Source organism: Podarcis tiliguerta (genome assembly GCF_965153285.1).
Source record: "Podarcis tiliguerta genome assembly, chromosome: 8".
Classification (NCBI taxonomy): domain Eukaryota; kingdom Metazoa; phylum Chordata; class Lepidosauria; order Squamata; family Lacertidae; genus Podarcis; species Podarcis tiliguerta.
Window position 1 is genome coordinate 3,371,187 of NC_139541.1, and position 72,089 is coordinate 3,443,275.

A 72,089-nucleotide genomic window follows, 5' to 3' on the forward strand; every position below is an offset into this window, starting at 1 on the left:
TTGCGATGAATGTTGGATGGATTTGACATTTGTTACAAACCTGTAGTAGACACTTGCCAACCATCTCTGAAATGTTTCTCAAAATATGAATGCTCAGTATATCTTTAGCATTGCACCATAAGTACTTGTTGTCCATTCTAGCTGTATTTCTTACAACAACCCGATAACGCAGAGGTAGGCAATGCGGACAGGAATTTCCATCATTCTTGGCTGGGGCAGAAAGGAGTTGCATTTAATTATTCATTGCATTTATATCCCACCTATTCCTCCAACGAGCTCAAAGTGGCAGACATGGTTCTCCTCCCCCTCTTCCTCATTTAATCCTCACAACAACCCTGTGCGGTAGGTTAGGCTAAGAGACAGTGCTTGGCTCATGATCACCCAGTGAGCTTCACGGCTGAGCGGGGATTTGAACCCTGGTCTCCCAGGTCCTAGTCTGACACTCTAACCACTACTCCACACTGGCTGTCCAACAACATTTGGAGGACACCCTGTTGGCTACCCCAATTGTAATTTGGGTGTCATCATTAGGGAAGCATCTGTGCTTCAGGCCCTTACTGTTGTAATATAGTCACTGACTTATACTTGTGTGCATGAAAGAGTTAACCTGAGCCCAGAGCTCAGGTACAAGTGGGTGTGCCTTGACAGGCTCTGCTCCCCACTCCTTTCTTTTCTCTCTTTATGCCATGCAGCTTTGGCTCCCAGCTCAGCTGATTCTGCAGGTGAACTGAATCTTAGCTAACTCAAATATTTCATTATCTTTTTTGTAAAAAAACAAAGTCCTTGTGTAGTCATTTAGAACCTTTTTCATCTTTGTCTTACGGCCAGCAGGTGGAGTGTTGGATGTAACTTCTGGAAACACTGCAAGTAAAATTTTCACTTATTTGGAAAGCTAAGTGCCTGCGATTTATTCTAGCCTAAGGACGTGGGTGGCGCTGTGGGTAAAACCTCAGCGCCTAGGACTTGCTGATCGCAAGGTCGGCAGTTCGAATCCCCGCGGCGGGGTGCGCTCCCGTCATTCGGTCCCAGCGCCGGCCAACCTTGCAGTTCGAAAGCACTCCCGGGTGCAAGTAGATAAATAGGGACCGCTTACCAGCGGGAAGGTAAACGGCGTTCCGTGTGCGGCTCTGGCTCGCCAGATGCAGCTTGTCACGCTGGCCACGTGACCCGGAAGTGTCTGCGGACAGCGCTGGCTCCCGGCCTATAGAGTGAGATGAGCGCACAACCCTAGAGTCTGGCAAGACTGGCCCGAACGGGCAGGGGTACCTTTACCTTTAAGTATTTTTTTGGGGGGGGGGTTGTTTAAAGGTGGATGAGGGCTGGTTTGAATCTAAGTTTTAATGTGTTTGGAGCAATTGCCGAGTAAGAATCTCTTCCATCCCTCTCTCTCTTACGTAATAGGAAACCACCCTTCAGTTCCTGGGTAGGATTGGTGGTTTTAAACTGCAGAATTTCTGGGTTTTGTGCAAAGAAATGGCACCCTTGCATCCTGCTGTGTTTCATTCGCCATCAATAGTTTGTTTCCATTTCAGTATCATTGGTGTGTAAAAAATGCACAGGCTAAGCAGGATCTGATTCTTGTTTCCTAGTGCCTTATTCTCATTGCCCTTCCTGGCTTGCCTATCCACATGGCTCCTTCACTGAGGGCAGCCGGAGAGTGAAGCATGAAAAGAAGCCACAGAGACATGGCTTGCTAGGTGGTCCATGCTGCAGCCTATTCCTCAGGGGTCTTAGGGGCAATTTTATGTGCTGGTGAGAACCCTGATGTCCTTGGAGGAAGGGCAGCATAAAAACCCAGCAAGCAGTAATAACAGACAGTTTAATAAGTAAAAGTTACCTTGCACTCCCCTCGGTATATAAAAAAGCATCTACACTGAGGGCATGACACTATGCGCATGTACTGAAATGAAGTTCGTTCAACACTGAAGGACCACAAGTAAAGACAAGACGAAATGAAGCAAATAAAGTAGTGACCTCCTCCTGCTCTTTCTCCAGCTGCAGAGGCAAGGAGGGAAGCTCTTGCAGGAAATCTTGAAAAGTAGCCCTTCATATTACAGAGACCTGTTATCAGACAATAATACAGTGGCAAAGATCTCTGTGGAAGCCACGTTATAAGATCAGTTAAATTAATGGGAGTTCCCATATGGTGGAAGTTATAAAGGGAGATAATTACTATCTGTTGTAGTGATGTATTAAAATGCTAATTGCTGTTGTCAGCAAGGTGGTTTTTTTTTTAATATAGGGGTCATATTAAAGTCTCCAGTGTGTCTCCTTAATTATATAGAAAGGTAAGCAGTCATTTCTTTGCTATTGTTACATGCATTGGGGCTGAAATGCTGCAATTCACTGAAAACAAGAACAGGAACAATGAGGGTCTCAGAAATGTTCATTGCAGTTGGATTAGCGGCTCATCAAAGACTCTTATGACAATATCATATTGTAATGGTTTTTAAATAGTGTTTCAGCCACAGATGATCATTATCTGAATTTGGTTCTCTTTGCAACAATGACATTTTTATTTTAAAGTTTCACTAAATAATATTTGTAGGTTGATTATTTTAAGGACGTGTGGATATATTTTTTGGTTTTACACTTGTAAACAGCTTAGAAGTCTTTCTGGCAAGTAAAGTGGTATATCAAATTAATAAAATAAAAAATAAATCGGCTTCTATCCTTCAGCTCCAGCTCCAGCACAAAAATTTGAAGTCTTCTTCTGGTAAATTTCTGATCTGAATCCACTGCATCATTGCAGAAGTATCATCTGCCAGGTACTTAGACTGCAACCCTCTGGGAGTAAGTCCCATTGAACTCAGTTGTATTTACTTCTCAGTAAACCTCCATAGGAGTACTGCACTGTTAATAAACCGCACAGTGTCTCCCTAGACGGCATGCATGGGAAAATGCTCCCAGAAGGATAATTTGCAAGTCAAATTTAGGAATTAACTCCATTTCCTACAAAATAAAATAAAAAGCTAAAATAACAAGAAAAACTCTACATGGAGTTCAGAAACCAAAATTAATTTCTAAGTGTTAGCATCTATGCAAAGGGCGATTAATGAGCTTGAGTACTTCAAAGCAGGTAGTATTTTTCTCGATGTAGAATTAATGAAGAGCAGATGGAAGCCCAAGCTTCCCTGTAGGTGGCGGGCAATGGAGAAAAGTGATTCCTCTGTGAGATACGCAGAGTGCATGCTTGACAGCAAATCCTGCCTGCAGTCCAGGGATATGGAAATGAGCCTCCAAATCTGCTGAGCATGCACAAAGTGTTTCCACTCCCCTCTGGGCAAAAATGGCCAACTGCTTAGCATGGGGAGTGTTGGGTTCCACAAGTTCTGTTATTCCACCATGTGCTGCACAATCCTATGCATGTTTCCTCTGAAGGAAAGTCCATTGAGTCCAATGGATTTAACTTCCAAGTAAGTAAAGCGAGTACAGGATTGCAAGGTTTTATAGGATAAAACTACTGCTTGAGAGTTTCTAGATGAGGACAGAGGGACGGGATGAGCATTAGTCCTCGCACCTCCATCACCTCAACCTAGGTAAGCCCCATCTATTCATCTCCTCCAGCCTGTCAATTTGCTCCAAAACAGTCTCTGGAAGCTGTTTAGGGGCCCATGGGCTCACCTGGAAAAGCAAAGCTGCATTGCAGTGATGTTTGTGCTGAAGCTCAACAGAGATCCAAACCCTTTAAAAAAAAAAAAAAAAAGCTTTGGCAGACCCATGGTGGCTAATGAAAAGGCTTAATTGATAATCAGCTAGTGAAGATTGCAGGACACTTTGTAGGAGGGGAATAAACTGTTCCTAATTACGAGTAAATCCTATCTTTATGCATGAGGCCAAAGAGATAAGGTGTTTGCCAGCGTATATTGCCAGGCCAATGAAATATTTCAAGTACTGTACTTCTTCACATGGAAGATCCTGGGCTTTCTATTGCGAACCGCCCTGGGATCTTCAGATAAAGGGCAGTATACAAATTTAAGAAATAATTTCTCTGCGCCTCCTTTCTGCCTCATTTCCCCATATTAAGGTTACCAGATTTTTTTCAATGAATCCAGAGACACTTTAAATACATACAAACCTACCCACATACATACATACTAACTACAAGTTTGGGACGTTGATGCTGCAGCAGTGGTGGTGGCAGAGGGGCGGCTGCCGTCTTGACCTCAACCGCGACGTTTCCCCTTCCTTCGAGGCTTCTATCTCTTCTCTCCATGAGCCTGGGCAGCCCCTCAGTTGTTGGTTCTTCGGTGGTGGTGGGGAAGTGGTGCGCAGTGGGTCAGGCATGGAAGGTGGAGGAGGGCTGAGAGCGGTGGCTGCAGTGAGGCTTGGGCAGCACTATGCCTCCCTTCCCATCGAAGCAGCCCCAATCCCATTCCTATTTGCGTGCAAGCAGGAGGAGGCAGAGATCCCTCAGCTGGGAAGGGAGGCTTCCTGTTGCCTAACTGAGAGATCCCTGCACCCTCCTGCTTGCACACAAGCTCTGATAGGCAGCGTGAAACCACCCTCCACAGCGGAGATCTCCCCGCCCCGCTCCTGCTTGCACGCCAGTAGGGTATTGGGAGGCTGCTCCGATAGGCAGCATGAAGCCTCCCTTCACAGCTGAGTTGCTGGGGTCAGGGTAGGTGGAGGCAGCCCAGAAGCTGCATCTTTGAGCCCCTGTACCACCATCACATAGGGACTTCTGAGCAGCTCTTGAAGCCAGCCAGAGTCAACTGCTCTGGGCTGCTGAGACTGCTGCTGCTGTGTTTACCGGGGACATTAGATGAAATCCGGGGACATTCCGAGGATGGAATTTGTCCAGGGACTTATTCTCAAATCTGGGGACTGTCCCCGGGAAACAGGGACGTCTGGTAACCCTACCCCATATCCCTTTTCAACTCTGATTATGCTCAGCCACTTTCTACCTTCTTCTGTATCCCACTGAAAGCTACCAACATGTCCAGTGTCTCTGCCCCTCGCCTGAGCCCCTGATGCTTCCCAAACATGCCTTTTCTCCCCCCCCCCCCATTATAATGTTCTTGGAATAACTCTATCAACACTTGTCTAACATCTATATTAGCTGGGGGGGGGGTGCCTTTCTGGGCTGGTGGGCACATTTGGAATCCTGAGAAAGTGCCACAGGCACCAATCGCAAAATGGCTGAAATGGGCCCCGTGGCATAAGACAAAATGGCTGCCACATCTCACAGAGCAGAAAGAGGGACAGAAACACAAAATGGCAAAAGCCTACCCCACCTCCCTACCCACCCATTCTCATTCTCTCCCCCCCCTCGCCCCCCTAGTTATATCAGTGGAAGATCTATTTTCACTCTTTTAAGAGACATAATTTTTTTATTACTTTGATATGATCCACTCAAAGCTTCTCCAGAAACAATATCATTGAAGTTCTGACCCATCAAATATAACACAATTTGCAGTTGAGTTGATCATATTGGAATTCCTCATAGGGGTTTGTCAACACTTTGTAAACAAGAACATCATACAGATATACTCCAAAACAGGAAGAGCACACAGGTCAGTTATCCCATCACTTCTTCATTTCACAGGAAAAAAAAGCTACAACAATTGTTGCAAATTTAAGTAGAAACACTTAGGCACGAACAAAGTGGCCCAGAAATTTGTACAATATGCACAAGAAATTACAGTGTGTTGAGATGGCAGATTTATCGTCTCTGCCTTGGTGTTAAAAATAATGATCTTCTCTCAAAAGACATCTCACTTCTTCGGAGGGATTTTGCACATGCACATTACTTTGCTTTTGCTGAAGAATAAAAAGCATGGATGGGTGGACACAATAGATTGAGGCTCTCTCTGTGGCATTAGATGTTTGGAGGTGATGAGCGCATGAACCAGCTCTCAGGGTGTCTCCACAGAGGCAGTGCAGAGATCAGTTGTGAGGGAATGATAGCCGGAGAGGGCTCTTTCCCTCTGCCTTGCTTGTGGGCTCACCAGAGGCATCTCTTTGTCCACTTGGGTGGGAAAGAGAATTAGATGGACCTTTGATGTGACCCAGCAGAGCTCTTCTGACACTCACCCTGGCGGCAGTTCAGCAATTCTGTGGTCCGCAATGAGCTTTTCACACCATTCTTGGGACTGCATCCTCGTCTTTCTTTGCTGCATCAAAGTGAGGGAGATACTTGCGCCTGACATCAGGCTATGTGGCCCGGGTTCAGGAACCTTTCTTTACCCCGCTTTTTGCCTTGAACAGAACTGGGCTGCAGAAAGTTTCAGCACCAGCAAGCAATCCCTTAGCGCAATCAATTGTTGTCAGTTTAAGGGACTGTCCTCACAGTACCTAAGGCAGCCTTCTCCAACCTGATGCCATCCAGATGTTTTGGACAACTGTAGTAATAAAAATGATATCACCAACCAACCCCAGCCAGCACAGCTGTGTTGGCTGCGGCTAATGGCAGATGTAAGCCCAAACATCTGGAGGGCTCCAAACTGGAGAATGCTGTCATAGGGAAGTGATCCACTACATCTGTGCAAGGATCTACATAATAGTGGAGGGATCCTTTTGCCCCCTCCCTTTGAGCATGTGTGCATTACAGCCCCTGGGGCCATTATGGGAAATCAATATCCATATTCACTTCCTGTCTCTTCACATCAGGTTGCTGGATTTTCCATGACTTCACTGGAGATGTGTTGCTCTCCATGCATTTTTAAAAACTGTTCCACCTACATTTCCCCCCCCACCCTTTCGGTTATACAATACATTCCATCTTGTGCCATTATCTAATCCCATCTTTACTTACACTCCTGCTTTCCACAGATTCTTCTTGTCTTAATCTTATTATGGGCTGAGGCTATGCATCTCTGTCCTATGATGCCAGCGCTGGGTGTGCATGGCAATGGCAGGCTCGTTTTGGTCCTTTGCCAATTGGCAATAATCACAAGGGATATTTGCTGCAAAAAGGCATCCTTAATGATGCGCATCTGGGACTCACAGCAGGGATGCTCTCCACCTGAGTTGTCTCTTGCAAATGGCAGAACTCCACGGAAGACACCTGCATGTCAGAGACAGTTTTGACAACTGGTGGGAGGAAGAGCTTTGCTGGAAGCGTTCCAAGGATGCAACAGGGGAGTGTGGCTTGTGTGTGCATATGGTATTTTAACGTTTTGCCATTGGGGGGATGGGGTTGAATCTTCTCTTTCTATAGAAAAAGGACCATATAATTGGGAAGCCTAGGCTGAATTGTTTCTCTCCCCATCAAACTAGTTTCCTATCCTGTCTGTAGGAATTCCAGATTTCTCACGAGATGAATGGGGCAATGAAACAGTACATTTTTTCATGGTTCGGTTCGGTTCTCTATCCCCTAAACTGGTGCATATGTAAAAACATGCCCTGAGCATAGGAACCTAGATACCTGTAGGGTTTCAGTGCAACCTTTGGAGCCTTTAATAGGAATTTGGCGTACCTCCATAAATTAGGTGATGGGCCTTTGGACCCTCAGCCAACCCTACAGAGGCCCCATGCATTCACACTCAGAGGCCACTCCCCACAGCCGATTCATGCAGGTCAGTTGAAGAGGGGGAGTTATCATCCTTCGATAAGAGAGGACTGAGAGGTGAGACAATAGCCATCTTCCAATACCTGAAGGGCTGTCTCATGGAAGACGGAGCCAGCTTGTTTTCTGCTGTTCCAGAGGGGAGGACCTGAACCAGTGGATTCAAATGACAAGGAAGAAGATACCAACTCAACATCAGGGAGAACGTTCTGATGGTATGAGCTGTTTGCAGTGCTTTTTTCTCAGCTGGAGTGCTCCAAAGTGCAGTTCTGGCACCTCTCAGGTGGGCGCTATTGCAGGTCAACACTCCTCCCATCTGCTTCTTGCCTTCACATATTTTTGAGAAGCCCAAAACAAACAGTTCAAGTCAAAATGGAAGCTGGCCAGCGTGTGCATGTCTTTTTTTTTAGATCTATGGTTCTGCCTAACTCCTAGCCGCTCCTCAACATGATTGCTCAAGCTACAGGGCGTGGCCAGTTTGCGTTTCTTTTTCTTTAATCTGCCTCCCATGTAGCAGGAGGTTGGAGGCCATCTGTCAGGGATTCATTAGATACTCTTCCAACTCCACGATTCTATGAATTTATCAGATGGGGGATTGTTTTCCCATCAGGAGGCTGTGCTGAACAGAGAGGTTTAAACTTTTCTGCCACCACCCTAGCCTCCATACAGACTATATTCCTCCCCTGCTTTTGCCACCACCAAAATCTGTAGGGTCTTTTGCTTCTGGAGTTGGATCAGGCCCCCGGACCTGGGGTTATCCACCCCTGGTATAGGCACAAACCAATATGAGGAGTTGAGGGGTTTTTTCCTAACCCAACATAAATGAAGTGGAAGAGAAGTGATCTTGGAAGTACATCAGATACACAAAGTTGTAGGGAGGCAATTTGGAACGCTGCGCTATTGGATCAAAAACTGCAAATTGAAAATCCTCAGATTTGTATATGGAAATTCCTAACGTTTCCATTATGGATTTCAGATACTGCCTGGACTTCAACTCTCACACAAAGTGGGGGCAATGCTGCTCCCCTCACATCAGGCTTGTGGTCTTCCCTTAGGGGTCTGCTTGGCCACAGTGAGAGCAGGAAGCTGGACCAGACAGGCCTTTTATAAGAACACAGTAAGAGCCTGCTGGATCAGGCCCATAGCCCATCTCGTCCAGCATCCTGTTCTCACAGTGGTCAACCAGATTCCTGTGGGAAACTTGCCAGCAGGATTTGAGCATAAGAGCCCTCTCGCCTTCTGCAGTTTCCCCAAATTCCTGTGGGAGGGAGTTCCATAGGTTAACTTTGCACTGTGGGAATAAGCCCTTTCTTCTGTCTGCCTTGAATCTTTCAACGTCCATCTTCATGGGAGGAGCACTTCATGAGCTCTAGTGTTGTGAGAGAGGAAGACAAACTTTTCTCTATCCACTTCCTCCATGCCAGACATAACTTTAGGAACTTCCATCATATTGCTGCTTAACTTTTCTCTAAACTAAAAAGTCCAAACACTGCAACTTTTTTCTCATAGGGGAGTCACTCACCCCCCTGACCACTTTCACCTGATCCAGCAGGACTCTTACATTCTTAAAACTTGTTTTTTTTGAAATTCAACTTTTCCAAAATGGTACACATACTACAAACATGACATTTTCGCTCCTCCTTTTTCCATCAAGGAGCTTTTCAGTCCCCTCCACTCCTTTCGCAATAGCAGCGACAGGTGGTCTCCCTTCCAGCTCCACAGTTCCATGATCTTATGGTTCTGTGTATGGAAGCTGGAAGGGAGAGACACCAAGAAGACCTGAGCATGTTGTGGGAAGAGAAGGTGAGATTTGGGGATGGAAAAACAAAGTCAAGCGGAAGGTGCTTGGCTGTTAGCCAGCACAGCCTGAGAATTGGCTAATGAACCTATCGCAATGCGGGCCCCAAAACGAGAATCCATTCTGATATATAGATCGTCTGAACATCCAACAGGGCATCACAGCAGAGGCGACACAAAGAAGGAAAACTCCATTCAGGGACAAAGTCAGAGAGGAAAGAGGTGACTTGTTACATATGAGGAACAGCTCCTTCGTTAGGGAGATTGGAAACTGAGCCACACTTTTGATGGAGATGCGTTGCAGGGAGGTTCAGGTTGCTTAGGGAGGAAGCGTGTTGGAATAGTAGCTCAAACTCTCCGACACGGTTTTGGAGTCACTACGGGAGGAGCCGTTGGAGGTCAGATCCACAGAGAGGCGCTTGGTTTTGCTGCTGGCATCAAGCTCCTCCTCTGGGTTGCCAGCGATGGAGGAGACCGTCGTTTCCATACGGCTGACCTTGTACATGCTGCTCTGTGTCTGGAGGTACCTGGCTGACTTCATCTCCAGCCCTTCGTATTTGCTGGCTCTGATGAAAGGGCACCACCGGAAGGCATGCTTGAAGCCAATCCGGAACCTGGGAAGACAAATAGTAGAATCACAGAATTGCAGAGTTGGAAGCGACTCAAAGGGCCATCAGCTGTGCTAGAACCCAACCTGTGGCATTTAAGACATGGGTCCTGGCCAAGATTTTATATACGGTACAGGCACACCAGATCCATTTTGTTCCCCCCTTTTTCTTCCTCTTTATAACCTTTGCGCTGAAACATTTAAATTTTCTGGGCCAAATACTGTACCAAAGAAAAAAAAGAAAAGAAAAGAAACTGAGTTCCCTGAGCTCTGTAAAAACTGCATAAATTAAGAAAATTTGCATAATTGAAATTTTTTCTTTAAAATACCAAAGATTTATTGAAGAATTTGACAAGAAAGGGAAAAGAGAAAAAGATGAAATAAAAATTAAGAGAATATAAAATACTCATAACTGATAAACAATAACATACATATAATAGAAATGTGTCCATTCACATTGTAGAAACAGTGACCCTAAGTACATGAATCTGGAATTAAACATACAAGTTCACACAAGCTCCCCAGAGGGCCACATGCAAAATTGATCTTAACTTTCATGAGTGATTCTGCTATTTCTGCTATTTTATATAATTTATCCTGCCTGGGAAGGAAGGAAGGAAGGAAGGAAGGAAGGAAGGAAGGAAGGAAGGAAGGAAGGAAGAAAGAAAGAAAGAAAGAGAGAAAGAAAGAAAGAAAGAAAGTTCTGCATTTGTAAGAAACAGAACTTTTGGTGTGGCAGCACTTGCACTCTGGAACTCCCTGCCTATTGACATCAGACAGGCATCTTTGCTGTATCTTTTAGGCATCTGACACGTAGAATGTTGACATGTGGTTTAATCTTGTTTTTAGCTTATTGTTAATTTTAATTGCTTAAAATGTTTTAGTTGTATTCACTGATAATTTTATTGTTTCATTCTTTTTGCAAATCATTTTGAGGTTTTATTACAGTATATAATATTATGAAATTCTGGAATGCATACTCTTGATCCCTGGACAGATATTTAGAGAGAAATGAACAATATTCTGCACCACTCACACCAAAAAGCCAATCTCCAAAAGGGGTGGTGATGTTTTGATATGTACAAATCTGCTTTTGCAACTCAAACCTGAGCATTAGCTGAACCCGTCACAATACATCACAGGGACATGGATCTTACCTGTCATTGAGGCAGCAGTAAATAATAGGGTTGTACATGGTGGAGCTCATGGCCAGCCACAAGATAGCTAAGTAGACCTGCTGGATGTACTTTTGCTGGTACCATTCTGCCTTGAAATGCTGGAGGAGGAAGTAGATGTGGAAAGGCAGCCAGCAGATGGCAAAGGTGCACACCACAATGATCATCATCTTGACAACCTGTCAGAGAAGGACAGCCTCTTACAGCCACAGCATCAACTAGCATTTAGAGGCAGTCAAAACGAAGACGTGACTGGTCCATTCATACCAGCTAGCAGGGGCTGTGGGTAAGCACCACAGGGAAATCTCAGTGGGAAGAGTCAGAAGCTTGTGTAATTGTCCTGGGGCTATTTGCTCTTTTAGAGGTGACCCACAAACAATGTGATCTTTCCAGAGCCTTATCTCTGTGTCAGCATGTGTCCTGTGATGAATGAATGTTGCCCACATTGATCTGACTTTAAGGTCTGGTCAACGCTAACCCAACCAACTCCATTTCCTCTTGAGTTTCTCATGCCCTTTTCTTAGACTGGCCTTTTTTCAAGAAGCACTGTGGATAATTCTGGCCACCCGTGCTCCTTTCTGGGATCTCCCTGTTCCCACTCCCTTGGAAACATCAACACCTCCAAGCACTGGTTTCCTGACTAGCTTTGCCCATTCTCTTCCTGTTATAACCTCTTCAGAGGATTTGCCAGCCAGCCCCTGTTCTCTGTCTCCAGGGGAGTGGCATGCCCTTGGCCACAGAGTGACCATCTTCCTGGCTAAAAGGTGTGGGCCACAACGTCTTGCAAATCCTAGGCTCTCCCTTCCTCATGTTTAGAAGTGCCCAGAGCAAATGGAAGATGTGCCTGGCATCATTCTGGAACCTCTGAAATGAAATGACCCTTGTGGCAAATGAGATCTGGCGCCTTGCAAAATATCTTCAGGAGAAGAAAAGGCTAAGGAATAAATAATGCGTGAATCCAGAGTGGGGTCCATAAGACGGTTTGTTGGTGTTTTACATGCCTCCTTCCCATATCTCCTGCAGCCAACTGGTGCCAAATGTCTTGCTCTGCTTTCCATTGGACTACACCAGCGAGGCTGGAGGCACACTCCATTGTCTCTTGAGACAGGTGGATGCCAACAACCAGGCAGTGGAGAAAAGCATTAGACCACTTCTTGAGATCTGTGTCAGTGAAGCAACCTTTTGGCTAAGAGTCATTGACGAACCCAAGATCACTCAGAGTTTCACGGCTGAGAGGGGATTTAAACCCAGGTCTGTGAGGCCCTCCTGTGAGACTTTACAACTGCACCACACGGGCTCCACCATCCACCTATCTTGGCACCATTTAGGGATCTAACCTAGAATGGGATTGGTTCATCTGAGGTAGCGTGGACTTTTTCTTCCCGCTCTGTTAAAACTCTGTTTTGATTCTTACCTTGCGCTTGGCAGACACCTGCTCCTGGTAGCGGTCCGAAGTGTCTCCTGGGATCTCACTGGCCCACAGTGTAATACCGACCATGGTATAGGCGTAGCCTATCACTAGGAGTGGCAGGACGTAGCTTAGCACCGTCACACAAAAGTGGTACCTGGAATGAGTTGAAGAGCTTTAAGAATCATACTACAAGTGGCTGTTTGAGGGCTTGGGTGTCCTGGGGCTACCTTCTCCTAAGCCCAAAAGCCTGTGGATCAGCTACAGTGCTTTCATAGAGAAGACAGGACTGCATGGGCCTGGTTTAGGATGGGTCTACCCCAGGCTTAGCCCACCTTCTGCAAAGCAAGAGCAACCATCATACAGTTTTTGGCAACACACCTAGGAACCTGGAGAAAGGTTTGCAAGTCACTTCCACTTGAAGGAGCGTCTCCACCCCTGTCATTCTACCCAGACACTGAGATCCAGCTCTGAGGACCTTCTGGTGGTTCGGTTCCCTCATTGTGAGAAGTGAAGTTACAGGGAACCAGGCAGAAGGCCTTCTCAGTAGTGGCACCCACCCTGTGGAACACCCTCCCACCAGATGTCAAGGAGATAAGTAACTATACAAGCTTTAGAAGACATCTGAAGGCAGCCCTGTGCAGAGAAGTTTTTAATGTTTGATGTTTTATTACGTTTCTGTGTATGCTGGAAGCTACTAAGAGTGGCTGGAGCAACCCAGTCAGATGGACGGGGTACAAATAATAAAATTGTTATTGTTGTTCCATTCCTCATAGGGCGGCCACTTAATGCATCATGCTACCCCCCCCTCAAAAAAAAGGGAAGGGGGGAAATGCAGTACCAAATAAGAGGACAGAAGAGGATACCGATTTGCGTTTGCTATTTTTTATGTGTAGGTGCACATTTAGAAACAAATTGCTATAATTTAAATAAAAACACACCTCACCATTGTGGGGAATCATGTGAGCAAGGGTCTGCTCAGTCTGCCCTCCAGATGCTGGCTGTGGATGGGATCATAGGAACCTGCTTTATACCAAGTCAGACCATTGGCCCAAGTAGCTTGGTATTGCCCACACTGTCTGGCAGTAGCGTTCCAGGCAGGAACATTCCCTAGCAGGAGATGAAATGAGAAGGTGTTGCCCTGCATGCCTGCTGCACACGCCACCCCTGCCAAAGCCTTGCTTACGGGGGTTGCACCACTGCAGCTTCTGGGTTGCATGAGAGAGGCAGGGAGGCATGCCCGTGGAGGCACCCATTGGATTCTGCTGCCTCACGGGTGGGCTGGCCCTGTTCCCTAGCCCTACCTGGAGATCCCATTGAACCCAGGACCTTCTGCATGCAAGCCTGATGCTCTCACACTCAGCTGTGGCCCTATCCCAAGCCTTCCCCTCCAGCTCTCCCTTCTCAGGGCTCTTAACTTTAAACCAAACTTGGGTTGGGCAGTCATTCAAACAGAGGACTGTCTTCTGTAAAGTGGGACACATGCTAGTCCCCCACCAGTATAAGTAACCAAGTAAAAGGACCATTGTCATTTTAATGTTTGCAAGTTCTCAGGTCATCATCAGGCTTAAAGCATGGGGTGTTTTTGACCCTCAACCCCCTCATTAGCTTCTTGACAAAGACAATAATAAAGCCTAGCGAGTCTCTGCCGAAAAAAGTTTAGACTGGAGCTACTGAGCAGCTCAGGTTTAAACAATGTACCCCGATGTGCAAAGAGTCTCCCTGAAGTCTCCCAAGAAGAGCTTTGAAGGATTTTGAAGGTCTTCTTTGAATTAGCTTGCAAAAACTACTTTGCAAAGTGCTCTGCTGTAATCCAGCTTGTTCTTAGGAAATGCCTCCGGAACCGAACACCCACATGCTCACCTGCAATCTCTTGCTCACTACAAATTCATTCACAAATATAAACCCCCAAACTGTAATCAGTCCTAATGCTTGGTTTCTGGCATGTTTTCCTAACAGCTCTTTCTCCCTGATAATGCTGGTTTCCCTTTACATGAATGTTGTTTGTTATGCTGAGGTCTTCCAAAAACCCTGGCGTCATATTGCTGCGATACTGATTTATGATAACAAATGAAGCAGATTTGCACTCGGTCACACAGGCCTATCAAGGCCAGCGCTGTCAATTACCCTTCCAGCTCTCTGTGTTCCACTTATAATCCTTTCAGCTGGAGACGGCAGCAGCCACAGGGGGGTTCAGGGTAAGGGCTCTGCTGCTGAGCTATGCCCCCGCTTTGTGGCCTAGTCCACATATCCATGGACACTTTATGGACAAATGATCTCTCCAAGGAAAACCAGTTCCTAAAACCATCAATAATTCACTTTTAAACAACGGCCAAAAGAAATATTGTCCTTGAACCAAAAGTGGGACTCATAATAATATATTATAATAATAATTTTTTATTTATACCCCGCCCTCCCCAGCCAAGACCGGGCTCAGGGCGGCTAACAACCAATAATAAAAACAAGTTGATTGAAATACAACTTAAAAAACAAGATTAAAATTATTAAAACATTAAAATGCAGCCTCATCACAGGAGGAGAAAGGTAAGAAAAAGGGGAGGGAATCAAATTGACTCCAAGCCAAAGGCCAGGCAGAAAATCCCTGTCTTAGAAATCAGATCCCACAGGGCCCTGGTCTCATGAGACAGAGCCAGTATTGAAAAAGCATATGCTGTTGGTGGATTCTTGTCTTTGTCTTGTTGGGCTGTGTATGTGATAAAGGGAAGCCATACCAGACTCCGCTAACCCAGAAATACTACCTCGGGTTAAGAACTTTGCTTCAGGATGAGAACAGAAAGAGAGTGGGCATGGACAGTGATCCATGCAACGGCCATCTCCAGGCTTGACTACTGTAATTCGCTCTACGCGGGGCTGCCCTTGAAGCTGTCCCTAAAACTCCAGCGGGTGCAGAATACTGCAGCAAGACTCCTCACGGGGTCTCTGCCATGGGAGCATATTCACCCAGTGCTTTTCAAACTGCACTGGCTCCCGGTGGAGTACAGGGTCAGATTTAAGGTGCTGCTTTTGACCTTTAAAGCCCTTCGCGGCCTAGGACCCTCGTACCTACGGGACCGCCTCTCCCGGTATGCCCCACGGAGAGCCTCAAGGTCCATAAATAGCAACACCCTAGTGGTCCCAGGCCCTAAGGAAGTTAGATTAGCTTCAACCAGAGCCAGGGCCTTTTCAACTCTGGCCCCGGCTTGGTGGAACGCTCTGCCTCATGAGACCAGGGCCCTGCAGGATCTGATTTCTTTCCGCAGGGCATGTAAGACAGAGTTGTTCCGCCTGGCCTTTGGCTTGGAGCCAATTTGATTCCCTCCCCCTCTTTCTTTTTTCTTTTTCCTTTCTCCTCCTGTGATGAGGCTGCATTTTAATATTTTAATGTTGTATTTTAATCTTGTTTTAAGTTGTATTCATTCAACTTGTTTTTATTATGCTTGTAAGCCGCTCTGAGCCCGGCCTTGGCTGGGGAGGGCGGGGTATAAATAAAATATTATTATTATTATTATTATTATTATTATTATTAATCTGAATCCTGGCACTGGAAACAGGATCTGAGCTTGAGCCCTGATGTGCCTTAATTATTGGAGCTTCTCTTGTTCTAATGGTATGTAACAGTGCCTTTGATCTTTGATGAGGGGGGATGTGAATTAATTCTTAAAAGAGTACTTCTGAGCATGTGCAGAACATGATTCCCTTGTCATTGAGCAATGAAAGCCAATCCTAAGACGCCTATAAAGTTAAACCAGAAGAGATTTTGCCTTAGCCCAGCCCACCAAGGTCCACAGGACAGGACACGTGATCCCTCAGCGCAGCTGTTTTAAGTGTTTATGCTTTGTGTTTGTGAGAGAGATGTATGGCAGGGGTGGGCAAACTTTGTCAGCTGAAGGGTTACACTGATGGTCAGCATCCCTCTGAGCCCCCCCCACTACACCTACAGACCAGCCACATGTGTACCACTTATGCACATTCACCACACACACACACACACACACACACACACACACACACACTACGAGCAGTCACACAACACTCTGCCTGACACATACACAGCAGACCGCCTTTATCTCCGGCCTCACAGCTGTGGTGCTTAGCACCAAGATCTAAAGAAAAAATCCCTCTGGCTGCTGTTCAGAAAGGATTGCTCAAAAGCAGGCAGGGAGATATTATCTCCCGTTCTTAGGGCTGAGATAGGAAAATAAGGCACTTCTGCTGATCAGCATCTTCTGCAAATCCCAGCCATTTGGGGGGGGGGGCGTGTTTCACAACTGTGGAAACTGACAAGTCACTTCCTCCAACTTGTTAGGCTGGAACAGGAAGATACAATTCATTGACCATGCTGAAAAAAGAAGCAATGAGAGCCAGAAGCTACAAGGAGGCCATGGTGATGATGAAGATGATAATGATGATTTATATACTACCCTTCATCAGAAGATCTCAGGGTGGTTCAGTACTCCGAAATTGCTCAGTTGCTGCCAGGCTGCTGCTGCAACACCTCTTTCTGCCCATCTCCTTGTTCTTTTCATCATTTCCTTAGCTGGGCAGCAGCTCCCCTTCCGATTCAGCCACAAGAGAAGGAGAATACTCTTGCACGCAGGTTCTTCTTGTGGGCTTCCCATAGGCACCTGGCTGGCCGCTGTGAGAACAGGATGCTGGACTTGATGGGCCATTGGCCTCATCCATCTGCAGGATTTTCCTTATTTGCTCCTTTATCTGTTGCTGGACTAAACAGCTCCCTAGCCTCACTGGTGCCGTTCAGTCAGAGCTGGTGGAAACGCAACACATAGTCCTGACTCAATCTCTGTTGCCATCTGTAAAATGGGTAGCTGCTTAGCATGTCAGCCATATAACTCTTGCAAGAATTGATCACACCCCTAAATAGAATGCTCTCATGTTTTCTAACTGAAAAATATATGCCTAATTCAATTCTAAAAGGTATCTCTCCTAACAACCAGAGTATGCTCTGCATCAATTTGGCTTGAACTGATTCATCTGGCAATGGGGAATTCATGAACAATATAGAGCAACACGTTTTACCTGGGACTCGCAGCTCCTTGAGTACGGCAAATGCAGTAATGTGAGACTGACTAGCATCAAGTTAAGAATAAATAAACGGTGGCATCACTCAGAGCTCAGACAATAGCTCCCTGTGGGATCGGAGTGTGCCAAAAGTTATTTTGGGGCCAACCTGAAGTCACGCTCAGCGGATGTTATTCTGAACTTAGGAACTCCCTGGAGCCATGCGGTTGGGAGCGGACTGAGCTGTGCAGCAGCTGACAATTGCTTGGACTCATCAAATGTCAGACTCTGCCAGGAATGAATCTGAGCTACGTCTCCACAGTGCACAGCCGCAGAATGGGATTTTCAGCGCCCAGATTCAGCCTTCAGACATGCAAAATAAGGAGCAAGAAAGAAAGTGCCCATGAGCTTGTCTTGTTTGCTTCTCTCTCCACTCCTGGGATTGGAAAGAGAGCAAGCAGGGGCAAAGTGCTAGCTTACTTTCATGTTCCATTTATGCCCTATCATATACTTATAAAAAGATTTTATTGAAGCAAATAAAACAAGTCAATACAATAAAAATAAAAGAAGTACAAAAAAGCAGCACAGTATATCTGGAAGAGACTTAATATAAGGTTGGTAAGGTACTTAAAACCATTAGGAAAGCCAAATTTGACATCGTATTGTGGAAAGGAAGTCCTGTGTGTTGGTATTTGCTGTATATAAAATCCCACCAAACAACATATAATTTTTCAGGGTCTCCCAAGCCTTTGGCAACACATAATTGACTCATACATTTCTTGCAGTTATTGCTAAGCTCCACATATTTATATACCAAAGCAAAAGTCACAAATTCTGTAAGGTTTTCCATTTGGAAGCAACTGAGATTCTGGCAGCCACCAGCACCCGTGTCAAGAGTTCCTGAGAGCTGAAACCTTTGGAGCAGCCCAGATGAGTGGACCCATATGCAGGCCAACCATCACTGATTGTGAGTAATTTGCAAATGGCTTGCTGAAGAAGAAAGGGGGAAAGAACACTTTGCTCCCATCCACAGATGAAAGGAAAACGAGCCAGCAGCTGAGCAGTGTCACTGCAAAGCGCTAGGCCTTTGAAAGCTTCACTGTGACCACTGGTGCAAGCAGAGGAACCGAGCAAGAGCGGAAGGGTGGAGAAGGTCTGGCTCTGGCCTGCTGGCTGGATCCATTTCCTCTCCCCCTGGTCTGGATCATGCTTTTCATTGTGATTAAGAACCTAATGCGCTTAGAGAGCTTCCATATGTGCCTGACACATTTACATAGGCATAGGAGTAGAGTTGATGCTAGTAGGAATCCCCCGCCTGCTGCTTTCCTCCTCGGCAGCTGACTTCCAATTAACCACCTTTCTGCAGAAGAGAAGCCAAGTCTTCCTTGGAGCTCTCCTGGGTCAAGAGAAGTACTGAGTTACATGAGCCATGTCCACTTCTCACAGCTGCTGCTGCTCCTCTGCATCTTTGAATGGTTGATGCTAAAAGCCATTCAAACACATGCAGGAAGGAAGCTGCTGACACTCTGATAGCAAGCTGTCACCAAAATAGAAATATATGCCCAGTTAGCAAGTCATTTTGTAAATATATTATCCAAATCTTTTCTTTCGCTCCCCCCGCAATCTGCAGAATATTTAATTTACAGCAACATTCATTCATTCATTGCATTAATATCCCACCTTTTTCGTTAAGCAGCTCAAGGTGGTGTATACAGTTCCCCCCCCCTTCTCCTATCCAGGTACATTAGGCTGAGAGGAAGTGATTGGCCCAAGGTGACCCAGCGAGCTTCATGGGGGGGATTTGAATCCTGCTATCCCAGGTCTTAGTCCAACATTCTAACCACTACATCACACTGGGACACCACAAGAAACCATTCTGAAAAGTTATAGGAACAAAGATTTATTGAGTATAAGGGCTCATTCACACCAGTGGCGTAGTGTGGGTTGTAAGCAAGGCAAGTATTGCACCCCTAACCCATGTTAGGGGCCAGCAGCTTCCTCTATAGAGCCAGGATCAGTTTCCCTTTACAGAGATACTTGGGGGGCGGGAGAGAACAGGACGACGACGACTCTCATTCTCCTTGGCACTGCTCCCTTACCCCACCTCTCTCTTCTGATTGGTCTGCGGCTGATAACCCACTTGTCGTCTTATTCCATGTTGCCTCTGGCACCACCAGCAGCACCAGCTGGCAAGGGGGGAGCGGTGTGGGGTGGAGCTTCTTGGCCCCATCTGCTGATAGGCTAGGAAGAAGGGGCAATAGCTTGGCAACCTCCCCAAGTGGCAGTTGCGTTGCCACGTGAGTGTTGAGCATGGTGGAGAGCAGGACAGAGGATTGGTCAGCAGCGGGTATCTTTCTAAAGTGGAGGGTTCCCTAGCAACTGGGCATCGCCAACATCTGCTCCTCAGTTTGCCCGCATGAACTTCAAGAGATTTTCTGTGTGAAGGAGAAAGCACACTATTTTTTATTGGTTATTACTACTTTCTTTTCTTTTGAAATTTTGCATCCCTAAGAACTTTGCGTCCAGGGCAACTGCCTCCATGGCCGTGCCCACACTACGCCACTGATCCCCACTTCCCTTTATTCTGCTATTGCTCTGAGATTTCTAGGCAGGTTTTTCTTTTGTCCTGTCACTTTCCCTGGGAAAATCAGCTCTTCATAGCTGAATCGGAACAAACATCAATCTGCAGAAAATGTGGTTGATGATTGTTTTCCCAGGGAAAGTGGCAGGATAAAAGAAAAACTTCCTGGATCCATGCCTAGAAATCGCAGGACAAATGGGAGTGTAGATGATCCCTAAGTGTCAGAAATGCAAGATAGCTCTTCCTAGAAAACAGGAATCCCCGAACCAAAGTACTGGTGTGATGAATAAGCTTGCCATGGGTGTCTTTTCACCTTCACAGAAAACTTAAAAAGCCGCCATGCAATCAACCAGTCACCTCACAAAAACTGATTGCACTTTCATACAAAACCCCATGAGTAGCCCTGGTAATAAACCAGGTTCTCCGCCCTGAAATGGTTCTAAATTAGGAATTGTCACAAACAAAAATCCACTGAATTATACCCTAGTAACTCAGTCTACCAAAGGTGAAAGGCGATACTGTGTCATGCTTTATTATTATTTTAGGCTATCTATTAAGCCTGCAAAGCTGCAGAGTGAGAGGAAAATACCACAGCATAACTTAATCAAGTTGTTTGGCAATCACAAAATAGCACGCTGCAGATTAGTCTAGATGTGTTCTTTTTCATTTTGCAAATGAAAAGGGAGGAGGACAACTTAATTGCAGCAAGCTGCAAACGGTGGAAGCTCTCTCTTCCCAGGCTGAAACCATTTGACCAGCTAATAAAATTGGGACAGATTAGACTTCAGTTTGAAAAACGGGGGGATAAATGTTAAAAGGCAGTGGCACTAAATAACCAAGATCATCAGGGGATGGCAAAATGGAGCTAATTTGTAGTGACATCCACAGGCATTTCACTGCATGTGTTGGAAAAGAGCTTTAAAGAGAATGCCCTTTGAAGAGAAAGAGGATGCAGCTCTGCCTCTCTTCTACTAGGGGAGGGGAAAGAGAGGTTGTCCGAGACATTTCCACCCACAGACCTGCTCAACAGACACCTTTATCAAATGCCCTGACCTTTTAGATATACAGGCAGTGGCCTGTTTTGTTTTGCTTGTTTACTTGGTGAGACGTCGCTCATCAAATGTCAAGGCGATGGAGAAACATCACGAAGTCAAAGGCCATAATAACTAGGAAGACTGCTCTAATCTAAAGTCTCTGTGCTTGAAAATTTTCACAATCTTCTCTATGTCAGCATTTTAGATCTCACAGGAGGACAGTGATTAGACATAATTTACTGCAGAGGCCATCTAGGTCACCCAGTACCTACTTCAACCAAAACATTCACCCTAATCCTTTGGCTCAAGACAGTTGGCTGAAGTTCAGTTGGTACTTGATGTTTATCAAATTTGCAGGTGACACCAAACTGGAGGGGTAGCTGATAGCTCAGGAAATAGAATCAGGATTCAAGATGACCGTAACAGATTGGAGAACTGGACGTAAGCTAACAAAATGAATTTCCGTAGGGACAAATGTAAGGTTAGGCAGGAAGAACGAGATGCACAAATATAGGATGGGGGACACCAGTCTTGCCAGCAGTACATTGTGAAAAGGATCTAGAGGTCTTAGTAGACCACAAGCCTAACATGAGTCAACAGTGTGATGCAGCAGCAAAAAAACCGCTAATGCAATTCTAGACTGCATCAACAGGAGTATGGTGTCCAGAAACCCACATTCTGAATGCAGTACAAGGGCAAAATGAGTGTGTGGTTGGCTCTTTTAATGGAGATTGCTAGGAAAGCCTAGGAGCTGTAGGACTGGCTACACATGCCAGGGTTTGCAATCCTGCATAAGATATAGACTTGGCAACACAGCAAAACTAACCACAGTGGTGGTGGTGAGTCGAAGGTCCCCTGTGCCCAAGAAGCTGTTCATCTTAAGGACTGGACCTGTGCACAGGGCACATGAATTGCAGGACCAGTGGAAGCAGGGAGAGAGTCGGCAGCAGCAACATCTTCTGAGATGGAGAGAGGGAAGAAGCTGGTGACAGGGCAAGGAAGATGAACAGAGGTTGTAATTGGCTCAAGGCAACAGATGTATATATGATGTCTTATATGTGGTGAGATCAAACACACGGGAAGCTTCATGATGTAGAATAGGAAGTCCCTGTTTTCATCAGAGAAATGTTGGATGGTATGTAAGCCTGTGGGATTTATAGGCCTGGGGACTCTACTTTGGGTGGTTCCCAGCGACTGCTGCTTTGACAATATAAAGCTGACTGGAACATCACAATTGGTGTGGTTAATTGAAGAAAACCCATCACACTTATCTTCTATGAATCTGTCCTATCTTCTTTTAAAGTTGTCCAGTTTTTGAGAAGGGAAATTGATTGCGTGTATACTATACTGCATTTTCATAAAAGATGCATAATGTATCCTAATGCAACCTTGGAACAAAAAGTTTCTTTATATCCCCACCTTCTAGTGGAATGCCAGCCAGCCATGCCCTCCTCCAGGTTATCTATTCCACCAGCACCATGGGTTTTCCATATCAGTTGCTGAACATGCTTTACCTTCGTCGGGCTGTGTCCCTCCCTCCCCAATACACACTCTTTGTAGGTGTTTATTTGTACTTTTGCAAACTTCAGGGTTCCTCTCGCCAGCGCTGGATTTAGGAGAATGTGGACCGTTTCCCTGCACAGGGTGCCAACCCAAGGGAGCATAAATAAATAAATAAATAAATAAATAAATAAATAAATAAATATTTATTGTGAAAATAAGAAATATTTAGGAGAAGTGCCAAAAGTTGTCCTGGCTCAGGACATCATATTACCAAAATCTGCACCTGCTCTGACCATGCCAATACCACCATCTTATTTCTGGCTTGCTCTGTTTTGACTACATAGCCAGTGGCACTCACCACCCGACTTGCAACTGGGTTTCAAATTTTATTGCTTTTGTGCTATTTTAGCACTGCTTTGCTTGACAACTGGTAGTTTTCCAGTGGGTTTTCTTTCCCGCTTCTTTTAATATATTGCTATGCTGTTTTGCAAGCATTTGTAGAAAAGCAGGATGAAAATAATAAAAAAGAATAAATGAATGCATACGATAATGAGAGCTTTTCTATCTGCATTGTTACATGATTGTGCTGCCATGACACCCCCCTCCCCTTTGGGTTGCTTGGTGGGTTGGCGTATATTCTTTTAGAGGCTAAAGTTAAGACACAGAAGTGTCTGGCTATCACAATGGAACCAACAGGCTGGATGCAAAACTCATCCTCGTTGAAAAAGCCAGAGGCTTCAGACTCCATGCCCCCAGAATCGTCCTTAGCTGATATGATGCTGAATGACAGGGCTGGGAGTTGGAGGGGACTTTGGAAGGAGGTCATGAAAGCAGCACTGGTTAGAAGGGATGGGGGGAAGGGAAGACATTTGTTCTTTTGCTGCTGTGGGTTATCCTCATGGCATTTTTGCAATATTTATTAGAAATATTTCTTTGGAGGGGAGTAATAGTTCCTTTATTTACAAATAGCCGCAGCCTCATACCCAACATTGCTCAGTAATTCTAAGATACAAACAAAACAAATCAGTGCCATTTTGAAACGTTCAGTCCATCATCACAATTCAAAATGGGATCCAATTGTATCCAAACACAGGCATAAAACCAGCTCCTTGTTCTCAGGAACCATCATGCAAAAGTTACTTACAATGATGTGGGCTTGTGGGGTCTGGATGATGCCCAATCCTTCCAATTCTTGGGGTCCTTCACCCAGGGAGGGTTAGAATCTAACAGAGGCGGTTGCTGAGCTAGTCAGATAAGTTTTCTAGTAAGACAATTACCTTATCTGGCCACTTATATGCCATCATCATCACCCAAAACAAGGAGCTCAGTTGCAAGAGCTACAACTAAGTGATGGGGCCCTCCAGGCTAATGGGTGGGCCTTTCCTCCATCCTGCACCACCTAGCTACTAACTAGGAGAACAATAGCATGTATAGCATGTGGGGGCCAAGCTGTAAGCAGGCTGGAGGATGGAGAAACAGATACCTGCTTGCTCTGTGCTGGATCCAAAGCTGCGACTAATGGAGAAGCAAGATCTTTTGGGGTGTTAATGCTGTGAGTCCCTCCATCTGATGCTCAGGTTGTAGATATTTGTAAATGAAATCATACATCCTAAAGACACCACAGTCTCCGCTGACCTTCAGTCCAAGGAAACTGAACTTCAGTACTGTAGTTTTCGCTCTATAAGACGCACCAGACCACAAGACACACCTAGTTTTTGGAGGAGGAAAACAAGAAAAAAAATATTCTGAATCCCAGAAGCCAGAACAGCAAGAGGGATCGCTGCACAGCGAAAGCAGCGATCCCTCTTGCTGTTCTGGCTTCTGGGATAGCTGCGCAGCCTGCATTCGCGCCATAAGATGCACACACATTTCCCCTTACTTTTTAGGAGGGAAAAAGTGAGTCTTATAAAGCAAAAAATACATAAGTGCCTGAAACAGCTGAATTCTGTCTCTGCTTGGAGAGTGGGGTCTCAAGAGGTGTCCGAATGCAAAGCGAACAGATGAACAACTTTCCAAAATATAAGGTAGACTAAGTGAATGGACAAGGCATGGGCTCCTCCAAGGCTGCAGATCCACCATTCTGAATCAGCTGGCTTCTGAATGCAGAGTTCATACTCCCAGCCTGTGCATCACTGGATGCCCACAGTGAAGCAGGCACAATTTGCTCATGCCCCACACTATGACGTGCGAACATGGTGCTTTGTGTAACTTGTTCTATTTTATTGGAAATATAACACCTTGTTCCATTAAAAATGACTGCATGAATAAACCCTGCTTTACTCAGAACATTTTAAAAATTATGGCTGTCATCCTATTAAAGAAATAGTGGTCTCTTGATTGTACAAATTATTGAATTTGCATATGTGTAAAATAGTCTGAAGGGAGGAAAAATTGTTTTTCTAGATTTGCTGTCACCTTGGAAGATGAGAGCAAAGCTTGCCCTCTGCTAAGATGACGACAAATCTAACAAAAGTAAATACTTGTTTTTCTTCAGAGGGGGAGAGAGACAGCTTCTTGCCATCTGCGGTTTTTATAAGTAATGGTAGACAATAAAATAAAATCTGCTACCATTAATTGCAGATACCTGTTTTGTTGATTGAAAATGAATTGCACTAATTAAGCATGACAGTTCTCATTTTAATGTCCACAAAGCAGATTTCCCAGTTCTGGAAAGCACAGGAACTGCACCATACAGGTTCTCACAGATGGCATGGAAAGGTTTAAATACAAAGAAAAGGCCTCCAGGCTTGGAGGTTTGCTTTGTCCACAGAGCCTGGAAGGAAGGCAGGCAGGAGACATCCTGATGGGTTTCACAGAGACCATGACCTGCTCTGGCTGGCAAGGATCTGCACTGAGACGAAACTTTAGCAGCCACAGTAACTCAGCTGTGGAACCCAGGAAGCTGCCTTATACAGAGTCAGACCACTGGCACATCGGGCTCAGCACTGTCTACCCAAACTTGCAGCAGCTCACCAGGATTTCAGGCTGTTTCTCTTGGAGATGGTGGGGATAGAACCTGGGAACTTCTGCTTGCAAGGCCTTTCCAGCTGTGGTTAAGGGGGCAACTCTCGCATTCCTGGTGGAACCTAAGAAGGTCTGTATTCTGCCTACCTTACATCCTGCCTCCAAATGCCAGGGCAGTCACTGAACTGATTGGATTTCCTCCTCCTGGTCAGCTGGTCTTCAAGGTACAAATGGGCCAATCTGTCAGTACTGGTTTCTCCCAGTTCCACATTTTTTCAAATCATAAGCTCAGTTCCCCACCTTTCTGAATCTGTCTTTTCTTTCTTTCTTTCTTTCTTTCTTTCTTTCTTTCTTTCTTTCTTTCTCTAAATCCATAAGCATTTCAGTTCCCATTTATCTTCCTATAGACCAGGCATGTCCAAAGTGCAGCCTGGGGGCCTAATCCGGCCCGCCAGTCAATTTAATCTGGCCCCTGTGGCAGTTTATTTCCTGGTGTACCATTTTTTTAAAAGCTGCACAACTTCAATCCTATAAAAAGGTCAACAACTTTGGTTGGCCATCACACATGTTCACTTCATCAAATCTGGTCCTCTTTGAAAAAGGTTTGGACACCTCTGCTATAGACCTAACCCTCTCCTCCTTCTCTTGAGCTCAGCCTAGTTCTTTTTCTTCCTCTGTGCTCCCTCCTGCCATGGAGGCAAATATTAGCTGGGAGAGGAGAGGCGGGAGCAGAGGAGGGCAGATCCCTGCCCCAGAAAACCTATGCTATAACTTGCAGTCAGCCAATGTTGCACTGGTGTGCAGTGATTTTTTTCATAGGGCCAGAGGTGCCAGCTTGCAAGGGGAATTGGGTGAGTGTGACATGACACATGTGACCTCGCAATGTCCTAACATCGCATGTGTGAGCATTGTGCCTCCCCACCTAAGCCAGGCAGAAGCTTCCCAGGCTTTGGGAAGAAGATGCCAGGGGAACATTTAGGGGACTAACCTAGTCTCCCTAGACCACTGACTGCATGCCACTGCCCTGCTGAGCTGAAGCTTGCAAGCTGCATGCAAAGTGAGACTTATTCATGTATTTAAGAAATAATAATAATTAAAGGCACTCTTGCCCACCTGAAGATTCAAGCTTTCCACCTACTACATGGAGGGAGCCAGGCAAACCTGGAGACTTCAGGTCAGATCTGGAGGTCTGGCACCCCAGCTGCTGTTGTGTTCTTACCAGCTTGTGTCAATATGCATGATGTGGAAAAGTATTCCCTTTTCTCTGTCCTGAATCCACTCCCAGACAGTTTCAATGGATGACATACCCAGTGCTATTTCTCAACAAAAAGAGGTGCCAGAACTCACCCTTGTTCTCTTATAGTGGCAATGGTGCCCACCCGAGAGTGCCAGAACTGAGCTCCAGCAAGTTCAGACTGGGAAAAAGCCCTGGGGACACACCCCTGACCTCCACTGGCACTATCAAAAGTGGTCTCTCCTCTCCCATTAAATATGGCAAATTGTTCAGCAAGAGTGAGCACAACAGTATTTTGGTACGGAAATTTGTTCCAATGTGTTTAGTTCTAGATATCTCCTTCTTTTATTTTATTTGGCATCTGTTATGATATTTTGCTGTATTATAAATATATATAAATAATTATATTCAAATAAATGAATAAATAAATTCCCAAGATTTCTAGCAGAGTGAGCGATTAAAGCAATTTCTCAAACTTGGGTCTCCAGCTGTTGTTGGACTACAACTCCCATCATCCCTAGTTAGCAGGACCAGTGGTCAGGGATGATGGGAGTTGAAGCCCAACAACAGCTGGCTACCCAAGTTTGAGAAACATTGGATTAAAGGGAAGGGTTTGCTATTCAGAATGCATTGCAGGGAATAAAAGACCCTTCCAGCTCTACGATTCCATAATGTATCCAGAGAGAACCAGCAGCTAAAAGGTAAAGGTACCCCTGCCCGTACGGGCCAGTCTTGACAGACTCTAGGGTTGTGCGCCCATCTCACTCTATAGGCCGGGAGCCAGCGCTGTCCACAGACACTTCCGGGTCACGTGGCCAGCGTGACGAAGCTGCATCTGGCGAGCCAGCGCAGCACACAGAAAACGCCGTTTACCTTCCCACCGGTAAGCGGTCCCTATTTATCTACTTGCACCCGGGAGTGCTTTCGAACTGCTAGGTTGGCAGGCGCTGGGACTGAGCAACGGGAGAGCACCCCGCCGCGGGGATTCGAACTGCCGACCTTTCGATCGGCAAGCCCTAGGCGCTGAGGCTTTTACCCACAGCGCCACCAGCAGCTAAAAGCTAGTAAAATATGACCATGGAAGATGCTACAGAGTAAATATGAATGCTACCTTATATTGTGTAACTTAGAGCTGTCAGTTCTTGGAGTAATGTATAATTTCTGCAGCCTCCCGCCCTCCCCCCTCCAATCTGTATCGGAAATTCTTTCAGCCACCTTGACTCTGGGACCCTACTACCCAAAACATCTTACCTGTCCTTGGCATGTTGCAAACCTTTCTTTCTCAAGGGCCCACGTAAAGTTTGGCTCTTAGCCAGTCAGACAACTTTCCCTTCCCTCACACAAATCTGACTACAAGCATTCTGACAGCTTTGTTCCCTGGGAAAAAGCACTCCAGACTGTCATACCAGCTCAGCCAGTCCATGTCAGAGGCTTCCCTAGCACAGTATCAATTATCAGCACAGGCAAAAATAAAGGAGGACACAGAGGAGTGAAGAATGCTACTTGGAGTCTCAGTAAAGCAAGACCTGGACTCTCATCTAAGCAACAGTAAAAAGCTACTGAAGTCAAGGAGGATTAAAAAAACAACAACAAACTTTACTCAAATTCTAACCTGCATAATTCATTTTTCGTACTAGATTCCACCTCCGCTCCTGATTCTAATACACTCCCTTGGGGGAGAATGGAGATTGCCAAAAAGAAGCATATCAATTTCCAGGGACAGGTTGCTGTGCTATAAATCAACAAGTTTTATGCTTTCATTGATCACCTTATTGACATGGCATCCAGTGCAGCCAGCTTTCTGCTTTCTGCGCGAGAGAATGTGATACCTTAATTAAACCAATGGGTTTTTAAAATTTCAGCAAGTTATTAGCCTCAGTCTCTGCTTGGAGGCAGAGTGCGAATCTAATGCCTGTTATCAAGCTGGAGGCCTTCATCGTCACATCAACGAACAGATTATGCTTTGCATTCATAAATATGTAATGAAAGGACACTGCAATGACTTCAGCCTCCTCCACATGGCAGAGATCTTCTTCATCATGTCCTCCGATCAAACCGAGGAAGTAATGAGTATGTGCAGGTCACAGCTGGGGGCATGTCATGAATTTCAACCCCAGAATGTCCTCATCTGTGTCTGTCTGAAGGGCTCCTACACTGCACTGGCCTTCCTGGTGACCTGCATCTAAAATCAAGGACCACAGTTGGAAATTTCAAATCATTTGACATTGCTTTCAGATACAGGACTTTAACTGCAGTCTGGTCACACATCCAACTCAGAATCAGCAAGTGATGAGAGAATTTCCTGAAGTGAGTGATGTATGTGGCATCGGGAACGTACTAGATCTATGCATGTTGAGACAAAATCCCCTTTGAGTTGAGTAAATAACTGTGCCAATTCACTTCAATAGAAGGTTTTCTTGTACAGTGGTACCTCAGGTTACTGACACTTCTGGTTACAGACGCTTCTGGTTACAGACTCTGCTAACCCAGAAATAGTACCTCGGGTTAAGAACTTTTCTTCAGGATGAAAAGAGAAATTGTGCGGTAGCAGTGGGAGGCCCCATTGCCTGGTACCTCAGGTTAAAAACAGTTTCAGGTTAAGAACGGACCTCCGGAACGAATTAAGTTTTTAACCAGAGGTACCACTGTACAGGAGTTACGATGACATGACAGGAAACTGAGAAGCCAAGATTTTTCTGATCCTATGTCACTTCCAAAAGTTACACCAAATTTCATATTTATTTGTGTTACCTGCAAATAATATTTTACAGAGAGCACAGGAGGAATGGATGAAATGATGTGCCAGTCTAGACTTCCATGGGGCTTGTTTCTGCACATCATCATATCAACAAAGCTGGCATGATATATAATATTCCCCCAGTTGTTAAACTATTTTAGTTCTGGTACAAGTCTTGATCGTAAATGTGTTCTGGAAGGGAAAGGTAAATATTCTGACTTCTTAACACCTAAAGCAAAGATCAGCATAATAATCTTGTGTTATCAGCAAATTTTAATTATCATCTCTCAAACAAAAGCACCATCCACATACTCGGTCACTTTCATTTCATGTAATAAACCAACCTCTCTCCTTTCCTCTTGTGCATGAACTTCTTGGGGCATAAGGCAAACACATACTCATAACAGACACACACTCTAACTCCAGCAAGAAGATCCCAACCTCTCAGGAGTGTGCGTAGCAATATAGAAGCATAGAATTGTAGAGACCCCAAGGGTCATCTAGTCCTCAAGTTCCAAGATACACATGTAGGTTCAGACGTACAGCTTGTAACATGGGCTGAATCTCATCTGTGAAGAAGTGTTTCATAACCATGTCATGATTTAAGCTCATCATGAGCTTGAGCTTGAGCAGTCCTGAACACCTGACTTCAGGTACTTCAAGGTACCTTCCTATTTCTATTCTCCTTGGCTGCCATGCTAAACAAGCAGAGTTTTTTTTATAAACCAAATGTGATTCAAATGAGATGTAGATTTTTCTTCTTTTTAAAACCAGCCTTCCTTTCAGAGCTGCCTTTGCCTGAAATGATCATGCAATCAAAATCCTACAAGTTCTTGATCAGGTTTCTATGAAATGAGTGCCAAGCTCTCTCTCAATGCACACTTCTTGCCTGAATGGAACCTGTTTGTGGTGATGGCATCTCTCTCTCTCTCTCTCTCTCTCTCTCTCTCTCTCTGCAGTCGAATTGTGGAAGGGAGAGGGTGTCTCTCAAACCAGGATTTCCAGCAGACAGACTCCCACGCCTTGCCTCCTGCAACCCCACTGCTCTGTTCACCTACCAGCCCGGGAGGATGCCTGGTCTGGGTCCTGCCATATCTGTCAGCCTCAGCGTTCAATCAGCTGACCCCAAGGGCCCGTCTCCAGGGCACCTGGATCTAGAAATCCAGGGCCTCAGAACCTGCCCTTCAAGCTAAACAACATATTGCTGTGGGATGTGAAACACAAGAGCAGTCAAATACAACATTCCTAGAGTGACCATGTTTACACATGGGGAGGAATTTTTGTCCAGCCAGCAGGTAAACTTCCTGTTTCCTTCTGGGCTGAGACAAACTTCCTCTGCATGTGACTAGAGGTGGGCGTGGCCTCACCTGTGCAGGTAATGACAAAAGCACAGGGCAGGACAGCCATCTCTTTTTCTCCACATGCATCGAAGAAGCAACATCTGCTTAGCCAAAGATGCTCTCCAGCCATGAGAGGACAAAGGGACTGTCTCCTTATGAGATAGCTTAGAAAAGTAACATACACCTGGAAACTAAGTCTGCCTTCTGGGATCCGATTGTAAACAGAATGTGAGTGAGTAAACTCTTTTTATACTTTTATAGAAGACTGTGTCATGTCTTATCTTTTATGAGGGAATAAGGGGAAAATACCAGAACAGTTATTATAGAGGCTTTAGCGAGCCTGAGCAAACGCATCTGCTGTGAGTTTAAAAAAGGGGGAATGTTACTCTGCTAAATTGTGAACTTGTTAGCACAAGTTGGAAAGGCTATAATCAAACAATATATCCTCTCCTGCATCCCTGAACATTCCTACAATTGCCAGTGTGTGGACCCTGTCTACACCCGCCTCCTTTCCCTGACTGTTGCCTTGAATTGGGACCCACCTCATACTTTGAGCTCAGCTCTACTTCTGGGCTCCCAGACCTCTACTGCTGCTGTTCTGTTTATGAGAGCCAGTGTGGTGTAGCAGATAGACTAGGACCTGGGAGAGATCCCCACTTTGCCATGAAGCTCCCTGGGTGGGTGACCTTAGGCAAATCACTGCCTCTCAGCCTAACCTCCCTCACAGGGATGTTATGGAGATTAAATGAGGAAGGCAAGAACCCTGTGCACCACCTTGAGCTCCTTAGGAGAAAGATGGTGGGGTATAAATGAAATAAATAAGTGTAGACACTCACTACAATCGGAGCTGATGGTTAACACAAATGTGATTTCTGCTGAGATCTGGGAGCCTGCATAGCAGGGCAACAAACTTCTCCTGAAGAACTGACTTGGAAGAGCTGCCCTCCTGGGTTATAGCCATTTCTCCTACATGCCGTATATTTACTTGATAACGCACACACTCCTGCTGCCTCACATCTTGACCTTGTTCCCGGTTCTCACTATGTAGAGTGATACAACTGCACAGCTTGAATGGGTCCCAAAGGCCATCTAGTCCAACCCCCTGCAATGCATGTGCCCCAGGCCCTGAGAGCCTGAGCTGTCTTTCTTTGGAACTTGATCTTGTCTCTTTGGCACTATCCCCTGCCTCCAGCCCCTGGCCTGGAGCGGCCCCTGCTGAAAGGATGCTGTTTTGGGACAGTGAGTTCAGTGAGTTGACTTATCTCTGGACCAGCAACCAATCCAGCACCTGCCTCCTACACTGGAAGTGCTCTCATGCCACTTTAACAGCTGTGGATTCACCCAAAGAATCCTGGGAGCTGTACTGAGCTACAATTCCCAGAGTTTCCCAGGAAAAAATATTATTAAACCACTCTGGGAATTGTAGCTCTGTGAGGAGAATAGGGTGGTGGTTTTTCTAACGACTCTCAGCACCCTTAACAACTTACAATTCCTAGGATTCTTTGAGGGAAAGGATGTGTTCTGAATGTGCTTTAAAGGTATGGTTTGTACACAGCCTCATATGATGGGGCTCTATCTCTTTGGCTTTGTGTCCTGCACACTTAGAGCTCAGAAGAAGGAACCTGAGGAAAGGATATGTTGTACAACAGAGGAGTGCTTTGCACAGAACAGCCAGTCTCAAAAACTCACAATGGGAACCTGAGTACATGACTCACACTTTTCTGCCTAGATCCCTAACAGTTACTCCCAACAGCAATACTGCAGCAATAATATATTTCTCTTAATATACTCATTTTTGTGTGCATCTTCCCCGCTAAAACAGTTTTATAAGCCATTTCTTCAAATTCATTATATCTCTGTATGTTATTTACACTAAAATATGAACTCCCCCCCAATATACGTTTTTAAAGATGCATTTCTGGTTGGATAACTATGTCATAAAAATTTAAGAAGTACAAATTTCACAGGATAGCTTTGTTTCAGTCTGCATAGCGGTTCAGAAGGTGTGCAAACTGAACTACTTTCTCCCCCATCCTCATCCTGAGCTGGACCTGGAAATGGACCCTGAGCCCTGAGTGAAAGTCACATAAGCATTGGACCAAAATGCTTAGTCCCATTGAGTGGGCTGGGTGCTGCACTGGGAATAATCTGCAGTTGCCAAACTGTCTCCAAAGGCAGCCTAGTGTATAACACATTGCAACAAGAAATTAGTGCCCAAACCTTGTTAAATGCACTGTAAATTCAGAAATGCAGAGACCATTTCCTGGTTCGCTGAGGAAAGGAGGGAGGGAGGGTGAGTATTTGGGCAAATCAGAGAGGATTTTCCTGGACTTTCCTGTTTGTTTGTTTGTTTGTTTGTTTGTTTGTTTTGCATAGGAATCAATGGAAATAATCAACTCGTTATATGAACACTTGGCCCAAGAAACAATTTCCAGGGAACACATTAGGTTGTCTTTCCTCACAGTGAATCAGAAGAAGAAGAAGAAGAAGAAGAAGAAGAAGAAGAAGAAGAAGAAGAAGAAGAAGAAGAAGAAGAAGAATGACTCTTTCTTCCAATGCTACCATTGTGGTGCCTTACAGGTTAGAAACGTAGAATTGTGGAGTTGGAAGGGAACCAAAGGGTCATCTCGTCTGACCCCCATGCAAGCTTACCTGGATTCACTTCACATAAGGCACATAAGTACTTCTGTGGCTGTGTGTCCCAAACATGCAGTGCCCATAGTTGGCAAGATGAAGCTACTCCTGGGAATAATGAGACAAGTTTCACCTACCCCTAATAAAGATCACACTATAAAGCTCAGCCTGCAAAAGAAGAGTACATGGCTTCAGTCCAGACCTCTGCATGCTTCCGGGAGCACACATAGATCAGCTGTTAAACTAGCCTTCAGTATTGGGACGCAGCAGCTTGCACATCCCAAGCAGTTCTCTCCATTATAATGCATGGGGAGCTCTTGTAAATGGGGGTGAGGGGCTCCGGGAAGACAACAGAGAAGGGGCCCCTGAATGAGAGCAGCAGGCTTCACATTTAACAGCCATCTCCCGACATTCCCTGTCCCCACTGACCTGTTGATTTATGTGCCTCATATTTCACTACAGCAAATCAGAGAGGCAGGAAATAGAATGCTGGAAAGCATTGCAATATCCACAGTGACATCTGAAATCCAGTTATAAAAACCAACATCTAAAATGCAAGCTGCGGACTCACTAAAATGCTTCAACTAAGGCAGATAATCAGATTGGTTATGGGAACAATGTTTGCTAAGCACAGAAAGATGGATCATGACGGTAATAAATTGGCTGCTGAGGAAACGAGCCAATTTCTCTGAGCTGAATGAAAATATGATGTCAAAGCAAATGACCTTCTGGTAATGAAAACTGGTAATATCTCCATTTCTGGGGGTGGGTGTCAGGGGGCACTTGTCTCCAAGGCAAGAGCAGAGTTGTTTCGGCATCCAAACCAGTGCGCCACAAGTTATGGATGGTGGGGCAGGTCCTCTGAGAAGTAGCCAGGGATCCCAAGCATGATCTTATGTTGATTTAATGGGGCATCTAAAATTGTTTTTAATAGTATTCATTTATTCATACATACATACATTCATTCCATTGCATCTTACCACTGAGAAGCTCAAGATCATATAAATGGCTCTCTCTTTTCCTGTTTAATAACAAACAAACAAACAAACAAACAACAACAACCTGCCCATCTGGCTGGGTTTCCCCAGCCACTCTTAACATAATAAAACATCAAACTAATAATCATAATCTTATTATTTATTTTATCCTCAGATACCCAACAGACAGTGACAGCCTCAAGGTCACCCAGCAAGTTTCATGGCTGAATTTGAACCCTGGTCTTCCAGGTCATAGTCCAACACTCTAAACCCACTGATTCCCTAGGTGGACAGTGCTGCCCCCTGGGGAACAGTGGAATTCACCTAGGGAATGTTAAGAGGCAAGGAGGCAGCAGGAAGGTGCTGGACGTACAAATGACTAGCAGACTTTGAAAAGTTGGTATAAAGACAGTCAAATAAACCTGCAGTTTGGGAGCAAGGCTAAAACATGCAAAGGTGGGAATGCCCTAAAATCCAACCCTACAAGCAGTCCTACAAGAGATATGCAAAATAACTAAACAGGTATTAGAACTCACCCCAGAACTGGCCCTACTGAACATCTTCCAAGAACATAATGACCACTCACATTATACAGAGCTTATAACCCATCTACTCTCAGCAGCCAGAAGCCTCATATCCAGATGCTGGAGAGACCTGTCAGGAGTAAACATGGCCCAGTGGTCTCAAATTGTATGGGAAACGGCCTTACTAGAAAAGCTAACCAATAACCTGAAACTGACACTGGGACAAATAGAAGAGGACTCCTTCACCCCAGTATGGCTCCCCTTTATCACATACACAGCCCAACAAGGCAACAACAAGAATCCACCGACAGCATATGAATCAATCTGGCTTCCCTGACCCAACAAGCCCTCCCCCCACTCACAAATGCAGCCAACGACAGACAACCAGCCACACCCTGGACTCCCCCAATCCCTCTCACTACCAGGGAAATGTAATAAGCAAATAGAAAGAGAAAACCCCACACATACACTACACAAAGCCTCACCACCCCACCTCTCCTCTCTCCCCTCTTCTTCCCCAACCTTTGACTGTACTCAACACTAATGTCTCACAACAAATGTAACTGATGTGTAAGAAAGACTGCACAACCTATAAAAAGAGAGAAGGCATCTACTTTTGTAAACCAAGAAAATATCTCAAATAAATAAATAAATAAATAAATGCAATCCTTTCACCAGCTCTCTGCAACCATGTGCTTTACTTATCCATCACCCTGCTTCAAAATATTATGACATATCCACTGCCAGTGAAAGTGGCCCTGGTGAACCTCCTTTTGCAAAATGCACAGCTTGCCATGTTTGTGTCAAGAAATTTATCACTGAATTAGCAGCAGTGTGTCCAAATGGGGAAAAGAATGTCTAGCAATCGTATTTTCCTTGGAATCAACCAGCATAAAAGAGGCCAAATTTCTATCTCAGTTGACACAATGCTCATAAACCACTGAGAGCCATTTTAAAGAAGCTGTTATTGTCCAGTCCAAAATGCTCCCAACACATGCAACACTATCCCTTAGGCTTAGAAGCACCATCTTAAAAAAAAAGAAAAGAAATCAGATGTTTACAGAGAATTTGCTGTAAAAGTCACACTGGCTGCAGGAAATATAGACAGACAAACGAGACTGTGAAATATTCAACTTACATGAAGCAAAGGAAGTTCCAGAAGAAGGCATTAATCAAAACACCCCAAAGTCTCTTACCAGGACAAGATTTATAAAGCTACATAACTGGACAATGAGCTACAAATCCTGATATCTGCCATTTTAGCAGGACAGCCAAACCCCCAGCAAGTGTTATTGTTGCAAGGATGGACCTCAGTGTCTGAGACGGCATCGTATTTACATGGAGCTGCATGTCAGAAAAAGTGATGCTCCCACAGATTCCCAATCAGGTCAGGTAAAGCAATCACAGGGAATATGCAACATTGCTAAACGGACTTTGATCCAAATGGGAACAGACCTCTTTGTGGAGAGTGACAGTACTTTTTGAACCCAATGGATTTCAGAGGAGATTTGGGATTTCAGAGAAGCTGCTGTATATCACCAGAGTAACTGCAGGAAACAAAGGGCTGAACTAGATGTAGCAATATTCATTACTCAGGGGAAACTGAGGCACTGCAACATGACTGGAGGGCGACCAAGATGATGAAGGGTCTGAAAACCAAGCCTTATGAGAAACAGTTGAGGGAACTGAGCATGTTTACACAGGAGAAGAAAAGACTGAGAGGAAATATGAGAGCCAAATATCTGAAGGGCTGTCTCATGGAAGATGGAGCGAGCTCGTTTTCTGCTGCTCCAGAGGGGAGGACCTGAACCAGTGGATTCAAATGACAAGGAAGGAGATTCTTACTAAAAATTAAGAACTTTCTGACCATCTCAGAAGGTGGTGGACCCTTTTTCATTGGAGGTTTTTAAACAGAGTTTTGATGGCCATCTGTCAGGGATTCTTTAGCTGTGATCCAACATTGCAGGGGGTTGGACTAAATCAGTGTTGGCCAAACTTGGCCCTCCAACTGTTTTGGACTACAACTCCCATCATCCCTAGCTAACAGGACCAGTGGTCAGGGATGATGGGAACTGTAGTCCCGAAACAGCTGGAGGGCCAGGTTTGGCCAACACTGGACTAAATGATCCTTGGGATCCTTTCCAGCTCTGCAATTCTGTAATTCTATGGCTATGCTGCTCTGATGGGCACAGGGGAAGGGACCACAATTCTGCCAGGCCCTCTTGGCTGTGGTTTGGAAGATGCTGCTTTCTCAGACTCATCTGAGGGCTCCCCGCCCCTGAGAAAAACTGTGTGCCATCTTTAAAGGGCCTGTGGTCAATTCTGCAGCCACATGGTTCTGCATGCCTCTGGGGTAGCATCTTCAGACTTTGGAGGTGGTTGGAGAATCACATCCTCAGGCCAGGAAGTGCAGGAGGAGGGGCTGAGGGCTCCCCAACCTCCTCAAAAGGTAAAGTGACTATAGAATTGCATGGGTTGGAGCCTTCCTCCAGTTGACATTGGGAACCTGAGCATGATTCCATGCTAGGACTTCTTCATGCAGCACACAGTTAAACTATGGAACTCCCTCCTACAGGAAGCAGTGATGGCCCCCAACTTGGATGGCTTTAAAAGAGGATGAGACAAATTCATGGAGGAGGAGAGGGCTATCAATGGCTATAAGACAAGATGGCTCTGCTCTGCCTTCTTGGTCGGAGGCCGTATTGCTCCTGAATACCAGCTGCTGGAAACCACAAGAGGGGAGTGTGCTCTTGTCCCCGGATCCGGCTTGCTGGTTTCCCTTTGGGGCATCTGGTTGGCCACTGTGAGTACAGGATGCTGCACCAGATGGGCCATTGGTCTGATCCAGCAATGTCTTCTCATGCTCTTATGTCATGTCCTTTGCATCTTCTAAGATAATCAGGACACTGCTGGATTGGGACAATGTCATGAGTTCTCTTCACAACCCAAGGATGATTCTATTGCAAAGGAAACATAAGAACTCACGTTATTTGATAGGTCTGAGTTGTATTTTCTGGCCAGTCCACCAGACACACCACTCGGCCAGGGAGCTCGGCTGTTGTTGCGTAGTAGCCTTGTGGGAATGACAGCAATAAAGCCAGTAACCAGATGACACAGATGACGACCTTGGTGGCTGAGGCCGATAGCCTTGGTTGCAGCGGGCGGATAATGGCCATATACCTGGAAGAGGGAGAAATTAAAATGTAGGAGCAGAAAGTAAAAAAGGAGAAGGGGCTCCTCACCCCCCGTATGTTTCCCCCAATTCTTTAAGGCCAACTTTGCCACCCAGGTGCCCCCCAGATGTGTCACACTACAACTGCTCTCCACTCCAGGACAGCATGGCCATATGAAGTTGGGATTGATGGGAACTGTAGTCTAAAGCACCTGGAGGGCACCAGGTTGTGGAAGGCTGACCTAAGGAATGGTGATGTTGGAAGATTCACAACAGATAGAAGAAAGTCCTTCTTCACACAGCACATAGTTAAACTATGGCACTTGGCTGCCAACCTGGATGGCTTCAAAGGAGGATTGAACAAATTCAGGGAGGAGAAGGCTTTCCATGGCTACTAGCAAGTGGCTCTGCTCTGCCTCCACAGCAGGAGGCAGCAATGCTTCTGAATATCAGTTGCTGGGAACCACAGGAGGGGAGAGGACTCAGGTCCTGATAGCAAGTTTCCCACTGGAGCTCCTGGTTGGCCCCTGTGAGAGCAGGATGCTGGACTAGATGGGCCCTTGGCCTGATCCAGCAGGCTCATAGCATTGTTATGATGCAGCCTTCCTCAGTCACCCTCTATTTCCTGAGGGGAAATCCAAGGGAACATGGAGTAGGATCTTTTCTGTGTTGGCACCCATGATGCTTATTTACTAAATATCAGTGTTCCCCAATCCGGATAGAGGCAGCAGAAAGTTAGCTCACCAATTCCACCTATGCTGTCAGATTGGAAAAGTTACCTGTTTTTAAAATGTTCCAAAATCTTTATTAAGCCAATACCTTTCCGAGAACAACCAAAATGTCCTGGAATTGTGTGCAAGCTTTTCAGTTCCCTAGATCTCTTCATCAGGCTAGATGAAAGGAAGTAAGGAGCAGGAGTAAAGAGAGAAAAATGACTGGTTGTGCATCATATGTGTCTGCCCAAAGGTCTCTTTAGAAGGAGCAGCAGCAGCTTTCATACCCCCCAAAAGAAAAAAACAAAACCCTCTACAGTACTTAATTTGTATCAAGCTGAAGCCTAGTCTTTTTGAGAGGAGTGAGCCAGATACTTCTGGATCCCCACATAAAAAGAGCAGGTGAGCCACAGCTCAGCAGGGCCAGCCCAAGGCACCTCTCTCTGCTCCATGCAGAGGAGTCAAGCAGACCGGCAGCTGACTCTAACTTCAACACTGTTGAACAGGCAGCATCCGCTACCTCACCTGAGGCAGCAGGTGAGTTCAGGGTGGTCAGCACAGTCCATGCAGCAATCCCAGGTCTCCCCTCCAACAGAGGGGGGTGGCTGAGGGGAGCTCAGGAGGAGCAAGCAGGGGGCAGCCGACCCCCAGCAGATATACCACCTGAGCCAACTGACTCACCCCAACCAATGGAAGAGCCAGCTGTGCAGCTCAGCAGACCAAAGCACAGCATGAGGATTCGTGGGCACTGTGTTGCTGACTGCATTATAGGAAATAAAGCTTTTCTGAGCTGACGTGCTTTGCAGTGGTATAACCTTCTGAATCCTCCTTGGCAATGTGTCAGCTTAGCCAGTTGTTGCTTTCCTTGCCTTGGCAGCTCGTGTGATACCCAAGCAAAGGCCAAAAAGTCACATGAGTGAGATGTCAAAGAAAGGCGGGAGCCACTGCTAAGAAGGCCCTCTGCCTGGTTCCCTGCAATTTCACATCTCGCAATGGGTGAAGACCTTCAGAGCCGGACCTCGGTCTCTGGGCTGAACGATGGAGGTGGAGACCAGGTATACAAAGCTGAGGCCATTTAGGGCTTTAAAGGTCAGCACCAAGAATATCAGAGGAGCTGGCTGGATCAAGCCAACAGCCCATCTAGTCCAGCATCCTACCCTCATAGTGCCCAACCAGATGCCTTTTTGGAAACTGGAAAGCAAGACCTGAGCAGAAGAGCAGCCCTCTCCCTTCCTCTGGCTTCCAGCAACTGGTATTCAGAAGCATTCCTACATCTGACCATGGAGACAGAGCAGAGCCATCATGGCTAGCAGCCACTGTTTGCTGTATCCTCCTCCATAAATTTGTCCAGCCCTCTATTTGGTCATCATCGCTGCCTCCTGTGAGAGTGAGTCCCATGTGTTGTGTGAAGAAGTACTTTTTTGTTATTTGTCCTCAGTCTTCCAGCATACCCAGCTGTTCCTCTGCAATCTGCCCAGGGTGGCAAACACATCCACAATAAAACTTTTTTTAAAAAAGCATTCTAAAAACAGTTATCACATTCTAAACACAATCACAGATTTGCAAACCCACTTTAGAAAACCATGTGTAGGTAAACTAAGGCCCGGGGGCCGGATCTGGCCCAATTGCCTTCTAAATCCAGCCCGCAGATGGTCTGGGAATCAGCGTATTTTTACATGAGTAGAATGTGTCCTTTTATTTAAATGCATCTCTGGATTATTTGTGGGGCATAGGAATTCGTTCATTCCCTGCCGCCAAAAAATATATAGTTCGGCCCCCCCACAAGGTCTGAGGGACAGTGGACCGGCCCCCTGCTGAAAAGATTTGCTGACCACTGATCTAAACAAAGTAACTCTGAGCAAGAATCTTCCATTGGACCTTAATAGATGGTGGGAGCTTAGGTGCCAGGCTCATGTTGGGTGATGGTTTGGACCACACAGTTGTGGTGACCGTTCCCAGTCTGCCCACCTCAGCAGTGACCTGAACCTGCTCAGTGATGGGAACAGGCAGAGCCCCACCTTCCAGAGGACTCCAGATCTTGAGCTATGAGTGAATAGAGCTGCATTTATCAGCAGCACTGGAGGAGAATGGGCCCATGGCCAAGCACGAAAACTTAACACTCCAGATATTTCCTCCTCAAGTAAAAGAGGAATGACACATAAAGCGACACCACTTTTTCTTATTTTACTATTACATTGTGGCTTTTCAGATATTTCCATGACAACAAAGCATTTCTCAAGTTCAACATGGCACCCAGATGGTCCTTAGCACAAGAGGAAAACAATTGGAAGGAACTGAGTTGTTTGTTGTTTTCCGAAGGGTGACTGTAGAGCTAAAAGAAGAGGCCTCATTCCAGCCTCAATGGAGGCAAGGAGAGGGGCGCAATAAGCACATCTGACATTTTTATGAGATGCCAAAGGGTCCTGAAATGTTCACAGACAAAAGGCCACATGTAAAGGCTATTTGTCCACAAGGGTGATCAGGAATGAGCAGACTGAACTCCACCACACCCATCATAAGCGCTGGATCAGGCCAATGACCCATCTAGACCAGCATCCTGCTCTCACAGTGGCCAGCCAGATGTCTATGGGAAACCTAAGGAGGATTCACAAGAGCCCCATCCCCTCCTGTGGTTTCTGGCGGCTGGTATTCAGAAGCATTTCTGCCTCCGGCTGCAAAAGGAGAGGCCCGAGATTGTGTGAGAAATTTAGCAAGTATTTGCAGCAGCCTTCCCCAACCTGATGCCCTCCAGGTGTTTCTGCTTCCAATTCCCATCAGCCCCAGGCAGCATGGCTGTGCTCCCATTGGCCCTTCTGCCTTATGGTTGTGCTGGCTGGGGCTGGTGGGAGTTGATGTCCAAAAACATCTGGAGGGCACCAGGTTGCCAAAGGCTGACCTGTGGTTTTCTATGCCTGTGGTGCTGGATGCACACGCCCAGAGGAGTCTTGCAGATATAAAACATTAGGAGAATAAAATCTTCATGAGGAAACCGTGTGATGCTTCATTAGAGGTTATTGCTGAAATGTCAGGAGAGGGAGAGCACAAATGGAGCAAGTCCCTTTTCCCTTGTCATGCAATCACTTTGTCATGAAAGTTACGAGTTGTGGAATGGGCCATCGCTTGTGTGCAAACTACAGAAAAGGAAACAATTGAAAGTCAGCTGTGATAAACAGCCTTTTTCAGCCACTGGGAGAATTTTTACAGCCTGACTCCCATGTCAGATTTATAGGCTATCAAACTGGGGAACAGCCTTGCACAGCAGCGATCCAATTAAATTATGAAAGCCCAGCCCTAAATGGACTTAGTCGTAAGTCCCCTTGATTTCCATGGTGTTGACTCAAGAGAAAGTGCACTGGGAATCGCAGTCAAACACTCCCGAGGCATATTCCACACCAGCTGTGCATCATTTAATTACCGGTATGTCTGCCGCTTGAAATGTTCTCTGAATATTTGGGGAGAGAAGTCACAGCACACAGCTGAACCCTGAAGCATTTTTCACTCCCTTGCCAGGGCCTTGCAAAAGAAGAAAAAACCTCTCACAACAAGCTCAGACTCCATTAGGCCAAGAGACCTCACAATCCAGATGTGCCCAGGTTTCATAGAATCATATACTGTAGTTGGAAGGGACCCCTAGGGTCATCTAGTCCAACCCCCTGCAATGCTGGCATCTCAGCTAAAGCATCCATGACAGATGGCTATCCAACCTCTGTTTGAAAACCTCCAAGGAAGGGGAGTCCACCACCTCTCATGGGAGTTTGTTCCACTGCTGAACAGCTCTTACTGTCAGAAAGTTTAGTTGGGATCTCCTTTCTTGTAACTTGAAGCCATTGGTTTGAGTCCTACCCTCAAGAGCAGGAGAAAACAAGCTTGCTCCCTCCTCCATGTGACAGCCCTTAAGATATTTGAAGATGGCCATCATATCTCCTCTCAGTCTCCTCTTTTCCAGGCTAAACATACACAGCTCCTTCAAAAGGTCCTCGTAAGGCTTAGTTTCCAGACCCTTGATCTCCTTGGTTGCCCTCCTCTGCACACCTTCCAGCTTGCCAATGTCCTTCTTAAATTGTGGTACACAGAACTGGACACAGTATCCCAGGTGTGGTTTGACCAGGCAGAATAGAGTGGGACTATTACTTCCCTGGATCTGGACACTAGACTTCTGTTGATGCAGCCTAAAATCACATTAGCTTTTTTTGCTACTGCATCACCCTGTTGACTCATGTTAAGCTTGTGGTCCACCAAGACCCCTAGACCCTTTTCACATGTACTCCGAGTTTCAACCCTTCCCTCTTCCGCCTCTCCCGCTGGGATTCTCAACCTCATGTTTCCTCTTGCACCTTTTGAAATGTTCTTCAAGACTTAACTTTCCCCCTCTGGTTTTTCCTCCTTCATATCTTTCATTTACATATTTTTATTGTTTACCGAGGCCTTTAATAAAATAAGAAGAGCCCCTGCTGGATCAGGCCAATGGCCCACCTCACCCAGCACCCTGTTCTCTCAGGGGCCACCCAGAGGCCCCACTGGGAAGCCCACAAGCACAAGAGCTACTGTCTCCTCCTGCAGCTTCCAGCCACTGGCATTCAGAAGCCTCACTGTCTCTGGCCATGGAGGCAGAACACAGGCCTCATGGCTAGTAGACACTGATAGCCTTCTCCTCCATGAGTCTGTCCAATCCTCTTTTAAAGCCATCCAAGGCTTCAGATGTGAGCCATTTGTTTTGACCGTTTAGGCTACTTTTCGTCCTGACAGTTAATGCAGCTGGAATTATTATATTGGTATTGTTATTGTCTTGTGAATGGGGCTTATTTTAATCCCCCCAAGATGTTTTCATGGTAGGTGCTTGAGAAATAAAAGGGCATCCTCTCTTTCCTCGGCTCCCTTTTCTTCCATCCAAAAGGTCCATGATGACTCACATCCTTCTTTTCTGCTGCTGCTGCTGCCTCCTCAGAGCTCCAGTGGGTGGGCAGAGCATCTCCTAGAGGAGCACTGCACATCCCAGAAATGTGGGGGCGGACTCAATGGCGACAAAGGATCCATGCCCAACTGGCAGGGAGAAAAAGCCACAGAGGTGTGGGGTGTGGGGGCGTCCCCAAGCAGGGAACCAAAGGAGAGCCAAGAGGCCTGAGGAGCTGACAAGCTAAAACAACATAGCCGAAACACTTGGAAAGTCAGGAGTCAGAAATCAAGCAAGAGTGCAATGAGCCACCAGAAGAGAAGCTGAGCATGCAAGCACTCTTGCCTCCTCCAGGGGGAGCTGAAGCTGTGGAGGCAGAGCAGAGCCATCCTGGCTAGAAGCCATCAATGGCCCTCTCCTCCAAGAATTTGTCTCATCCTCTTCTAAAGTTGGTGGCCATCACGCCTCCTGTGAGAGGGAGTTCCATAGTCTGTGCAGCATGAAGAAGTGCTTTCTTTTACTGGGAGAAGGTGGAGGAAGGTGAATATGTGGGAAAGAAAGGGGGTGATGGAAATATCATGGAGGTGAGTAAAAAAGGTGTTGAGGTGCTATAAACACTTGAGTGAAAAGAATGGAAATCAGGTGGTGGCAGTGAAAGAACTGTGACTGATGGAGGAGCTGTCAGAGGAGTCATTTGGCAAGCTCTGACTAGGAGAGAAGAGTCCTAAGGGAACATTGACGCGTCAGAGGGCCATTTCTACAGGGTCAGTTAAGTATAATTGGTTTAATTCAGGTAGGTAGCTGTGTTGGTCTGATGTAGTCTATATATATGTGTGTGTGTGTGTGTGTGTGTGTGTGTGTGTGTGTGTGTGTAAATGTCCAGTAGCACCTTAGAGACCAACTAAGTTTGTTCTTGGTATAAGCTTTCGTGTGCATGTACACTTCTTCAGATACACTGCAACAGAAGTCAGCAGACTCTTATATATAGGTGGAAGGGTGGGGTGGGGTTTTTTCTCAGGAGGGTAGTAGGAGATGAGTGATTGATTCAATGGGTATAGTAAACCTGTTGATGACTGTTAACAATTGCAATTAGTCCTACAGGAAAAAACAAGGGATAGTATGCAGATGATTAGCATATATAATGAGACAGGAATCCAATATCTCTGTTAAGACCAGGTCTCTCCATAGTTTTCAGTTTAGTGATAAGTTGTACCGTAATTCAGCAACTTCCCTTTCAAGTCTGTTTCTGAAATTCTTTTGTAATAAGACAGCTGCTTTGAGATCCTGTATTGATCTCACACAGTTTAATTCACACAGAAATGGGAAAATGCTTATGTGTATTAATGAAGGTTTAACATGAAGAATAACTAAATGTATATTGCTACCATTTGGATCTTTCCACAGTAGCTTTCTAAGTAGTTGCTAAGCTCCTTAAAGGGTTAATGATTACGTGTTGGTTGTTTTCTAGCTCTAAACTGAATGCAACTTTTGATCATGTGATGAAGCTGTTGACTAGCAAATTCGCCATCTTGAAAGGGTGGTGGCTTTTCTTTCTCTGAATGCCACACAGAACAAAAGGATGTCAGTGGCTCTCCAAGATCTGCATAGCCTTAAGCAGGGTAAGGCAGGCTGGAATAGGGGGGAGAGAAAGAGACACCTTTTAATTATTGGAGTTGTATTTTATTTCTAAGATTCTGGGCCTGTGCTGGACAGCACAATAGAATCATAGAATCATAGAATCATAGAGTTGGAAGAGACCACAAGGGCCATCGAGTCCAACCCCCTGCCAAGCAGGAAACACCATCAGAGCACTCCTGACATATGGTTGTCAAGCCTCTGCTTAAAGACCTCCAAAGAAGGAGACTCCACCACACTCCTTGGCAGCAAATTCCACTGTCGAACAGCTCTTACTGTCAGGAAGTTCTTCCTAATGTTTAGGTGGAATCTTCTTTCTTGTAGTTTGGATCCATTGCTCCATGTCCGCTTCTCTGGAGCAGCAGAAAACAACCTTTCTCCCTCCTCCATGTGACATCCCTTCATATATTTGAACATGGCTATCATATCACCCCTTAACCTCCTCTTCTCCAGGCTAAACATGCCCAGCTCCCTTAGCCGTTCCTCATAAGGCATCGTTTCCAGGCCTTTGACCATTTTGGTTGCCCTCCTCTGGACACGTTCCAGTTTGTCAGTGTCCTTCTTGAACTGTGGTGCCCAGAACTGGACACAGTACTCCAGGTGAGGTCTGACCAGAGCAGAATACAGTGGCACTATTACTTCCCTTGATCTAGATGCTATACTCCTATATTCATACAATACATTGTATGAATATGTTGGATGTATCATTTGATGTTTCTGTTTTGTTTTGGAGATTTCAGTAATATCTAACGGGTCTGGACAATGCTTCATTTGCAAAAGGAGTCAGTGATGGTGCCCTCAAGGCTAAGCGATGGGCCTTTCCTCCACCCTCCTCCTCCAGCTGCTACCTAGGAGAAAAATAGCTGAGGTGTGTATGTATATAAGGGGATGAGCTGGAAGAAGGCTGGGAGCTGGAGACACAGAGACCTGCTTGCTGTGTGCTGGATCCAAAGTTGTGACCAATGGAGAGGCAAGATCTGTTGGGGTGTTAATGCTGTGAGCCCCTCCACCTTATATGTGTGTAAATAAAACCATATATCCTAAAAACAACCACAGTCTCCTCATTCCAAGGAAACCAGAACTGGGTAAGTAGCTGGATTCTCTCACCACTCAGAGATTGGGGTGGCATGTAAGAGCATGTCTCTGGTGCCTGGTGATGAGAAAAGCCTTGATCTCATCAGAGTGAGAGGGTCACTAGTTGTCCCTGGCATAGAAGAGACAAGCCAGTGCTCTGGAGACAGTTGGAACCCCCAGAGATGAAGAGGGGAAACTGTTTCTCACAACTAGCATGTTTCCTTGTCCTTCCTCATTTCCAAGCAGCACTACAGAGGAAAGATCCCAAAATACCCTGATCCCTAATCCAGTGGGAGCAATAAACCAATCTGTCACTGGCCCGTCAAGACCAAAGAGAACCAAGCAGGATGGCATACACAGCGCTCTTGGTTTCCTTCAGCAAAAGCTGGGGGAAGGCTTCTGCTTCCTGCATTTGTCTAAGGAAAATAGTCACCTCCCCTTTTTGTGTGTAAAAATGCAGTAATAATCTGGTGGCAATGACATTATGCTTTAGTGTGTTTAGTGTGAGATTCACAGATGGTATCTCACAACAACTCTGCAGAGTGGTCAATATTTCTGCTCTGAAAATAATCTGCTCTGAACCCTGAGGTAATCAATTTCAGCCAACTGTGCTGGCACAACCCTCTCAGTCACCTTCTCCAAAAAGGGGGAGCCTGTGACTGGGCATTACCGGTAGTTGTCACAAACCAGTAAGTCCAAGGTGGTTGAATGTTGATTCAAGGTGGTTGAATCAACACATCTTCTAAGATGTCAACATGTAACTCATCAGGATATACTGACATTTTTGCTGGTCGCTGCTCATTAAATGTTGGCTTTCTATAACAGGTCTGTCGACAGACTCATGTTCTGCTCAGGTGTAGCCTGCTGCTCTGGTTGAGAAATTGACCTGTCCAGTCAAAGCAATCAGAGGCAAGATCCAGGGCCAGCCCACCCATAAGACCGGGTGAAGCAGCACACTTCAGGCAGAAGAATCCCACGGGGCTGCCCTGACTTTATTCTTCTGCAACACCTGACATCCATTTCTCTCCCATATGAGACACAACAATCAGTCACCACCCTAGAGAGACACTTATTGCATTAGAGACTTTAATATTTATCATAAACCTGGTTCCACCTTTAAGCTGCTGTTATGCTTGTTTCCTAAGAAATAAGACTACTTACTTGCTATTGTTGTTGTTTATTACATGTGACAAAGCAATATAAAGATACTTTTTTAAAAAGAATGTGTTGATCCTGGACCCAGACAGCCATCCCCCTGAAGACATGCCTTAATAAACCAAGAGGGGTTAAGTTTGAGGGAGGCGCCTTGTCTGCATCCTCAGGCTGCATCAGCTGAAACTGAGCCCATGATGTCAAAGATGCTGTTGTGAGGAGATTGCTGCAAAGTCAAGATTCCTAAGGAGGTGAGTTCAAACAAAGGCTTCTGAAGGGTCTAAATCTTCACTGTGAGCCTTTTTTAGCTGAGCAGAGGGCTAAAAATCTCAGCAACATCAATATGACAGGCAATTCATAGGCTTGGCACTGTCAGTAGAAGCGCAGGAGGGGCTGGGAGGACCTTTTATCTGCTTAGGCTGATTTGCCAGTTGCAACTTTATCGAGAAAAAGCAGAGCTTGCCACAATCTTGATTATGTCGAGATTAGACTGGTGTTATGTCTCTACGTGGGGCTGCCTACCTGAAGGTGTTCATTTGAAGGCAATTGGCGTATATAACATTTATTGGGCATGAGTTGAACTAGTTGCCAGTTTGTTTCTGGGCCCAATTTAAAAGCTTTTAAAATTTTAAGCTCAAAACAAATTCTTTGAAAGGACTGCCTGTACCTGAACAAACCTGCCTGCTCCTTAGGATTGCCCCCTGCGACTCCTCAAGAGCCCACAACCAGGGAGGTCAGAGAGGTATGATTTAGCTGTGATTCCTGCATTGCAGGGGGCTGGACTAGATGGCCCTTGGTAGCCCTTTCAACTCTACAATTCTGTGATTCTATCAGAAGTATTGCACTGGCAGGCATAAAGACGGGCTCATTTTCAGCCATGTCCCCATGTTTATGGAGCCCCTTCCCATGGCAGGTATGTGTGGACCCTACACTGATGGTTTTTTAAATGGACTCCAGAGACTTTGCAAAAAAAACAACCCCAAAGTGCCTTCAACTTGATATTTTAGTTAGTTTGCATTTTCCTGCTGCAGTTTGTAAACTTATTGGATTTATTGGTAGCATTTATATTTATATGGGCTTTCTGCTTATACTGCTTTATTGCTGCCATTATAATGTTTTTAGATGTTTTAGCATTTTGTTGATTGTGGTTTTACGGTTTGCAGTTCTGTAATGAATCTGTTTTATCTTTTTTATACGTTGTGAGACAACTTGGGAGCTGTGATCCTTAGTTGCCCTTCTAAGGCGTGAGACCTTGGAAATGGCACCAAAGCTCATCATTTTGCTTTCCTTGGTCCTTAGTACATTCCCTTCGGAAGCCCAGTTTTCCCTACACAGTGCTCCATCTATCTCAAAAATGATGCCCCAGAGCTTTGGGGTGTGCAGAAAAGGGCCACCAAAACAACATAGGGGTTGGTAAACCTTCTGTATAAGGAAAAGATAAAGCGTTTGCAACTTTTTGGTCGGGAAGGGAGTCAAAAAGACAATTGGAGGAGCATGATAGAGGTCTATTAAAAAAATTACAAGGCATCCAACCCCCTGCAGGTCATCAGATGAAACTGATTTTCATGAGCTTCTGGTCAGACAAAAGGACCAACTTCTTTGCACTGTGGACAGTTGCTTAGTAGAATTAAGCTGCCTTATCCCATCAGCCCACCAATCCAGCACAATCCACCACCCTTGTGCACAATGGCTCGCAACAGTTCTCCAGCATTTCAGGTGAGTGTCTCTTCCAGCCCTACCTGGAAATGCTGGGGCTGAACCTGGCATCTCCCCCCAGTATGACCATGCTCCCATCAGCACCAAGATCATATGGTTGTGCTGGCTGGGGGCTGATGGAAGTTGCAGTCCACAAAGCACTGGAGGGCACTAGGTTGGGATACCACCGGGTTCCAGAACACCATGAAAGCAGGGCTGCCAAACCCAGAAGGACAGGCAGTTAATCCCCAAAAGCACAGCCAAAAGGAAACGGACCTATGAAATCTCGAGAGTTAAACTGCGGTGTTAGCCTGTATTGTACTGCCTTGTTTTGCAAAGCGTTTGACATTTGGGTATGGAAAACCTTCATTCTTTACTTGATATTCAGAGGAGCTCTTGTGCGCAGCCAGCTGAGACCTTACAGATGTTCACGGCAGACCAAACATCTTGTTGAGAAGTGATTCAGACACTCATTAGAACATATCAGTTCAAGCACATGAACAGCATACTGTATTTCCACCTATTTATCACGACACACACACACACACACACACAGAGTACCATTGCGAGTTCCTAAGGTGCACACCTCCTGCATTTCTGGGATGAAGGACGGGGTTGTAGCACAAGGGATGCTTACGAGGAGCTGAAGGGGAGTCACAGGGGCTTTTTGCTCTGCCAGTCTGGGGAACCCCACCTTTACCCCCACGAATAAAGAAATGTGCAAATCTCCATGGGGCTCACAGCATAAGAGGCCAGTTCTTGTGCTGCCACCCTTTGGACCTCTTGTGGAGGAAGCACACAAAGAAGGGCCTCACAAGATGATCACAGGTCCATCTGCTTGGTGGCTTGATGGCTGGTAGCTGCTAGCCTGGGCACAAACCCTGCTTCCTCAGGGGATGGCAGAAACAGTTTGGGAATCTTAAAGGAGACAAAAGAGCACAGAGGAGCTGGTGTTTGCTTGGGAGGGATCCAATGTTGCTTTAAAGATCAGCTTTGCCTGATCTTCTAAATAAACACATATCCCTCCCCACCCCTAAAAAAAAAAATCCGATGGTGAGTCTTTCCTCACATGGATTCCGATTTTGTTCCTGTGAAAGGTTGGCCAAGGAACTTTTGTTCCAAGAAACATTAATAAATTTCTAGCTCTGCTTGTATGCTTAAAAGAAAATTTGGAAGCACCAGAGGCCGTCACTACTTGCAGCTGCTACTCTCGCAGCACCACAATAATCCCTAAAGCAAATCAAGATATTTTTTAAAACAATGCTATTGCCATTTTTGTAGAGCATCAGAGAGCATTGTTTAGAGAATTACTTTGAAAATGCTTCTCAAAAGTTGGAGTAATTCAATGAAAAATTTTGGTCCTCATCAGGGGATTTGTTCACCTTGTCGTCATCATTATTTGGGCCATGAATTATAGGAGACCATTTTGAAAGTTCAAAATCACCCAGCCCCCTGCGATGGAATATTATTCCAGAGAACAACTGCCTGGCTCAAACTTCAAGAAGCTTTCAGAATACAAACACGGCTGCTATTGACAGAGATTAATCACTTGCACTAGGAGAGCATCGGTGATGTGATATTCTGTGTTTCTTTGCCATTTTTCCTGCTGTGGATGAGTAGCAAATGCAGTTGTCTTTGATACTGGTTCGGTATTTTCATAGCAGCTTTTACACAGCTGTTGTGTGCCTGCCCATCTGAGTCATTGGGAGAGGTGTTAATCTTCTAGGGCACATCAACATTGGAAACACTCTTCTCCCTTTGATGCAAGCGCTAATTTCAGATTTGCAGTTTGCAATCTCTGATCCTTGCATTTGCTGGGATGTGTCAGTGTTGTGAGCTTTGAGCTTGTTGTCTCGTACGCTGAGCATATTTATGTGCATGGTGCGTTTGTCCAGAAAATTAAGTTACTAACTGGAACAGCAAATGTTTCCCACGACCAATGACAGAACCTCTAAGCATGACCTTAGAGGAGCTTTCTGCAACCCAGTGACCTCTAGAAGTTTTGGACTACAATCCCCATCAGCCCCAGCCAGCATGTCTACATGACATGGGGACTGATGTAGTTCAAACATCAGAAGAGCTCTCAGGCGGGGGAAGACACACAGTGGCTGCACATTTAGCCCAGCCCTCGGGCAGTGCAAGTCCCCCTTCTGAAGTGGGGAGTCTTTGGCTGAATTGTGCTGTTAGCATATGTGTGTGTGTGTGTGAGTGAGTGTGCATGTCTTATTTTCTAATTGTCTTTCCGTGCATTTTGAGACTTGCAAGACTCCTCGTGAGAGCAGCATGCCCAGGAAGGTGGGCTAAAAATCTTTTAAAGAGATACATAAAAACAAATCTCAGGATACACCCCCTGTGCAATTTAGAGCTCTATTCTTCTATGGTTTTAAAGCACATGAAGGAACCTAAAGAGATAGAAGAGTCTCCCAGTTTAAGAACATAAGTAGAGCCTAATGGATCAGGCCAATGGCCCATCTAGGCCAGCATCCTGTTCTCACCATTGCCAACCTGTGGGAAACCTGCAAGCAGGACCTGAATACAACAGCTCTTTCCCAACTTGTGGTTCCCTGAAACTGGTGTTCAGAAGCATTCCTGCCTCTTGTTTGAAATTGCATTCAAACATAACCATGTGTGAGTGTTAGTTAGTGCACGAAAGGGTTAAGACCACAGAGTTAGATTCCTAGAGTTGGCTATGTCACACCCCTGTTTTTCCGATGAGGGAGGAAGTCAAGCCTTCACTTCCTGTTCCCTTCTCTCATATATCCTCCAACATTTCTCCAATGAAAATAGGGACATCTCATTCCTTAATGATAATTTTACTATTTATACCCCACACATCTTACTGGGTCGCCCCAGCATTCTGGGTAGCTTCTAACATATATAAAACATAATAAAACATTAAACATTTTTTAAAACTTCCCTATACAGCTTGGGGGGGGTCAGATAACTCCATACCCTCCAGTGAAAATAGAGACGTCCTAAGGAAAAGCGGGACATTCCGGGATCAAATCAGAAACCGGGACGGCTTCTCTAAATCAGCGATGTCCCTGGAAAATAGGGACACTTGGAGGTTCTCCTCTTTTTCTCTCTGCACCGAGGAAGGTGTGTCCAAGCTAAGCTCCAAGCTTAGAACACCTGTTTGAAGCTATCTTTCTGTATTTTCTACCCAAGGGTATTCTGCCTGTGTTCTCCTTGCTGCTGCTGCTTGGATAAATGCATGACTCTGACCTTTGGCTTAAGAGTGTGTGGTCTGTTCATTGCAGGAGAAGTAAAAAGGGAGAAGCACTTTGCTAGTGGATGAAACAGGAAATGCAAAAGCCTAAATTCCCATGCTATACTGCAGCTTGACTTTGAAATTAAACTCTACTACTAGTCCCCAGAAGTTTAGCCGCATGTTTTGAATCAAGACTGGCCCTGCCAATTCTTTTGTTATTTACCCAGCACATGTGGATCACAGAGATTCATATGTTTTTTCTTCCCACACCTCTGACTGTGGAGGCAGAGTTTATCCCTTCACAACCTCACAGACAGGGCTAAACACACAGCCCCTCTGCACACGCGTTGCTGCTTTGTGCGAGTAACACAGCTCCAAAGGGAATATAGTCTACTCTAAAGCCTCTGGAGAGTCTCAGTTGGTGAAGGCTGCTCAAAGATATTATCTGCTTAAAGCTGATCAAAATAAGAAGTTGCAGATGATCTGACAGGCAGTGGAGAAGCAGAGCAGCAGAAGGAATTCTCTGCTAAGTCTTCCTTTCCAATCTCACCTGTGCTCCAAACTCAAATAAGCAAGTCACTCTCCTCGCAATGTGGGGAGAATAATACTGGGCCAACCCACTGGCCTTTCAAAAAGATCATGAAGATAACGTGAAACAATTCCAACACTCTCAAGCCCCATGCAAATGCTGTGGCTGGCATCCAAAGAACTATTTTTGGCACATTTTGAGGGCCTGGGCATTGTGAATGGATTTGTCACATATTTGTTTCCTTTCCACAAACAGCAGCCTCCCCCTCCCACTCTAAAGTCAGTGTAGAAACTCCCCTAGGTTTCAATAAAAGTTTGCCATGAGGGATGGTTGCCTGAGAAACAGGAGACCCCCATCAGCACACGCACCCCATTTTGCAGTTCTTTGGATCTAGGCCTTAAGCATTACGACATCGGGGCTTGTGGGTGAGATGCAGACGGACAGTTCAGGGCCAAGGGGGATTTCACATTAAGCCCATCTGATCTTCTCTCTTGCAGTTTGTCAATAAAAAGTTGTGTGCTCAAGAAGACCAAAGCAACCACGGTAGAGTAGATTGCCCCTTTCCTCCCCTTTTATCTTAATACAGAAGCAAAGCTGGGAAGAGGCTCCGGTTTTCATCAGAGCATCTTCCTGTCCCACCTCCCAGGGCAAAGGCAGAAGGCAACTGCACTCAGCTCCTGCTCTGGGGCTTTTCCTATGCCTCTGGTTGGCCAGTGTAAGAACAGAATGCCAACCTATATGAACTGAAGGCAGCCCTGTTTAGGGAAGTTTTTAATGTCTGATGTTTTATTGTATTTTTAATGTTTTGTTGGAAGCTGCCCAGAGTGGCTGGGGAAACCCAGCCAGATGGGCAGGGTATAAATAATAAATTATTATTATTACTTTTGGCCTGACCCAGCAGAACTCTTCTGATGTTCTTGGGCTCTTACAAAGGGGATGTTTAATCCTTCTCCCCTCTGCCATTCCCTGATCTAACTCCCAACTGCTGTTATTCGCACAGGGGTGGGGGTGGGGAGGAATACATGTTCTTGTAACATGCCTGCAATTTTTTTTCTGTTGCAGGACTGATAGCAGCTTGGGAGGTGGGGAAATTATTTAGATTGGGGAAATGGTGCAGGAGGGAATGGGTTAAAAGTCTCCCTCCCAGCACTGCTGCTTTGATCAGAATCCCCTATGGCTGCTCTAAAGAGAGACACAGAAAGAAAAGGAGAGGGAGAGGGAGAGAGATCAGAAGTTCCTATCAGGAACCTCCCATATCTTGCTTGTTTTATTCCTCAGATAATGCCGGGCCTGTTCCATGTCTTCCTTCCAAATCTGGGAGCAAAGCCTTTGCTGACTGCTGCTGACAAGTACATCTGCTACTCCAACAGTAAATTCTGCTCTAATGTGCATTTTGCACAGTTGTGCTGGCTGGGACTGGTGAGAGCTGTAGTCCCAAACATCTGGTGGGGCACCAGGCTGGGGAAGGCCGCGTGATGTGTTGTCATTGCCCAAATCTCCCCTGCACCACACGGCCGGCTTCTTCTTTCTCATCCTGGCAAGTTCTTTGTTTCCACAACACACACAAAGATCAGGCTGAGTCCAGCACAGCCCATCATTACAACGTTCAGACAATTATTCCAAGCCACACAATATAATTTGGGACTCTCTACTGGCTGAATTAGGAAGCTGAAGGACGATGAAAGGGAGGGGAGGGGAAATGCAAGGAGTCTTTGAGGAGAAAGAATTAGACATGGATGCAGCATTCCATCAGTTGACACTTCTATGAAATCTCATCAGAAGGGTATGAGAAGGGAGACAGCCCTTCACCTTCTTCCCCCCTTGTTTTATCCCTTATTCTGCATTCTGCTCCTCCACACCCCACTCTTCTCCTCTCTCTCAGCCAGCACACCAAGATCTGCAACAGACGCCTTGATATCGGTTGCCACCTTATGCCCGAGTATGAGACCTCGGTGCGTGACAAAAACCTGCCTTGCATCTGCATGATCATCATTTGATGCCTATTACCATCAAGGGGAGGGACGCGGGTGGCACTGTGGTCTAAACCACTGAGCCTTGGGCTTGCCGATCAAAAGGTCAGCAGTTCGAATCCCCACGATGGGGTGAGCTCCCATTGCTCAGTCCCAGCTCCTGCCCACCTAGCAGTTCGAAAGCACGGCAAAAAGTGCAAGTAGATTAATAGGTACCGCTCCAGTGAGAAGGTAAACAGCATTTCTGTGCACTGCTCTGGTTTTGGTGTTCTGTTGCACCAGAAGCAGCTTAGTCATGCTGGCCACATGACCCAGAAAAACTGTCTGTGGACAAACACCGGCTCCCTCGGTCTGTAAAGCGAGATAAGCGCCACAACCCCAGAGTCATTCACGACTGGACTTAACTGTCAGGGGTCCCCTTTACCCTTTTACCATCAAGGGGTGACTTGGCACATGCAAATGTTGCAGATCTGTTCTCACAAATAGGAACTTTCATACCCTCCAAAGTGACTTAAAACAAAACTTTTCACATGCTCATGTGTATTTCAGATGCAAGTGTCAGAACAGCAAGATATGCATATGGATGAGTAAACCAGCCCAAGGAAAGATCTCATTGGGAACTATTTATCTGTAACTGGGCAGGTTTAACGTTAGTCACAATCCATGGAGGAATATGACTCGTGTTCATGGATACAAGTTTCTGGAGCCAAAATGGCCATATTTTGCATATTTGCTGAATCTTCATAGAATTATGGCACGTACAGAAACCATCTAATGCTTCTATTTGATGTCACAAAGGCAACCCACTCTCTTACACATCCCACATAGGATCCGTATATCAGGACTAATTCTGTTGTCTCATTCTGATGACACTGCAGATGAGCCTTTTCCCACACAACATGCCTCCTTTTCAATTAACTCTCCAAGTGAAAACTAGTTAACTTGGAGAATGGAATGAGCAACACTCTAGAAACGAATCTTTTCCAGAGATAACGAGAATTCCTTACTTTATACCTTGGGAATGTTTTATAGTCGTCAACGGGGAAACCACACTGTTTTCCAATTTAGCTCCAATTGTGAAGGGCAGTGTGTATTCTATTCTGCTACTGCTCTGCAAGAACAAATGGTTTTCATTTCACAAAATGATATTGTGCTTCAAAATGCACATATGCATGCACACAAGAACCTCTTACGTGAGGAATATTGGAAAGTGGAGACCTTTTTTAAATTAAAAAGAAGAAGAATGCTAAAGCCAAGAAGAGCCTCACCACTGATAAACAGAAAGCTTTGAATTCCACCAGGTTACAGAGAGATGTTTACAATGTATGGGTGGCTAACAACTCTCTTCCCATGGGAACTATTAAAGAGGATTCTTTTCATTAAGGCAGCAGGTACTATTCTGCCGCCACCACCACTCCAACTCTACAGTTCTATGATTCTTTCTCTCAGGCTCTTCTGAAACAGATGGAAGGTGAGGATAGTCCAAAGGGTCATCTAATCCTGGGCCTAGCCAGGATTTTTTTGGGGGGGGGTGTAGAACCTCATATTTGTATTGATTTGCATTGATTTTGATTGCCCTCCCCCACCCCTTGGCTACACCCATGCATCTAATCCAGCACTCTGCAGTGCAAGAATCACAGCTAAAAGAACCATTGAGCCTAGTGGGACTTCCTTCCGAGTAAACTGCCATAGGAATGTGTGGTGTGCCTTTTTTTAATACCGTGTTTTAAATCATTGTAGCCCACCCTGGGTCTGCAAAGTGAAGGGCAGTCATAAACTAAAACAGTAATACCACCACAACAAAAAGATGAGTTATTTTCAAGAATCAGTGGGGTATACTGAACACAGTGATATTCTTGGATGTGGCCAGAGTGGTCCAGCTGGTGACTGGTCCAGATGTTGTTGGACTCCAGCTCACATCAGCCATGCCCACTGGCCATGCTGGCTAGGGCTGGTGGGAGCTGGCGTCCAATAACTTATGGAGGGCCACAGGATAGACACCTTGCTTGCATTGCGCAAGTCACTATTTGTTAGTCTAGCCTACTTTGTAAGGTTGTTGCAAGGATAAAATGGAATCATAATATATGTGGCTCTTGGAGCTCCTCGGATGAAAGGTTAAAAGACACCTCACATTTTTGCAATGCTTTTTAAAGTGTTTGACGTACTTTCCTTGTACTATTTCAATCCTATAGTATAAATCAGTCCTATAGATTGGGGCAGGGGGATGAGGTTGAAAGAGGAAGCTAGAGTCACCAAGTGTGCTCTTGGTTGAGGTGAAATTCCAACCAGAGATGTTCTGGTCACTCTTAATGACTGAGTTGAGTCTCATAAGAGTACAACAAGCTGTGATCAGTCTTTGGTTTCTTCATTTTAGGGCAATGATGCAAAGCCTGCCATTTCACAGGTGTGGAACTGAATGTGGGAGGTGCTAGTTTGCCCCAGGCATGTGTGAGACCAGGGAGGGATTTGAAGCCATATCTCCATGGTACAGCAGGACCCAAATGTGGCTGGGGAAATCCAGCCAGATGGGCCGGTATAAATAATAAAATTATTATTATTATAAAAGGAATGAAACCCAAAAGAGTGGACTTTAGACAAATACATGGAGGGCAAGGCTCTCAACAGCAACTAGCCATGATAACTAGGTTCCACCTTCACTCTCAGAGATTAATATGCCTCTGAATACCAGCTGCTGGGAATTGCAAGTGGGCAGTGTGTGCTGTTGTGCTCATGTCCTGCTTGCAGGCTTCACATCTGGACATCTGGTTGCCCACTGTAAGAAGAGGATGCTAGACTAAAAATGGGTTTGCTTTTGCCTGATCTGGTGGGGCTCTTCTGATGGTCTTATGTGCGCTTCCAACATTACCTTTCTGCTGCATGTAAGGCTTTTGAATTTTGTCAGTGTTGATTTGAAAACACCATATCCATATCCAATCTATATCCATTTCATCCTGAGGCAAGCTGTTTAGCATGATGTTTTTATTTACCTTCTGTGTTTTTGCACCATTTGTAAGTCAGGCTGAGACTGCTTGTAGAAGGCGCATAAGAAATCCAATAAATTCTAATACCTAAAAAGCAGCAGCAGCAGCAGCAGCAGCAAGAACTGCTTTGCTGGGTCAGCCCAGAGCTCCATTCTAGTCCAGCACTGTTTCTAAGAGTGATCAGCCACTTTCTCCTTATATCACACACATGCATATGCCTCTCCATCTTCCATCTTGCCATGCAAGAAACACAACCAGAGTTCAAGAACACTTTCCAGGCAGCTAAAAAGTGGGGCAGGTAAAGGCCGCCTGGGCCAACAGAGAGACATGGAGGGCCACATCTGATCCTCAGGTTTTTTATCCCTAGTCCAAAAGCACCCTCTGATCCAGAAGGGCCCCTCCCAAGTCCTGACAGGTGACCTTTTTAAACATGGAAGGAACAGGGGGAGAGGCAGTCAGTCAACCTGGGAAAATACACTCTGCACTTGCTCAGGGACACTCTCCACTAGGGCTGTGCCCTGCACGCAACAAACAAACCAGCTCCCCAAATTTTGTCAGGACTTGATCCCAAGCTGGCCAACCTCTCACTTTTCACTCCAGCCTCTTCAGCCACCTCCCCTGTTTTTCCCTAGCACGTTTCTTCGGGCTCTCTTCCCGCTTCGACGTGCGTCTTCCCATCGCATCCCGACGCTCAGAACCCAGGTTCCGGCGTCCAGCCCCCGCGCGCCGGTGTATCTTCCTCACCTGTCCACGGCGATGGCCGTCATGGAGTAGATGCTGGAGAAGACGGCGGCGACGGGGAAGAAGTTCTGGAAACGGCAGTAGAAGAGGCCGTAGTACCAGACGCTGTGGACGGCGTAGGTGAAATTGACCAAGGTGTTGAAGGCAGCCATGGAGGCTTCGGCGAAGGCCAGGTTGACCAGGAAATAGTTGGTGACGGTGCGCATCCGCTTGTGCGCCAGGATGATCCACATCACCACCACGTTGCCCACCACAGAGACCAGCACGATCAGCGCGTACGCCGCCGCCCAGAGCGCGACCTGCCAGCCCGGCTGCACGAACTGGTTTTCGTCGAGGGAGGCGTTGGTCGAGGCGTTGGAGCCGTTCGAGGGGGTCCCCTCCATCGCCCTCAGGGTAACTCGGGGAGCGGCAGCGGGAGCAGCATGGGGGCCGCCTCAGCAGCAGACGGGGCGGGGGGTGGCGGCTGTGGCCCTCGCGCGGAAACTTGCGCGGGGTTTGCGTCGAGGCTGCCGCGCCCGTCGGGCAGCGGGAGGGGGCCCAGGTGTTCTCCGCAACCGGTCACTCGCCTCGCTCTCCGCGGCGCCCGGCAGCGCGGAGCTCTCCTGCGGGGAGCCGCCCCGTCGAGGCTCGCTTCGGCTCTCGCACCGCCCGAGTGGAGCGCCCGGCTGCGTGGCGGCGGCGAAGCGGCTTTTTATAGCCCGGCAGCAGCGGCGGCGGCGGCGGCGCGTCAGGGAAGGTGGGCAGCGGAGGCGGCGCGCAGGCGGCCGGGCGCGCTCCCGCGCGGGGGATGCAGCTGCGGCAGAAGTGGAGGCGTCTGCTCGGCGAGGGCCCCCGGGGGCCCCGGAACCAGGACCGTCCAGCCTTAACTCTCGGCGCCCCGCAGTGCCTCTCCGTCCAACCCCGCGATGGGGAATCTTTTGCCAACGGAGAGCCACATGTTTTCTAGGTAACCTGCCGGGGGCCGAGGGTGAGCGGGGCCGGGGGCCAGAGGGGGAAGAGGCAGGCAGAGCCATTTGCCCGTCCTAGACTTGGCTGGTTTGACACACACCCAGACCCACGCTGCTTTTAGCGTGCAAAATGTGGAGTTGTGGGGCGGGTGCAGCTGAAAAGCTGATAACGTGCAGTTTGAAAAATCGGAGAACTGGAGGGAACCCAAAGGGCCCCCGCAATGTAGGAATCACAGTTAAATAGCGGTAACATCGGACAGGTTAGGCATGTGTGTTTATTAAGTGGTTCGGTGGCAGGCAGACGTGTCAGCAGCAGTATCCACAAAAGCGAAATAAGGGTAGAATTAAATCAAGGATTGCATAAATTATATCAGTATTAAGAATGCTTCAGACAAACTGCCCAAACTTTCTTCTCTGGGGTTGGCACTTTGGGCAGGGCAGGCTGCATCGCAGCCTCCTAAAATCCCTTAAAGTCCTTCTGGTTCTGGTTCCTGAACTAAGTCGGGTCCATTAATAAATACTCACTGCATGGTGGAGCAGAACTACCACTGGCAGAGGCTGGAAGCCAAAGGAGCAGAGCGGGCTTTGTGGGCCTTTGAGGTTCTTGTTTGTTTTCCTGCTGTGGGGCATCTGATAGGGAATTTGTGTAGTTTGAAATCCTGCTTTTAAAAAACCCTGACACATGCTCACCACTGCCTCATCTTTCCTCCATCCAGGCATAGCCAGAGTTCAAGAATTCATTCTAGCCAGGCAAAAACCTGTCAAATACAGCAGGCCAGTGGGGGGGGGGTCACCTGGGGAGAGTGGGTCTGGCTGGGAAGGGGTGTGGGACAGAAAGAGTTCCTACCCTATAAAAAGCATTATTCAGAACTGTGGTTTGCCTGACCTCCTAAGGAAGATAATAACACTAAAATTCAAAACAGTAATAATCAATGGCACATTTATTCAAAATCCAATTAAGACATTTATTCAAAATCCAATTCTGTTTTCTGCTGCTCCAGAGAAGCGGACACGGAGCAATGGATCCAAACTACAAGAAAGAAGATTCCACCTAAACATTAGGAAGAACTTCCTGACAGTAAGAGCTGTTTGACAGTGGAATTTGCTGCCAAGGAGTGTGGTGGAGTCTCCTTCTTTGGAGGTCTTTAAGCAGAGGCTTGACAACCATATGTCAGGAGTGCTCTGATGGTGTTTCCTGCTTGGCAGGGGGTTGGACTCGATGGCCCTTGTGGTCTCTTCCAACTCTATGATTCTATGATTCTATGATTCTAAGACTATTTGTTTAATTAATTCAAACTTGTTCCAGTGAGATCAGCTTTGCAAAGTCTGATAGTCATTTACAGCTCCAGCTCATCAAACATTTTCTTGTAGGGTCTTCTGGTGTCTGTAATACTACAGATTATCTTCAAGTTGTATTTCATAAGGGGTTCAAACTCTGCAATCAGATCATTTCTGTGCTTTATGACTTGGAAGAGTTGGGGGAAATTCTGCAGTTGCCACTTCTCTGGCTCCTGCTCACCACCCTCATCCTCACATTCTGAACTCAATCTGACCAGTTTCCCCAGCGCTGCCACAATTTCACTTCTTCCTGGATGAGGCCAACAAAGCCATCACTGCCCACATGCCTGGCAATGTGCACTAGGTACTCCACCTCAGTGTCAGGGTTTAGAAATCCCTTGAAATTGTGCACACTTTCCTTCCAAAGGTTCCACCAAACATGCACCCACCGTTTCAGGCTTGGTTGCATACAATTCTACGATCCACTGCCTGTTTAATGTAAGTGATACAGTGAACAATATTGAAGGACTCCCAGAATGCTGTGAGATCAAGATCTGGCTCAACCTCCATCATCCAGAAGTGAGTTTTGTGTAAGCAGCTGAAAGCAGTTAATCAAACCTTGATCCAGAGGCTGGTGGTGAGAGATGCAACCTCAGCCTTGCCATGTGCAAAGCAGAGTTCCTCAAGGTGCCTAGGAGCATTGCGCACAAGCAGAAACATTTTAGGCAACAAGTGTTTCTTCTTCAGGTACCGTCTCACCTCAGGAATGATGCATTTGTGAAGCCAGTCCAGAAATCATAGACTCCTAGAGTTGTAGAGTTGAAAGGAGTCCCACGGGTCATCTAGTCCAACGTCCTGCAAGGCAGGAATCTCAGCTCAAGCATCCATGCCAGACGGGTATTCAATCTCTGCTTAAAAACCTTCAAGGAAGAAGAGTCCACCACTTTTAAACTTTTTGTTTAAGCTCAGAAATGCGTTTGAGCTCTAAAAAGGTCCCTCACCTTTGCTGCAAAGGTTGGAGCAAGCATGTGCAGAGTGCCAGGAGCTTCACTCTCCCCAGATCAGAAATCACACTCGGGGGTGACAGGCGGGGGGCAGGGGGGAGAGAAGGTGACGGGAGGGAAAGGCAAGATGGCAGCCAAGGACTGCATGAAGCAAGCCCACACTAGCACAGCTGCACTCCAGGCATGCCCAGAGGCACTCTCAACACCCCCCTGTTTTTTAAAAAATGGATTTTGGTTTGTCGTGCTTTAAAAAAAGTTTTAGGGGATCCTTTACTTTGGGAACGCCTCAGGGGCAGCTGTCCCCCAAATCAATAAAAATCAATACATATCTGAGGTTCTGCTCCCCCTAACAAAAGCCTGTCCCCCTAACAAAAATCCTGGCTACACGCATGAATAAGTCCTTTGCATTTTGTGGTAGGCACTTTTAAAGGGGTCCTCCATTCAAAAGAAGGTCTGTATAATTATTATTTTTTTAATGGCAGAAGTAGATTTTTTTTCAACTAAGGGGATAAATCTTCTGAGGGGATAAATCTTGCCTAATTCCAAAAACAGCTGCAGTGGTTTCCCTGCAAGGACAGCCTTTACCATTTTGGTGTGGATCGAAAGGAAATCTGCCCTATTGCTTTTTATGTGCAATTTGTATGAAAACAGCAAACATAAGAGACGTGCCCTTAGGTAAGAAACCTGCCAAATTACAGACCATTGATGTAGAAGTTCTTCTGTTAGGGACTTTGACAGCTCAGCTGCTGGAATCTATAAGAGGGGTGCTTCCCTCCTTCTGGATTTGTAGGCAATTACTTTATTATGAAAATGTAGAGGTGCCATGAGGAAAGTAAGCTGTGAAATTTCAGAAGGATGGAGGCAGGGGCCTGGGGAGTTAGGATAAATGTAGGAAAGACAGCTTCAGGCTTCTGTTCTGCTCAGCTGGCACCCAAAGTGCAAAGCCAAATTGATAAGTGTGGGGGTGTGGGCATGAGGTACAGAGGCAGAAGGACTCCAGAGTTCTTTTCTCAAGCAAGCATCGCCAGCAGAAGTAGCCAGGAGCACAGAACAGAGGAGAACAAGGTGATGTATTACTTTCCCAAAGCACTGTGATTGGAAAGCCTCTGTATAATAATTCCCTCTAATAGGTAGCTAGACCCAGAAGTCACAAAAGAGGTCTCCCTGCCCTGGCGTTCTCTGCTTTGCTTCCACAGTTGGAGGCAGCAGTACTTCTGAATACCAGTCGCTGGCAATTACAGGAGGGGAGGGGGCTCTTGTGTTCATATCCAGCTTCCAGAATCCTGCTCTTCTTATGCTCTTAGGAGTGATGGCATGTTTTGGGGGCTCATTCTCTTGAGTGGGACCTTGAACTTCACCATATGCATCATGCCTTTTAGATTGTCCACTTTGAGGGCAGGGTCTCCTGCTGCTGGGTTTTGTAAGTTGCCTCTGAAGTCTTTTAGCTAAAAGCAAAGGGGGAAACATCAGAAACAAATAAATGTTTTTAAAATAGCCTCCCACTAAGGAAAGGGACAGAGGCTTGCCATGCTCAAAAGTCCTGGGATTTAAGGGCCAAGATGGGCTGTGATTCTTGCATTGCAGGGGGTTGGACTAGATGATCCTTTGGGTCCTTTCCAACTCTATACTTCTATGATTCTAAGAACCTGCTGTCTGGAAACATAGCAGATGGACAGCAGAGGACTTGAGAGAAAGTTGAGAGAGAGTCTCCAATGAGGACTGGCCTTTTGTCTGAAGGTTTGCCAAAATGGGAGAGGGGGGCTTTTCGAGGAGAGCTCTGGATGAAAAAGCAAATGTGAGGGAGGAGCCCAATTTATGGGTGGCAAATTGGGACTGGCCACTTTAGTTCCAGTTTGGGAAATGCAAGGGAAAAGAGACAGGGAGCTAAGAGAGAGGGAATTCAAATTTGGGCATCAGTTTTTAGTTGTTCTTACAATGAATGGTTGCTTTGCTCAACTAGTGAGCAAGCAATTCTTGATAGTATTTCACTGCCAGCAGCTATGGTAAGGATGTGGTTTAGGAGGCCAGAGCATCTAAGGCCTTCCTCTTGAGCCCTCCAGCTGTTGAAAACAACACAGGTATTCAGTGTTATTATGAATCATGGTGGTTAAGGCACCAAGCAGAACTACAGTATATGTAAGTTCTAAATATAGTAATTTGCCCTGACTTGCAACACAACAACTAGTCGAGGGCATGAAGCCCAGAGGCTGAAATTGACACCACTCCCAACTCCTCCCCTTACTCCGCTAAGGGTAAGAGGCACTTGTAAAATGATGGCATCCGAGGTGGACAGAATGTCATGCTCCCATTCCAAAACACAAGGACAGAAGCTCTTCTTGAACAGTAATCTTCATTCTTGTTGCTCATCCTGGTTGCCCTACCTTGCTGTGTTGTACTTTGCTATCTCTCTGTGATATTGACATTCATCTGCTGCCTGACTTTGCCTCTGGGTCGTGTTAGTACTTAGACTGATTCTACACCCTTGATTTTGGTTTGTTTGGACTCTGCTGCAACTGCAAGCCTGCCCTCATGGTTGAGATCTTTAGCCAAGGTTGATATCCTCTGGAACTCGGACCTCAGCCCCCCAAGGCCATCACCTGGAGCACAACACTTGCAACGTAAGTTTACATAAGAGAGGCACAATAGAATTTAAAATTGTAAACAACAGCTTCAGATGCAATGGAATCCACTGATGATTCATAATAAGGTTTAACAGTGAAAAAACAGATTCAAAAACATAATTCAGATAACAGCAAAAATAATGCATCTCCAAAATGAAATCTTGCCTGCCTGAGACTGTTATGGGGGAGACTAACAGAACCCAATATGGCAAAGATATTGTCGAACACCCCACTGATTGTTGGCATCATGCAGCAATTATTGGATGAGCAATTGAATGAAAAGGAATCAGAGAAAGATCAGAGTAAAGAATACACAAGACCTTGGGGGCAGGGGAATATTGATCAAGATTTGCCTGAATATGAGAGTGGAATGGTAAAGTAGGAGGCAGCAGATGATGAAATGAAGAGGATCTCCACACAGAGCAGGGAGGGTCCACCCCCTTTTTGTGTTGGACAACGGTTAAGATATACCTCTAGTAGAGGGCTGTTTTTCTTTTCTTTTCTTTTCTTTGTTCCTCCTTGTCTTCTTTATTTTTATTAAGATTAGTTTGGTTTTTATTGTATCGTATGCTGAAAAGTTTCTCACATATATGTGTGTGTGTGAATGAAATCTGGTCTGCCTCTCTCTCTCTGCACTGCCACAACTGGCCTCTTGCTGCCTGTTGCTGTGCTATCCAGATGTCTGCCCACCCCCATTCTGCAAACATTGGAGAATATTCCCCCCCAGAAGCACTCTGGGCAGGAAAAACTGCTACTGCTGAGCTGCCAAAGTTGGTGGCATTTTAAAAAGTGTTAAAAGACAGAGAAAAAGAATAGGATTAAAAGAATGGCAGGAAAAGGGGGCGGGAGAGGGAATATGTTTTGCAACTGTGAGTCCCTCTGTTAAAGCTGTGCTCTTCAGCCTGGACCTGAGGACGGGGGGAGGGGGGAGAAACAGGTCCAGCTCCTCTGACAGTGCCTGGGGTTCTCCATCAGGATTCAACCAGGATCCTCAGCATTAGATTGAGGGGGCCTGCCTGCTCCTCAAGGCCCTCAACCTCTGGGGTGACTGCCTTGTCTGAGGACTCCATGTCTGGCTTCAGGTCAGGGCTAGACAGGACAGTGGGCCATTTTGAGCTTGGTTTTCCATGGAGAAGCAGGATACAGGTAAATGATGGTCATGGCAATGGTGAAATGCAGCAAAGGCAAAGGAAGGTGGTATAGTGTAGTGGTTAGAGTGCTAGGACCAGGGTGAGACTAGGGTTCAAATCCCCACTCAGCCATGAAGAAACTCACTGACTGTGACCTTGAAGCAGCCAGTGCCTCTCAGCCTACCCTACCTCACAGGGTTGTTGTGGGAATTAAATGGGGAGGGGAGAGAACCATGTGTGCCACCTTGAGCTCTTTGGAAAAAATGTGTGATATAGATGCAATAAATAAAATAATGTTCTAGCCCATTAAGCTGCAGCCCATCTCTATGATCCCATTTCCATACACATTCTCTCCATGTGGTGAGCATAATCACAGCATTAAAGCTTGTTGGTGCAGAGCTAAATCCTGACACGTCACTAGAGCCTGGATGTGGCCTCCCAAAGTTGAACAGCTTTTGCTTTGGATCGCTCAGTTTTTCAGATGCAAAGCGTGCTGAGGTCAGCAAGCCTGTCAGTTAATTTCATGTATATACTTATTGTGCTCTGTGCAAACAGACTCAAGCTGAGATAATACATAAGGGTGCTAGATCTTTGGGAAACAGTTTGTACCAGAAAGTCAAGTTAACATCTGATTTTCCAACCTGCAATTACACATGACCCTGTTACAGGAGAGATGTATTTGCAGGCATACAGGAAAGTCACGTGTTCCAAGTTTGAGACTTATCATTATAGCATGCAGATGGAGCTGTAAAGTTTGGCTTATGCAGTATAATGGAGCCTTCCCCAATCTTGTACCCTCCAGATGTTACAGACTACAATTCCCATCAGGCCCAGCTAGCACAACTGCTGGCTTATCATGACAGATTAAGGCTACATACACACAATCCCTTTAAAACATATTCAAAACAGAATTCTGGGCACCTTCTGTAGACTGTATGTCTGCAAAAATGGGAACATATGAGGAGCCTGCCGGATCAGGCCAATGGCCCCTCAAGTCCAGCTTCCAGTTCTCACAGAGGGAGTAGGTATTAAACCCTCACATGCTTTAAATAATAACAATAACAGTAATAATAAAAAGGAAGAGCTACTCCTCTCTTATCTCCATATTTAATTATGGCAGGACACTCAAATCTCCTACCTCAGTTTTGATAGTCTGATTCAGATTGCAGCTCACTGTCCACACCTCCTCCGGAGGCGCCTTTAACTTGGAATCAATATTCTGAATTGTGAAGGAGCTCTGTCTCTTGCATTGGCAGATACGGAGACTGCCTCAACAGTGGAGGGCTCAAGATCCAGCATCTTCACACACACCCTGTCTGTTTCTTCAGTGGCAGGAGCAGGCACAAAGACGTATGTGGGTACCCTGGTCTCCTGAATACCTTTGGGAGTTTTCGTGGGTGTTATAGGCTCAGGTAAAGTCTCTCCTCCAAATGGGAGAGGCATCAATCACCACAATGAAGACCAGAATTGGAATCCTTCTTTAATCCTCTTTCAAAGCCTTCTAAGTTGGTGGCCATCACTGCCTCCACTGACGGAGCAAGTACCATAGTTTAACTGTGTGCTTCATGAAGAAGTCCTTCCTTGCCTCTGTTCTGAATCTTCCCACAATCACGCTACCATCCAAAGAGGGTGACCCCTCTAAAACCACTTAGACTAGAGTAGAGGCAGCTGGTACCCACTAGGCTGGGCATGGTCCATGGAGGTCACGAGGGCAGGGGCATAGACTGGTTTGGGTTTTCTCTCTGTCTTCTTTCTTTCCAAAGATACTGTGGACGCTTGTTGTTGTAGTTGTTCAGTCATGTCCAACTCTTCGTGACCCCATGGACCAGAGCACGCCAGGCATTCCTATCTTCCACTGCCTCCCGCAGTTTGGTCAGACTCATGTTTGTAGCTTCGAGAACACTGTCTAACCATCTCATCCTCTGTCGTCCCCTTCTCCTTCTGCCCTCCATCTTTCCCAACATCAGGGTCTTTTCCAGAGAGTCTTCTCTTCTCATGAGGTGGCCAAAGTCTTGGAGCCTCAGCTTCAGGATCTGTCCTTCTAGTGAGCACTCAGGGCTGATTTCCTTAAGAATGGATAGGTTTGATCTTCTTGCAGTCCATGGGACTCTCAAGAGTCTCCTCCAGCACCATAATTCAAAAGCATCAATTCTTCAGCGATCAGCCTTCTTTATGGTCCAGCTCTCGCTTCCATACATCACTACTGGGAAAACCATAGCTTTTACTATACGGACCTTTGTTGGCAACTGTGGACGCTTAAGCACTGCCATTTTCCAAATAGTTGAACTGAAAAATGTCTTGCTTTGAATCTGAAGGAATCTCTACTTTCACAATTTTGTTGGCAGAAAAGTTGTATCCTTTCCCACCTGTTCTGGTCCTCTCTGCATCCTCCTCCTTTGCAAAGAAACAGTGGATAGTTAAACATTGCAGTTTATTGATACTTTGCACCTCAGGGTGTATTTTGGTTCAGGGTCTCCGATGCCACAATTACTAGTGTGCCACATTACTCCGAGGCAAGTCCCACTGAATCCATGGAAATGGCTCCCTAATATGCATGATCAGGATTACAGCCAAAATTGGTTAGACTTGAAGGTACCATACCTTAAACAAAGGACTCCATAAATTTGCAGACCTATGGGAAAATGTTATTTCCTGTCCCCCCAGCATATTCATTTCTGCATCTTTCTTCCCTAGAATGTGGAATAAAATGTAGAGATATTACGGTAAGTGGGCTAGGAACTGGGCTAAAATCTCCATATCTATAATAACTTTATAAATTAATTTTATTTTATAAATTAAATTTGATTTATTTTATAAACAAATTGAATTCAACACAAGAAAAGTGTGATCTGACATGTGGGTATGATACCCATCTTCTGTCACACGGAAGATGGAGGAAGCTTGTTTTCTGCAACTCCAGGGTGTAGGACCCAAACCAATGTATTCAAATGAGATTCTGACTAAATGGACCCCTTCAGAAGGAGGTTGACTCTCCTTTATTGGTGGGTTTTAAAACAGGTTGAATGGCAATCTGTCTGGGATTCTTTTGCTGTGATTCCTGCTTTGCAGGGGGTTGGACTAGGTGACCCCCAAGGCCCCTTCTAACTTTACAGTTCTATTATCCTATGGTATGATTCACAAATAGCTGCAATCTTGGCTGTCTTGAAATTACTCTTAAGGGACCCCTGACAATTAAGTCCAGTCGCGAATGACGCTGGGGTTGCGGCACTCATCTCGCTTTACTGACCAAGGGAGCCAGTGTTTGTCCGCAGACAGTTTTTCTGGGTCATGTGGCCAGCATGACTAAGCCACTTCTGACGAACCAGAGCAGTGCACGGAAACGCCATTTACCTTCCCGCTGGAGCGGTACCTATTTATCTACTTGCACTTTGACGTGCTTTTGAACTGCTAGGTGGGCAAGAGCAGGGACCGAGCAACGGGAGCTCACCCTGTCGCGGGGATTCGAACCGCCAACCTTTCGATCGGCAAGCCCATGCGGCACAGTGTTTAACCCACAGCGCCACCTGCGTCTCTGAAATCACCCTTACCCCCTCCCAGTTCCAAACATTATCTGAGCCTCTCAATCAATGGAGAGCAATTGCTTCAAAATTTTGATACAGTCGGGAGAACTCTCTTTGTGCCCAGCATCTATTAATGTATGTATAGGGCATTGCATTGGAGTGCAAGCTCCTCTGGGCTGCTGAAGGGAGAGTTAGCTTCTGATCCAGATAAGCTGCGCAGGATTTTACTGAACACATATAAAAAGAAAAGTTACATTTGTCTCTTGCACAAGTCTCTCAATAAATTTAGGATAAGCAACATATAATTGGTTGACTTTTCTCTTGATGTAATATAGAGCCCTTTGTTCTTGGTATGCCTTGTGCATCTGATGGTTTCAGTGACAGGTTTGTGTTTCTGTATATCTTGCAAGTCATGTTCTCCTCTCCTCCTGTTCTTTCATTTCTTATGACGGTACTCTCCATCTTCCTGCCTGACGCTTATCACAGATATCTGGATAATCAGCTTTATCATTTCTTCATGCGAATGTAACGTCCCATGCCAGCCAAACTTGGTTCAGTTCAGTTTATTTTTTATGTGTTTGTCTCAAGAAGTTCAGTTTTGTTATTTGAGTTACAGGGATGAAATTCAATAAAAATACTGTTTTTTAAAAATGGGGGAAATTGCTGTGATTATTGTATAGTATTAATAATTAGAAGAAATGGAGGCAGTGAGAGATTTTACTTTCTTGGGCTCCATGATCACTGCAGATGGTGACAGCAGCCACAAAATTAAGAGACACTTGCTTCTTGGGAGGAAAGCAATGACAAACCTAGACAGCATTTTAAAAAGTAGAGACATCACCTTGCCAACAAAGGTCCGTATAGTAAAAGCTATGGTTTTCCCAGTAGTGATGTATGGAAGTGAGAGCTGGACCATAAAGAAGGCTGATCGCCGAAGAATTGACGCTTTTGAATTCTGGTGCTGGAGGAGACTCTTGAGAGTCCCATGGATTGCAAGAAGATCAAACGCATCCATTCTTAAGGAAATCAGCCCTGAGTGCTTACTGGAAGGACAGATCGTGAAGCTGAGGCTCCAATACTTTGGCCACCTCATGAGAAGAGAAGACTCCCTGGAAAAGACCCTGATGCTGGGAAAGATGGAGGGCACAAGGAGAAGGGGACGACAGAGGACGAGATGGTTAGACAGTGTTCTCGAAGCTACAAACATGAGTTTGACCAAACTGCGGGAGGCAGTGGAAGACAGGAGTGCCTGGCGTGCTCTGGTCCATGGGGTCACGAAGAGTCGGACACGACTGAACGACTAAACAACAACAACAACATTAATAATTAACTACAACAAAAGAATACAGTGCCTGCTTGTAAACTATTCAAATCTTGATTGTATCCAAGCATGAGTATCTGAACAGAATGGTTGTCTCTGGGGACCAGAACATCTGTACCTGCCTCTCACCATCTCTGCTTGTTCCATTTTGATCTTCTGCTGTAAACAAAACACATGTGGCAACAATCAGTCAGAGGACAATATTTCCCAGTATTGCAATGAGAAAACTAACACAGATTAATTGTGAGTACACAGCTTAGCTTTTCACATACGGTAATAAGGAGGGGTTAGTTTTTGTCATTACTGTATTTTAAGTAAGCCAAGCACTGAGTTAATAGGTGGTTTGTAAATGCAATAAATAATGATCCTGTTCACTTTTGTTTTTGTCTGGAAATTCCCAGAATTTCCAGAGAGAGAATTGTGTTGGTCTGTGCAGCAAAGGCAATAAGGAGACTTTTGGCACCATAAAGACAACATGTTTATTATGGCATAATCTTCAGGGGCCTAGAATATAATGAACTAAGAACAATGTGTAATAAAATTTAGAATGCATTGTTTGTATGGGAAAATGTGTTTGCAAATTTTGCATGTTGTTAAGCAGAGGAAGCAATTCACTTAGGGCTGCAATATATACGGATTTTCCTGGACATTACCAGGATATCAAAGGCGGAATTGATGTCTGGGAGGAATTTCTGAAGTGTGGCGCTTTGTCCTGGATCTTAGGCAAGTCAATAGAAAAATCACTTTTTTTTGCGAATATGGCAACCCTAAATTCACTTTAATAGGAGATCCACACATATGCTGTCAGGAGCTAGGCATCAGACCTTACTGATATTTAGGACTTGTTAGGAAGCTTAGGATTGTCAACACTCCAGCAGCTCTCCAGCATTTCAGACCAGGGCTTCCCCCCAGCTCTATCTAGAGAGCCCAAAGATTAAACCTGGGACCTTCTGCACTAATGTTGTAACACTAAGCTCCAGCCCTTCCCCTTGTTATTGTCTCTGGTTGTGAACATGCCATCTGGGTGCTCCTTAGGCTCAGTGGTGCTGCATCAAATGGAGAGGAGAACCCAAAGAGCTTGTGCAACTGTGGCTGAAAGGAATATGTCCTCTGATGAAGGTATGTTAGTATAAAATACATGTGCCTGCTTCTCTGGAAGTAAGTCCCACTGAAACCCATTTTTGTGTTTAATGCTCAAGGAATAGAAGTGGTCAAGTCAATGGAAGTGATGGACTTTGTTGGAAAGTGCTTGCCTTGGATGCATGAGAATGAAGGTGGCTTCGAGTATTCCAGGCTGGCGTTCCTCCCCTACGCATGTCAGACAAGCTTCTTGCTGTTTCAGGATCTGACCACATTTCTGCCAGCAGGCAGCAGCATGGCAGAGAAAGGAAGGCGGAGGAGTTAAGCTGATCAAAGGAAAACACATGCTCAATAGAAAGCAGACCCTCTTCCTTGGAAG

The 72,089-nt window shown here is 45.8% G+C and overlaps 1 protein-coding gene across 1 annotated transcript; it reads right to left on the reverse strand.

Annotated features, from left to right (window-relative positions):
* Positions 1 to 5,313: 5,313 nt before the first annotated feature.
* TACR1 (tachykinin receptor 1) lies at positions 5,314 to 59,581 on the reverse strand. Its single transcript, XM_083454140.1, has 5 exons — positions 58,812 to 59,581; positions 38,030 to 38,224; positions 12,504 to 12,654; positions 11,072 to 11,268; positions 5,314 to 9,921 (listed from the first exon to the last, which is right to left on the reverse strand). The coding sequence occupies exons 1-5, from the start codon at positions 59,189 to 59,191 to the stop codon at positions 9,627 to 9,629; spliced, it is 1,218 nt and encodes a 405-aa protein (XP_083310266.1). The 5' UTR covers positions 59,192 to 59,581; the 3' UTR covers positions 5,314 to 9,626.
* Between the last annotated feature and the right edge of the window lie 12,508 nt (positions 59,582 to 72,089).

Bases quoted from the DNA above. Each gene is read 5' to 3' on its own strand.
- TACR1 (XM_083454140.1), bottom strand. From the start codon at position 59,191: ATGGAGGGGACCCCCTCGAACGGCTCCAACGCCTCGACCAACGCCTCC. The intron at 11,269-12,503 runs GTAAGAATCAAA...CTTCTCTGACAG, and splicing joins AGGTGTCTGCCAAGCGCAAG to GTTGTCAAGATGATGATCAT. The intron at 9,922-11,071 runs GTAAGATCCATG...TTGTCTTCCCAG, and splicing joins TACTGCTGCCTCAATGACAG to GTTCCGGATTGGCTTCAAGC.